General features: G+C 32.6%; 3 protein-coding genes across 4 annotated transcripts in view; all 3 read right to left on the reverse strand.

Moving 5' to 3' along the window:
- Window positions 1-862, reverse strand: part of LOC105332170 (FAS-associated factor 1) — a 12,995-nt gene extending 12,133 nt beyond the window's left edge. Inside the window, exon 1 of the mRNA XM_034458699.2 lies at window positions 722-862. Coding sequence (XP_034314590.2) covers window positions 722-763 — 42 coding nt within the window. The 5' untranslated portion in view covers window positions 764-862. The remainder of the gene's footprint in view (window positions 1-721) is intronic.
- Window positions 863-7,116: 6,254 nt separating this feature from the next.
- LOC105332163 (equilibrative nucleobase transporter 1) lies at window positions 7,117-24,463 on the reverse strand. Its single transcript, XM_034458701.2, has 11 exons — window positions 24,328-24,463; window positions 13,708-14,119; window positions 13,571-13,617; window positions 12,758-12,834; window positions 12,424-12,516; window positions 10,273-10,477; window positions 9,714-9,896; window positions 9,278-9,379; window positions 8,801-8,990; window positions 8,178-8,298; window positions 7,117-7,960 (listed from the first exon to the last, which is right to left on the reverse strand). The coding sequence occupies exons 2-11, from the start codon at window positions 14,082-14,084 to the stop codon at window positions 7,811-7,813; spliced, it is 1,545 nt and encodes a 514-aa protein (XP_034314592.2). The 5' UTR covers window positions 14,085-14,119; window positions 24,328-24,463; the 3' UTR covers window positions 7,117-7,810.
- An 11,653-nt stretch (window positions 24,464-36,116) lies between these two features.
- LOC105338174 (allatostatin-A receptor) lies at window positions 36,117-54,925 on the reverse strand. 2 transcript variants are annotated; one of them, XM_011443172.4, is made up of 6 exons: window positions 54,275-54,925; window positions 43,240-43,363; window positions 42,213-42,433; window positions 41,626-41,764; window positions 41,115-41,240; window positions 36,117-36,887 (listed from the first exon to the last, which is right to left on the reverse strand). In XM_011443172.4, the coding sequence occupies exons 1-6, from the start codon at window positions 54,703-54,705 to the stop codon at window positions 36,576-36,578; spliced, it is 1,353 nt and encodes a 450-aa protein (XP_011441474.3). In that variant the 5' UTR covers window positions 54,706-54,925; the 3' UTR covers window positions 36,117-36,575. The 2 variants fall into 2 exon arrangements, with proteins under 2 accessions (XP_011441474.3, XP_065923071.1); XM_066066999.1 differs by lacking the exon at window positions 54,275-54,925 and adding an exon at window positions 43,909-43,930.
- Window positions 54,926-72,089: the final 17,164 nt, after the last annotated feature.

The raw sequence follows: 72,089 nt of genomic DNA on the forward strand, positions 1-72,089 counted from the left end.
GTAATGAGAGCTGTGCATTCACCATCTCTGTGTACACCGCCATTACAGAAGCTATTAATAAATCTGTGCAATAGAGCCAAAATTTCATTAATTTGAAACCTGGAATAAGAGGCCACCTGTCTTAAGCGGCCAGTTTGTCATTGTCCCACAAGTGGTCGCTTAAAACAGGTGCGACTGTAATTATTTCCCAAGAATTTGTGTGGAAATGAGTTTAATCAGTGGAAAACTAGCGTATGTTTTTGAGTGCTATAAGTTGCAACTTTTTAACACCTAAGGAACTGTAGCTTCTAGATCGCCCATCCAAATTTTTCAAACTAGGAGTTACAGACCTGCAGCTAGATTTGTTGGTGATAACATTATGGTTTGTTATTTTGCAAAGAAAATTGATGTTCTGTATAATGACATACTAAAGACACGTTTTCTCAGCTCGACATGGTTACAGTGACCAGAAAAATCAAAATCTTGTCTGTATATTATATAAGGTTTTATCCGATTCATAATGTTCTTATTAATATCAAACACACTCTCAAAATAAAAGTCATAACGTTACAATACATTACAGAGGTTTAGAGCAGAAAACGTTAGTTATAATGAAAATTATATTCAACTACAGAGACATTTCCTTCGAGTGAGGAATACTGAGAAAGAACAAAAAGTCAATGAATAGGAGCAAAGTAACGCTTAATTTGAAATTCTACGTGTCGTTTCCTTGAATATCTACCTGAAACTCAGCCAGCACTTGATCTCTTTCGCCTTCTGCCATTGTTGCTAAAATTGGATTGCGCGTGCGCAATAATATTTACAGATTTTACATCCGTTAGAAAATGAAAATGAAACAAAACTAATCAAATATTCTTCTCATGAAATAAATTGAATTTATTAATTTAGACCTTATACAGCTAGTACAAAATTTATTGACACTAGAAAAAATAAAACAAAGAAATCGAAAATAGAGAAGTAATAACCCCCTAAAAATGTGTTACGTAAGTTCCTAAAATAGAAAACATTCCGGCGATACCCTGAAATTTTTCCACAAAGGCACCTCCAAGCAATTTAATGGTATTAATAAATAAGAATTAATTTGCTAAATGTGAACTATTGGTTGTTTGAAAATGGCCAGTTCTATTATTACAGAAACAGAGCTCGCTCATATCTAGAGTCGTAAATTTCTCATGACATCTCCATTCCTTATAAATAAATCATCAAAATTAATTAATGTACGTAAAGTTAGGCTCGTATAAATGCTAGTCTAGGTCAGTATAATTGCATGAAGATTTACAGAAGCATTTTAGAATTATGAATGTTACTGAAGAATAAAAAAAAATCTATATATAAAGGAACAAGGAAGGAATCATTCTTTGAGTATATGAGATGATAATTTTAGTCGGGGCATGATCAAATCCGGGCCAAAATTATCGCCTCATAATACTCTGAAAATGTTATTCCCTATTCCTGAAATATAAACTATCCTCGATCGATCTTGAAATGGCTCAATAAACAGTAGAGGCATGGTAAATTAAGGACATTGTGTGGCTCAAAGGTATGGCACGCAAAATTCACAAAAATGAGCTAAACATAGTTTCACATTTGATAAATTAGGTTTATCGACTGGTAACTATAGTTTTAATACAAACCGAAAACTATATTTTAAACTTTATATTGTTTATATAGATATATTCACTTATAGTTATTCAACATTGCCCGGCTCTGACTACACCGGTACTAAGTCTTGTTTCTGTAATAAAAGTTCATCGTGTATAATGATAATGGTAGGCTGATTCAATTATTACAATATAGGATGGACTTTTATTACATGGATTTATACAATTACATCCTTTAGAGGGATCGACCTAGCTACCAGTCTCTGTGTTATATAACCAGCTGGTTGTAAATACTCTCTTTATATGAAGAAGATTCTTAGACTAGGGTGAATGATGAGTTAAAAAAATGTATCTTGGTGGGTTTTTTTTTTATATGTATACGTTAAGTTATTTTTACACTGTTTAAACATGTTTGTAGAAATATACGGAAATAGCGCTAGTGACAAAGTTTCTTTTCGCAAATATGTCAAACAACGTGATTCCTTCCCATGATACGACACGATATATATGTACGAACATATATAAAGCGACACACAAATTAAAAACGCGTTGATTATTTGGTTGCATGTTTCCTTTCTATATGTATATATACCGAAACTGAAAGTGCCCCCCCCCCCCAAAAAAAAAAGGGATTATAAGAAACAAATTCATTAAAAAAAATTTAAAAGGTCAAGAGGATACGAACATTAAACATTTACTACTCAATGAGATATTAGAAACTTAACCATATTTAGAGGTACACAAACATGTACTACTCATATTTAAAACGATGGCTTCGTTTCTTTGGTTCCGCCGTACGCATATCTCTCTAAAAAAAAATAAGGGGAAAATACATGCAGATTTTTTTTATACAAATGGTATGATGATTAGGTTACGTCTCTATTTTTAAAAAAGAAGCACTAATGGTATTCTACAGTGCAGTGAAAATACAGCAATCATAAGTTTAAGATTCGAGATGACCTAAAAGCACCAAAATCAACTACTAGTATATATGATAATAACGCACGTTTTTTTTTTTTCAAATATCAATTCTGGGACTTTTCCGACAAGAATTCCGAGTTATAGACAGAAAACTCCATATATTTACAATCAGTGTATATTTCCCGTTATGTTTGCATTGGAAATCTGCGACGTTCAATTTTCTATATTTACATCTACCAATTATAATTTCCTCTATTTCTTACGGAAACTTATAGTTAATAAATAGCTCTATAGAAACAGCCAGACTGAAATCTACACGCCCCGTTTATCGATTGGTCGAAATCTACAGCGGCTGAAACTGACGAGAAACTGACAGGACAGAAATTGACACGCCCTGTTTATCGATTGGTCAAAACCTACAGCGACCTAAGAAAACTCACGGACTGCACAAAATAATCATGATGATGTCAGACTCAAAGTCTTACAGGAGACGATTTGGCCGTTTCTTTTAGCTAACGTACATGTACTTATTTAAACAAACAGTAATTTACTGAATTTTACTTACTTTTCGTAATCAATTTATTTTAAAATTAGTTAAAAGAGAGATGTTAATATAAACAATAAAATGCTTTCTTTGGTGATTCATGCAGGTTATGAAGGTAGCGATCATTGCAGAAAAATAGCATAACACGCTAACGCGAGTTATGTATTTTTCTGCAATGCCTTCATATCTCGAATGAATCACCAAAGAAAGCATTTTATTGTTTAAATATCTACTCCTTAATAAGAAATATTTTCCTCCACAAAGTTTCTGGCACTTTATTTTTTGTCGTGGAAGCTTAATATGGCTGTTCTATGTAAGTTTCATATCCTTGACTAAGAGCGCAAATAATGGCTTTATAGCGGCGATACACAATATTTCATAGTCATCAGTATGAAAATATAAATATAATCATTGAATGCTTATTTTTTGGATGTCGTCGGTCCTACGACACACCAAGCGGTGCAGACAAATTATCGTACCGCGCTAGTTTACGCGCGGTATTCAATTTGTCTGCACCGCTTGGTGTGTCATAGAACCGACAACATCCAACAATAAGCATACAATGCTTAAATGTACATGTATAACGCGCGGTATTCAATTTGTCTGCACCGCTTGGTGTGTTATAGGACCGACTACATCCAAAAATAAGCACTCAATGCTTAAATGAATATTGCTGTGTAATAGTTAAACAATAAAATGCAGTCTTTGTTGATTCAAGCGGGATATGAAGGTGCATGGTGTCATTGCAGATAAAGTACATGTACATAACCTGCAATGATCGCTACCTTCATAACCTGCATAAATCATCAAAGAAAGTATTTTATTGTTTATATTTACATCTTTCTTTAAAGAAATGAATAAACTGATTGTAAAAAGTGAAATTCAAGAAATTCAAAAAGTTATTGTAAATGTACATCAGTACGTTAGCAAAAGAAACAGCCAAAATCGCCTCCTGTGGAAATTTGAGTCTGACATCATCATGATTATTCCGTGCAGTCCGTGATTTTTCATAGGTCGCCGTAGGTTTCGACCAACTGATAAACGGGGCGTGTACATCAGTACGTTAGCTAGAAAAAAAATAACTATAGAAAGAGTCTGACATCATCATGATTTTTTCGTGCAGTCTGTGATTTTTCTAAGGTCGCTATAGGTTTCGACCAATCGATAAACGGGGCGCATGTGGATTTCCAAGGTAGAATTAACGCCATCAAACTCTACAATGTATTGTGTATCTGCATTCAGTAATGGAAATATGTATACTTGAAAATTGAACGCAGCACAGATTGACAGTGAATAACGAATTCATTTTTGTAATAAAAGGAAATACACTCAGGTGCCAAAAGTATGTCACTTTGGGTTTTTTTTTATATATTTTATTGAAAACCAACATTTTTCAAAGAATCGTTATAAAGTAACCCATGGACCAATTTTTTTTAAAGACTTGAATTGATAAGTTCAGAATTTCTCTAGCCTTTTTTGCATTATATGAAATATTTCTCCAACCTCCAGTTCCTGAGATTTGATATTTACCATCCAAAGGAAGATTTTTCGGTTTGCATATTGCAATAGATGTATATAGTAGAGCTCTTCAAAATATCTTTGTGCTGTGTTTGAAATATCAAATTTTACAAATGAGTTGTCAAAAAACTGTTTCAGTGTATGTTAGAAATAAAAAATTGAATCTACTTTAACCAGTATAAATTTTTTCAAAATCTGACCCCCTCCCCACCAAAAAAAAAAAAACAGATAAAGAAAGAAAAATTGACAAACCTTTGACGCGTAAGTGTATTTAAAGATGTTATGATGTTATGAGAATGAGGAATAAAAATTTATCTGAGAAAAGCAAGATTTACACCTTTGAGGTTTATATCATTTATATTATATTAGGGAAGGTTACAAAATGAGAGATATTTAGCTATTCATTTATTGATTACCTGTGCTTTGATTACTATGCATATATACATTACCTTTACTAGAGTGGACCCAAAGTATACCCAGAATAGACCCAAAGTAAGCCCATAGTAAACACACAGAGTAAACCCCGATCAGAAGTATAACTCTGAAAGCAAACATACAAGTACATGCGTTTTTGGAATTTACAAGGCATGCGCGCCACCTAGCGAGTGAAACTGATGATGTCGGCGTATACCATTTCAGGCAGTAATATGATAAGACGCTTCACACTTCAGTGCGTAAAGTGGACATAAAAAGCAAACCCTGAGTAATCCAAAGTAAACCCCGAGTGGACCCAAATTTTCAAAAAGTAGACCCAGAGTACACCCCAAGTAAACCCCGAAAGTTAAGGGTTAGTTGGGGTCTACTCTGGTGTTAGGTCTGTGCGACTACAAAAATTGTTTCTACTATTAAAATCTGACTACTAGTACTTATATTTTCAAGGTATTGATAAATAAGTTCCCTGAAAAACATTGCATCTGAACACATTGCAACAAATTTATCGATTGTTTTTTTAAAAGTACTAACTAAAGTCTTGTCAGCGATGGTGGTTTTCTACTCATTATTTGTACTTAGGTCCAAACAATGTTTCACTTCCGTTTTGCCAGAGTAGCCGCATAGGAAAGTTGATAAAATACTCCCAAAAATCAGTTCTGTATTTAGGTGACACGGCAAATAGTAGGGGAGAACAAATAATGCGTCATGACCATATTCAGTATATGCTTTTAGAGACCCTTTGCTCAATACCGATGATAAAAAAAGTTGTCTTTTTCTTCCATATTATACATGTAGGATATATCTAAAAATTCTAAATATTCAATATGGTACCTAATGCGGAAGAATTTAGAATGGAAAAGGGGATTATGCATTTGCAGTGCATTCAGAAATTATTTCCAGCTTTCAAATTGATCAATAGATATTAAAAATTAAAACAGAGAGAGAGAGAGAGAGAGAGAGAGAGAGAGAGAGAGAGAGAGAGAGAGAGAGAGAGAGAGAGAGAGAAATATTTATTTCTTTTTTACTGTATAGAGTCGAATATTTGGAATGAAGAAGGAAGGCAAATTGATTGTTCGTATTTTGTGTCTACTGCATAATTTGTCAAACCAAGGATTGATTGGAAAAAAACCTTCCAGTCACAGTTAAAAACGGTAACTGCATTCTTCTTCTTGTCTCATACACAGGCCCATGGGCCACACCGCTCACCCATGCAATACGCAAGGCCACGAGAACCAGGCCAATACTATCAAAGTCTGATCTCAATTTGACCCAAGTAGCCAACAAGCTTAACTAATAATACAAAAAAGTCTTCCTGTCTACGTTATTTTTTACAAGCTCCTTTACTTTTCCAAAAGCCTTCATATTCTGCTGAAAAAATTTATGCTATGAATTTAAATATATACATTCAGACCATATCAGAAACTTTTTTTCATAACCATTCTAATTCATGTTTAGAAATGTCCCAGAAAGTTCTTAATATACTATTAAATTTGCATGTAAAGAAGCCCTTGGGATGTATACTCTTAGTTCTTCAAAGCAGAAATCTCTACATACTCTTATATAAGAAAACTTAAATACACGATTACTTACTTACAGTATTTAGGTGAACATTACATATGGATGGAATTTACGTATATTATTGGTAGGATTTTGAGTATATTACCATATTATGTTAATTCACGAGGCAATTAGGACTGTAGACAGTGCAATATACTTGACAATTGTTTGAATATAATTGCATTTCCCATGGTCTTTGTCTGTGATAATACTACGAATCGATTTTGTAATGCATAGCCCAATACATTTCATTAATGAGTTTTTAAATATTTAATCGTATAATTGCTGAAAATTATATAAATATAAGTAATAAGCAATCATTCTTTGAATACATGTATACATAAGGTGATCAAATACGGTCGGGCGCGATCAAATATCTTATAAAACCCTTCGGGCTTTATTGGATTTGATCACGCATGCAGACCATGTTTGATCACCTCATAAAATCCAAAGAATGATTCTTTATTTCTAATGCCCTCAGCAAATCTCATGTAAAAGAATACACTTATAGTTCATCACTTTCAAAAAGACTTGAAATATTCATAACATTCTTAAATTGTTTATTTTGAACATAACTTGTAATGAACACTTGTCATAGAGCTATTAAATTATACTAATATAATTGTATTCAAGGGTATAAATGATATAAAACCAATAGGAAAAGGGGAAAAGGCTCTACATACATGTATATCAAAAATATATTAAAAAACAAACAAAACAACAAAAGCAAAAAAAAAAACAAACCCCAAAACAAAACAGGCAAACAAGGGGAAGGGGTTGCAGGGGTACAATGATCGACACCCCCCCCCCCCCCCCCCCAAATCAAAAAATTCAAACTCAAAGAGAGAATAAACGCACACTCTCTCTCATTCAAGCTGTTTTTCCTCTTTTTTCCTCAAATAATGATTTATGGGAATAAAAGTATATACAAATTAAAGATAAAAGAAAATATAAACATACCCTATAATATCATGGACATTTTAGGGTAGATACGCCCTCTTTAAGGAAAACGGTGATATGTGCCTGAATCAAAACATCATAACCTTTTTATATACAAGTATCAAATAAAAGCAAGTTAAACTTAAACATATATTTGTAAGGACATCTCTGGAAGCATTTGGTTCCAGGATAAACTTTGAAAGACGTTTGATTGGTTTACAACCGTAACACTGTGGTAGTCTGATGTACCCTTCTGATCCCTGTTCGTATTCAACAATCTTTCTCTGTAAACGTATGTCTAACACGTTTCACTTTTTGGAGGGTTTATAATTAATTCCATGTTGTTAATATCATTATCTGGTGTTGATTTAGGAATGCCTCCTCTGATCCACAGCACAATAGGTTGGTAGCATGTCAAAATGGCGATAGTTAGCAATGCAATGTTTACCTGCAATTATGAAAAAGAATTCTATAATAAACATTGTTCACTTGTTTACTGGCCTATTTGGTTCATTTGATTTTCCTGAATTTACAACACAGATGATAAATTTCCATTTAAATTGCTTTTAAAGTTTTAATACAGTTTTACTTCATTGTAGCAAAAATGCATCAGTGAATTTGAAATAAGAAAATTATTCATTATAGAAACTATTTTAAAAACTCACATGTGTAAAAGCCGAATCATAGGATTTACTCCATGCGAAAAAGGCATACTGTAGCAAACTACTCGCCCCGACACTGAACATAATTGTACCGTACAGAACACCAAAATACTTCACGGGAAATCTATAGAAGACAGGAATGAACAAGTCAAATATAACTGGTTTACATAGCACAGATCATAGTTTGTTGTATAAACTTACAATTTAACATGTATTTCAAGTGCCTTATTAATGCCTTTTCGGTATCTGTTAGTTTATTATTGATATAAATTATTCATGTCAATGATATAGCTCTAATTATCATTCTGATCAATAAATGGTATGGATACTTAAATTATAATAAATCTATTTTGATAACAAAATTCATGGTAAAATGTAAATATCTTATGTGATTGGTATTTGAAGATTTACAGATATGATAAAAATTAGTTTTTTTCTTTCAATGTAATCATTACTAGAATTATAACGATTATTAATGAAAAAAGAGGGATTTCCTCTCCTAATTAAATAAACAAAATTTTAAAAAGATCTACAACGATTGCCTAAAATTAAATATAAGAAATATGTATTGATCACTTTTCATTGATTTCATAAGACTTTTAAACGTGCAATAAATTCACACTCACGCTTCAGTGACAAAAGCAATTCCAATGGCGAACAAAAAGGAGCGGTAAAATGTGAACATAATGAAGACTGGAAGAACAACATAAAGAGAATCGAACACCAGGGGCAATAAATAAGACAGGGTGCCGAACAGCCAACACATCGCCATTGGGAAACACACAGGGCGGAAGTAACGCTCCGGAATTGCACTCCCTTGACAATAAAAAAAGAACATTGTAAGGAAAACATAAGATTAATTAATAAAATATGAAAATAATATGAATAAAAAGGAATCAAATTTTGGATTATAATTTTGTCGTCTTAGTTTGCACATTAAAGTGAAATTTCAGTTTCAAGTTGTAGTTGGTCAAAATATGACACAAATGTCGTGCATTTATTGTACAAAAGAAGACACATGAAAAGGAAATATTAATGTCTATCCGTCACAGCATCACAGAAAGATTTAAGCGATAATTATAGTAACCACGTATCATGCTTACCTCTGAATCGGTTTCTCTGCCAGTCGTACGCAAATCCGGCGATAATAGCAGTGACTGAGGTAGACATTGTTGCATAGGCAAATACATCGAGGTAGTAACTAACTATAAGACAAATAAAACACGATCGAAATAGTACTATTATAGGTGTCATGCTTATTTCTTAAATCATGTTTGGTTAAAAAAGTTTTGACAAATGTCGATACTGCGATTCACTGCATAATGCCATATCGTTGTATATTTGTACCCTCTCAGAAAAAATTTGATAATCCGAATCATTGACTAAAAAATGAGTTTGTGAAATTTTGACTTGAATGGCCCTTTTCTCGTGAAGGCAATCAGATGTAGATACAACCATTCTCTGTTAAATGCTTCCATAAAGAAAAGAAACGAAACAGAATTCACTTCAAACGATCGCTATTCCTATATATAACCTTACCAATTTTAGAGTCATTTGACATCGTGGATAACCATGTGTTGAGCAGACCGATGAATGAGACAAACAGCAGGACACTGACAGACATCCAGACAGTGTGCGTGATGTACCCAAAGGACAGAATGTGGGTGATCAACCTATCATCAGCATTCTGAACCACAGTCCTGCGGCTTTCATCGCTTACATCTAAAGCAAGGTGCATATAATCGTTAGAATTTGGGTGTTTAATATACAACATATATATAACAGTAAATGAACAGCAGGACCATGGCATTCAGCGCACACATCTAAAATGTTCATGTTTATGCTAAGGACAATAAAATGTTAAATAATTGTGAAAATTCAATTTTTTCTGTGTAAAAATGTCAATATACTGGACTACGTATGAACAAAGGACCATGATATTCAACGCTATAATCTATATATTACGAATAATACAACACAAACACCACATGCAAAGGAAAATCTTTAGTATCCTTTACACAGGGTTAGAATTTCAGTTGCCTATCAAAATAAACCAATTTGAAATTCATTTCCCTGAGAAGCTCTTTACTGGGTATACCTTTCTCTTTCTCCAGGAGTGCCTTTGAGGTGTCCGTCTCGTTGGTTGGTCTCTTAGACTTGGCCGGTTTCTGGGAATCACAGGGCTGTCGTCGTACATGGTCTTTTGGCAAAAACACAAATGTCTGTACGTTGAAAATAACGATACCCAGTCCACAGAAAAACAGATAGGAATGCTTTCGAGAAATGCCATGCTCATAAGCAACCTGAAAAGGTGCATTAGGAATTATGGTTTGTTAAGCTATTATACAAAGAAGGGAAGTGGACAGTTTTTTCAACTGATTAGTTTACTTTGGTTAAAACACATGAGAACACTTATAAAATGAAGAATCATTCTTTGAGTGTTATGAGGTGATAAAATACGGTCGGGAATGATCATATCTTATAAATCCCGAAGGGTTTTATGATAGATTTGATCACGCCCGACCGTATTTGATCACTTCATGATGTTCAAAGAATGATGCATTATTACTTATATGTACATAATTTTCAGCAATGGCACAATCAAATATTTTAAAAAGTCATTGATGAAATTTATTGGACAATACATTACAAATTTGATTCGTAGTTTTATTCCAGACAAAGACGCTGGAAAATGTAGGAATCACATACAAATTTTGTGAGGAAATTTGATGATTGGTGGATAAGGCGTGTAAAATGTCTACATATGGACGGATGAAATACTGAAAAATTAAAATATCAACAAATCTAAATAAATAATTTTTTTTTAAAAATCATTCAAAACAATTTACATTTAACATAAAGTCGTTTTTAACTCTTATATATGTTCATAACTTAGGATATGTTGATTTAAATTGACGTATGCGTATCAAAACCTACTAACAATGTCATTTTTTAGAACATGAATGCCTTTCCTTTTATGGAGTGGGTCTACGCTCCATATTTTATCATAGTCTAAATAAGATCTAATGGAAAACAAACCGGTTTCAATCAACAAAGACGTGGAGAGATGACCCACTGCACTATACATTTTAGATATTCTTTTGTATCCCAACTATTGAACGTTTTAGAAAAATAATTCAAGTCCGTGAATTCCCGGCCAAAGTCGCATAAAGCATTTTAACAATGTACTTTGTTTTGGCTGAAATGGCTCAGGGGCTAGTGAACCAAACGTTAGATATTTGGCTCTCAAGGTTGTGGTCTCAATACCTTCCGATCTAAAGGCAATATATATTTTTTTCTTATTGTTGTTAAAATATTCAAAACTGAACATAGTTAGAAATTGTGCTTTTGCAAACTTGTATTTAAACATCATCAAATAGATTTAATTAGAAACAAGAGGCCAATTGGCCTTGACGGTCACCGGAGTACCATAGCCCATACACAAACTTGTCAAGGAGTCCCATAAAGCATTTAATTTCGTTTCATTCTCGAGTAGAAAAATTATAAAAATATTATTGTAATGATGACCACCTCTCTGCCTAAATCTTTCAAATTGCAAAATTCAAGATAGTACTACAGCACCATTAACGGTTGAAATTCATCCTCAAATGCAAAAATAAAAATAAATGTATCATTCAAGGTCAACGATGTACTCATTTTGCGGGTTTTTTTTTCATTAGTGGATGCACATGTGAATTTGACCCTTAATGATGTGATTTTGAAATAATAGCATTAGTGGACGGTTAAGTATTTCGTTAATGATAAGATTATATCAATAAACGGTCAGAAGTCTGACTGCTAATGCAACTTTATATCATTAGTACGTGGATACTTTATCATTAGAAGTTGTTACAGCGCTATCTTATTCCCTATCTTTTTTCTATAATTTTTTTGGAGGAGGGGGGAGGGTAGTGAGGGTATCATTTAACATGTTTGTCTATTTCAATTTATTGCAATGCAAAATCTATAGAAAAAGAACTTGCATAAAGTGGGCAAAATTATGCCAACATGCATAGGCGATATTTAAACACGTCTCGGTAGCATGGACAGATATTAACAAGCTTAAATCTTGTGTCTACAGTTCGTCATTCGATCAGACGTGTATTATCGTTTTTGGGGCACACCTTCACCAAAACAGTTGAAAGTCCAGCCCCTTTTTTCTATCTTGTCCATACGTGCCACCCGATTTGTTCCAGAGTTTTGGTTGATTTTTGGAATTAAGTTCAGAACTTGTCTTCGAGACCTTTACCTTGATTAGATGCTGCATTATGGTAGAAACATCAAAAAGTCCCGAAAGCAACGCCACTATAGTAGTTTGAATGGTAGTGTAGAGGTTGGCAACCTGGCAATATAAGGAATATAGGAATAATTCTTCTCACGGTTTTAGGAATTCAAATCTCATTATTTTGGACAATAGATCATAATAATCCTTTTTATTACGCAGTGAGATGTTGAGCGTGCTTCGTACCTGCTGTTTTTGAATAAAGAATGTTGCTGTTGAAGGAAAGCGTGTGCACCAATACTAGATAAATGGGCTATTTATGACTCAATAACTTTTTTTTTCAACACTCATGATAGAATACCTGTAGAGTTGTACAGAAGACGGTGGCTCCACCTATAGATATAAACGAGAGTCCAGGCAAAAGTAACCAGGGGTTTTCTGAAAGTACATCGCACTGTTTAGTACATTGTTATACGTTTGTTAGTCTGTGACAAATGAGATTATGATTAATTCCTTTAAAATGCCCTTTAACATGTTTTGGGTCAAACTATCCTTGTTTCTTTGTTGTCCTGATACTGGGACACATAAATTTATAAACATATGAAATATGGCGCCTCATGTTTTAAATTCTCTTACAAAGGTTTGTGTGTCAAATGAATATATAATTCACTGTACGTGAAGAAAATGCAGAACTTGCTTGTATGGTGTAAAGTAAATCATTAATCTTTCGCATCAATTTTAAAACGAGTCCACGGATGTACATTGTTTGATATAATAATTTTAAAAGTACACAAATTGTCCTATATTATATAGTAAGACCTAACAAATAAATAAAATGTGCTTATAATTGCAAATACATATTATGTTTAGTTTTGTTTTTGATCAGTTTTCATTGAAGCTAAGCGAATTGATTGAACAGATACTGACTGACAATGTCATTCCGTCAACAGATAGTCGACAGTAATCGATATTTAATTTACTATCAGTATATTCGTAATTAATGAGTTAATTCTCAGCCGCATTACAGTCAAACTTAACATCTCAGTTGTGTACCACATTGCACGATTTATTGATGTGTGAAGTGTACCCGCAACCATTAATAGAAAATAACATTAACACCAAGTATGCCATGATTATATTTGAAAGCCATCATATTAGAATGTTTATAACATACCTTTGGTCGCAAACGCTATGCAGAGGAAGCCAACAGAATAGAGAAATCTAAAAATTAGTATTAAAAGTTGAATCAGTCAATCATTTACATCTGCTTATTTAACTGCATTAATATTCTAAAATTATGGTTGACATTACGTGAAAATAATTCGTGTAATCCTTGTGCCTAATCTCAGCGATAACTGTCCAACAATAGCCAGCCCCGAGTACATCACCCCCACGGCAATGGAGAAACACAGGTTCAGTTTCTCCTCCTGCTCATCACAGGCAAGAGTCCTGTTGGAGAGATCAATCGATTGGTTGTGAATATCGATCACAGATACGTTGTAAACAGATCCTGGAATCAAGGATACGTTACTGCTAGGCGATGCGTCTCTACAATTCTCGGAGTAAAACCCTTCCTCTTTCAGAATGAACACTAGGGATCCCCATCCATAGATGATGCCCGCAAAACAGACCACTTCCAGACAACTCCAGAGAGTGCAAGCAATTCTCCACCGATAGCACAGCTCCATACCTGAGAGGTAGCGCTCGCTCTACATTTAGCGAACTGCAAATGAAATAAACTTCTTCGTAACTTTAAACCGGACCCACGTAAGTTTGCTGCTTGAATGATAATTAGGTTTAAAGGTATATATATATATATATACAATAAACATATTTTGTTAAAACCGAATATACATTAACATATGTATTCCCATGTTGTGCTCTGGTAAGAAGCTTGTACAATAACATTTATTCATGGAATGGAATTGTTTTAAGTCGTTACATTTTAATATAGAAGACAAATAGTTCAGGACAGAGAGTATATTCATTCAAAACAAATCACAAGGATATTTCTCTCCATGTTGGTAACACATGTTTCATTCAATACACATTTTACAGTGCATTTGCATTTTTCTACTTCTGACTGAATAAAGCCTATAAAAATCGTACGAAGTGAAAATACTAAAAGATGTCCTAAATTGATAGTTGGTCGATAATCAGGCCAAGGACAACACTGTTTAATATTCCTACCTAAACTGCATTCATTTATCTTTCGTGCAATCATAAATTATCTGCAGATACAACCTACTTTCGGTTATGAAAAAGTCAATAAAACACACACTTCAAATCGCGCGTCTTTCCCAAGATACATGTACATAGGTATATATACTTATACATATATAACTGTTTTAAAATCCGAGGTAAATAGTCATTGTGTATCGGGAAAATAATTTCCTAGGACATTTAAAGCAGAATAGCTCGCAATTAACCAAGCATAAAGTTAGGAACATGTGTTTCGGTCATTGGTCTGTTGTCAGAAATGATTTCGTACGATATTCAAATATTTTTATTTAGATATTGAGTTCTACACTGAAATTCTCATCCGTGCCTAATACACATGAACAAGTTATATCTCAATCCCAAAATATAGCTTTATAGGAAATCGTTCCGTCGTTAAAATATATTGTTATACTTTCATGTTAAATACTGAAATCTGATTGGTTAAGACGCAGTTAATAATATTTACTATTACCCTCAGCGTTAGCAACGCACCTAGCAACGGGTAACATATAAAAAAATGTTACATGCGCGAAAATTATGCGCGTACGGTTCGCTGTAGAATTCACGTTATTCCTATATAAAAGCAGTAAAATTTTCTTAAAATTAAGACATTCAGTATAACAAAATAAATAGTGCCTGTTTGCGAGGATAACAGTTGAAATTGACACCCCTCGAAAACCATTGTCAACCTCCGCTTCGCGTCGGTTGACAATGGTTTTCTCGGGTTGTCAATTTCAACTGTTACCCTCCCAAACAGGCACTATTTATATACTAGTACATTGTAGCATGATGATTAATACGATGTCCCCCTTGTTTTTGCAGCAATTGATTGAGAAAGATGCATTGCGCGCAGTCCCAGGAAAATTACACGAACAATGTCTTGGTCGGCCGCGAGTTTGCTAAGGTAGCAAGCTTAAGGGACAGTTTTGTAAAATTGAGAGAAAAATTGCTGTACTTGAAGGCTTACGAGTGTTGCTAAAATTCATGTAATGATTTTTAATGATTATCATTAGTTAGAGGGGTGTCTCTTGTTGAAATTGATATGCAATATGTAGGCCCCATATGTTAGGTACATGAGAATCAGAAGTAAAATGCAAAACCTGGGGCTATGACTGTTGTGTTGACTTTACACAGTGAAATTGCAAGTTACAGACGGGAGATAAATAACACGAAAAGTAGGTGGATGGGACATTGTAAACTATACACCGGTAAGTTTCTGACATGTGATAGTGCAACATGCACGCGTTACGGAAGGTGAACCCTTTGCAGGGAATTAGCTGGGGGGAGGTATAAAAAGCTGAAAAATGAAAAATTAGCAAAATATGAAAGGGTCAAAATCTCATAAAAACCAGTATGTAGAGAATTTCACAGGTTTTGACTAGTAATTTTCTTCAGAAATTGGTGATTGGCCTTGTAAAGAGTGAATTATAGGTATTTGTGCTGAATGGGAACTGAGGAAATTCTAGTTACAGAGTTCCGAAGACATACGTCCCTTGGCTACAATGAATTGTATAAAAAAAAACCTGTCCTGTGCCACCTAAGCAGAGCGAGCCATGGCACCGTCGTGCATTAGCGCTTCCACGCAACATGCATTTAGTTTTTTAGCGTGAAATTTAAGTTTGTACGACGCATCATTGAGGTCATTTTCTTCAATGTGCTGGTCACGCGATTATATGGAACGCCATAGCTGCCTTATGTGCCTATTTCATGTGAAGATGGTGCTTTATTATATTATGCTGTGGTTTTTCATGTGAAGATGGTGCTTTATTATATGAAGGTGGTGCTTTATTATATGAAGATGGTGCTTTATTATATGAAGATGGTGTTTTTTTATATGAAGATGGAGCTTTATTATATGAAGGTGGTGCTTTATTATATGAAGATGGTGCTTTTTTATGTGATGATGCTTTTTTATGTGAAGGTGCTTTTTTATGTGAAGATGGTGCTTCATTATATGATGGTGCTTTTTTATATGATGGTGCTTTTTAATGTGAAGGTGGTCACTCGGAACTCCTCTTATTTTTGAATACTAGTTAACCATTAATGTATTATCTCGAAATATTGAAAGTAAAACAAAAAATTGATGCGATCAAAATCCATTTGATACACTATTGCTAGTTCCTCTTTTTTTCTATCACAATTAGTATATAAGCTATCGAGAAGATCTAGCTGTGTACGACTTTACCCCAACCGTATATCTATTAAGTGACAACTATATAATGACGGAATATTACAAGAATTAAAGCCTAGTAACGTTATCCTGAAAAGCAGAAAATTGAATTTAATAATTATTTGTGTTTAAGCGAAGGTTATGCCCTAACAATCTGATTAAAATAAGATCTTGATCCGCTCTTAATTGGGAGTTGATTTTAATCAACTCTCCTATGCAGTTACTCAGACAAACCGAAAGTGAAACAGTGTTTGGACCTCATCACAAATCATCGCTGCTGACAAGACTTAGTTCTTGAACATAATAGATAAATTCGATGTAATGTATGCTAAAGCATTTTTTTTCAAGGAAACTTATTTATAAATAGCTTGAAAATAGTCAGATTTTAAATGGTACGAACAATTTAGATATTTTTTGTAGTCGTATGTATTCCTACGCCAGAGTTCAATATAATCTCGTTCAACTCGACGCTCGGCTGTCTCCGTAAATCTCCGACAAGCAGAGAGTCGCCCTTGCTTGTCGGAGATTTACAGTGTCAGCCGAGCGTTTGGTTGAACGAGACTATAGAGTCCAATAATGCTTGGATCCATACAATTTTCGAGAAATATTTCTATTACTGATACATAGTTTGATTGAATTAATTTTATCTTTAAATATTATTTAAGATGATTCATATGGGGGGGGGGGGCTCTCGACATTCTTGTTGAAAAAGTCCAAAAATTCATATTATAAAAATGTGCGTAATTCAAATACAAATTAGAAACTACATGTACTTGTCATGCAAAATAACATTTCATTGATTTTAAAATAAATAAACATCGACAAAATCAACTCTCGTCAGTTCTTCAGTACTTTGATTTTGTTATTGTCATCGCCCAGTCGGTCTTCGTCATTGATGACCGTTCCTCTTTAACCTAAGTGGTGAGTTGGAGGAAGAGCTCACATTCTGAGTGTTTCAAAACAAAACATTGTAAAAAAAACCCCAAATAAAGGAACGGATTGAGGATCTGATTTTAAACAGACTGATGCCCTAGGTGATAGGATTTGACTTGAAGATAAAGTAAGGGAAAGTCACAGGGAAAGGTCTACTATATTATAATATAGCTCAAAGATGGTCCTTTTATAAGTGGTAAAGGCAAAAGTAAAATGTTAAGAAATACTGACAAAATATTGTATTATTCAATTAATCATATTTGTCAATTCAGTTGAGATTAAGTCGTACAGTTCATCTCGTAACATAAATACTTATTATGCTAAAAAAGAGAAACTAGCAATTGTGTATTAAATGGATTTTAACTGCATCAATTTTGTTCTAGTTTCAAAATTTCGAGATAATAAATGTTTAACTCAGTCTTCAAAAATAAAGTTCCGAGTGACCATCTTCACATTAAAAAGCACCATCACATAAAAAGCACCATCACATAAAAAAGCACCATCTTCATATAATAAAGCTCCACCTTCATATAATAAAGCACCATCACATAAAAAAGCACCATCTTCATATAATAAAGCACCACCTTCATATAATAAGGCACCATCTTCATATAATAAAGTACCATCTTCATATAATAAAGCACCATCTTCATATAATAAAGCACCATCTTCACATGAAATAACCACAGCATGATATAATAAAGCACCATCTACAGATAAAATAGCCACATAAGGCAGCTATGGCGTTCCATACGATTACATGTACACGCACCCAAACAACCGGCTTTGCTCTTACGCAGTTTTAAACAACATCCTGGCATATTATGAGTTAAGGCTTTCCACCCCCACCCCTTTGCATGGGTCTTATTGGGAGACAATACTTGTATGTACATTGTAATATGTAAGCCATTAAAGCACCAGAATGATTATGACGTTGTATAAATACTCATAATCAGATCAATTAGATACAACATTACATTTGTACTAGTATATGGATATTGTTTTAGTGTATAATACATGTGCATTTCACACTGAATGAACGTATAAAATTCAACAGAAACGGATGAAATATTTGTCATAGATCGTTAAGATGTATTTAATTTTTATCAGTCGAGTAACTTATTTAGAAGAATAACATCAAATAGATAAAGATAATATCAATATTTATCTTACCATGTTGAAAATTTAGAAATCATTATAAATATATATCTACATATCATCAAGCAATAACAATTAAACTGATATTTCATCTTGGGCATGTATACATAGACGTAATTGTCTCCTGTTGAGGATGAACGACTTTGCTCGGGTCGTCTGCATTCAGGTCGAACCTGTTCATTTTAAATTTAGGTCAAACAGGGGAACTAGGAAGTAATAATCGCCTTTCTTACGACATGCATTGACTGTACCGGGACAAGGCTAGAGAAGAGAAAGGAATGTTTTGCGACAGACATGACAGACTTAATTCCGTACGCTGTAGATAATGTCTCCTGGTACACATTCCACTGAACCCGACAAACTGTTGTTAAACAAAAATTACCGACCAGGACATGTACCTTTAGTTACTATCGTCTGTAGAGTATTTTCTTCTTTTTCATAGCGACCCAGCTGCACTCATTCATACAGCTACTGACAAAACAGAATCACAATCAAATAAATTAGTACTTGAATGAATAAAATTACATGCATTTGCATTTCTTGTAGGTATGTGCTGCGTATTTGGAGTAAAATTTTTGACATGAGTTTTAGTAAAAATATACATCATGCTTCTTATAATTAGACGTTTAACAAACTCTAGGCCTGTAAAACATGTTCTTTCTTTAATTATTTGTCTCTAAACTTTGCTACACGTCTGATGAATATTAATGTGATCGGCCATATGTGACGCCATTGCGCATGAGTGCGGGAAAACTTAGTATTGAAAACACGACGGAAGAACAGTTTGTTTACAAATAAGAATCGCGTTTTTTAAGTCTTAAATTAGATAATTCTTATATCAGATGATACCCGAAGCATTATTATTCCGTTATTCATTAATGTAGAACGATATAAATTGCCAATTATGTGTAACAAAGATGAACCACTATTTTAGCATCAACAACACGGTAAAATGAGTAAATACCCCTTTCCCTGAGGGATGCATAAACTGAGAGTGTTTATATATTCTTCATTCAAAACTTTCTCTAAACGAAAATCCACTTGTGGTTCATAACTTCTAAAGTAAAGCCATGGAACACATGGAGCACGTACGAACCTGACTAGCAAACCCCTACAACTTCATTTTAAAAACTTAGTTTAATTCGGCTTTAATTCTTATTCCATCAATCTATATGGTCTCTGATGACAATCTTCCCTTTGTTCCTATCCTTGTCAGTCTGTCTCTTTTTTCCTTCTTGGCCAAATCTGTCAAACTTGACGGTATTACGGGTATACCTATATCTTTCTCGTCGTCGCCATTATTGTTGTGATAGACTGAGCTTGGTATCACGTGGCCGATTTAAGGCGGGGTTTATTCAAATGCTCTATTTATCGTGGACTCGAAAATAATTAAAAAATAATTTATTTATTTCTATATCTTTTTAACCCGATTGATATAAACTACGTAATTTATTGTGAAGATATATCTTTATATAACATATTTAAATAAATCAATTAATCAAATATTTCATAGCATGAAAAAAAAAAAAACGCCACATATACTTTTAATATTTTATCGCAAATCCAACATGGGTGTACACGCTACGGCCGATGTTGAATTGCGTTGAGTGATAACACTTTCCAATCGGCAATTTCAATTCGATTCGGAATAAAGATTCTGATTCGTGCATTTATATAGATCCGCCCATTTATTAAATTCGTGTTGAGAACACGATGCTAACACGTGGAAACAAATGTCGGAGAAAGAAAACTTAAAGTTGTACTTGCAAGTTAAAAATGACATACAGAGTTAATTGAGAACAAACGAGGCAATGTTTACGTACATGTGTTAATGAAAACAAAGAAAACGATATCTAAAAGCAGGGATGGGCGCATATAGATTTAAGTCACAGATTGTGCTTCGCTCATCGAATAACGTGAAGAAATTCGTCAGAAACTTTCTAGTGAACAAATATATTTTACGTTACCGTTCATAATATACCACATGTAGAAAATCGCACGAGTTGAACAGACTGTTTTTCCTCACAAAAAGCTTGCTGAAAAATGTAGATCCACGGGAAAATTCGGGTTGACACGCCGTGTTATCCATTAGAATTTAACAGCATATACACTCATCACTTACGATAAATCTGTACTGAAAATCTTTGAAACATCGTCACCAGCTCCGTAAAATGAAGAAGTGTGATCATTTGTTTATATAAATGGCGACTCGATCTGCATGTGAATCTTACAATCCGAGGTCGATTAGCGTGTTTGAGAGAAAGTCAGCGGCAAGTAAAGCGTCAGTAGTGAATATTGTCTGATGGATATTGAAGTACATGTATATACAATAAGATTCATGTCTCTAAAGACTGAGTGAAATTTATAATTTGATAAATATTGACATTTTTCCCCTTCGAAAGATTGTTTTCTAATTTTTCAACACTCTCATCCTGGTTTTTTCACGTCGTTTGTTCGATTATAATTCAAAACATCATTAGACAATTTAGCCACGTTTTTACTTTACTTTACTTTTTTATTTCATAAGACGGATATGGCGATGGATAGGGCGTTTGCTAAGAAAATCTACCGACAACACCACAAGAGTAGAACTGCAATGGACACCAGAAGGGAAAAGGAAACCCGATCGACCCAAGAACACACGAAGAAGGACCGTGGTAAAAGAAATGAAAGAACACAAATTTACATGGGGAGAACTTGAGAAGGTGAATCAAGACGAAAGACAAGTGGAGGAGTCTAGTCCTTGCCGTTTGTGCCTCCGTACATAGCGATGACTAGGTAGGTAGCCTGTAGGTTTTACTTAACAAAATAGAGGGAACGTCTCAAAGAACTTTGGTACTTCTTTTCTTCTGGGGACACAGTATTTCACAATGGATTAGTTAAAGTTTCACATATTTTTGCCGCGTATTTTTACCTTCCTCTGTCCCCGGTCCATATATCTATCACTTTTTGACGATTTTCATAATGATTACATCCACTTCAATACAATCGGAAACAATTAAAACCAATGGATTGCCTTTTGTGCAATCACTCAGTGTCTTCTTCACTATACAATGCTACTTCTTCAATATAACATGATTCTTTGTCTTTAAATGCTAACTTTACTTCTTCATTGTAGCCTTTCATCTGTGAGACCTTGATCATTCTACTTTGTATACTCATTTGCTAATTATTTTTCGTAGCAGTGAATATGTACTTAATATCTATATCCTGTGTAAAATTTTACATTATACATTGACTACGGAAGAGAACAAATTTAGGTATTTTATCTGCTGTTTGATCCAATTCAATGTATTTATATAATGAATAAAATGCATCTAAATTAATTTCTCAATATACGCTAATACTAATAATAATAATCGTTATAAGCTTAAGTTTATACTTTACATGATTTTATCTCTTTATAAAAGGATTGGAATCAGCTGTTTAATATGCTTCTTTATTTTACGCTGATACAATTTATGTTATATGCTGATACGTCATTATGATGTAACATTATGTAGATACTTTGTATATACTATTTGATGGCATGATTATATATGCTTAATTTGACATAACCTCAAGCTTAGACCAGGACATTTTATAATAACACTCTGTCTTTTTATCGGTTTACTTCTGTTTTAGATAATTTAAATTCAACGTTTAGGCTTTATTATAACATGCTTAGATACGTTTACTTTGTCATCATATCCTACCAATTTATCTATTGTTTACATACTGTCAACCAATTTTTATTCGCGGCGACTTTATTTCGCGATTAACGACCGATAAACTGGTTCGCAACGACTAATGTTCGCGACCAAGCCTTATCCAGACCTGTATTTTTTTAAAAAACTATAGACAAATGATTGGTTCGCGGCGAGAAATATTCGCGACGACAAGGCCCTCGCTAATCTCGCGAAAATTTCTCGCATGCGAATAAAAGTTGGTTTACAGTATTCTCCCTTTTACTTTATAATATGATTTTACCATAAGATTATTTAAGGAATAAAGAAACATTTAAATACGGTCGGGAGTGATCAAATCCAAGTCCAAATGGCTTTATGGCATATTTGATTACGCCGGACCATATTTGATCACCTCATAAGATTCATCATTATATTAAAAAAATGGACCCTTAATACTTATATTTATATAATTTTTATCAATTTCACGATCAAATATTAAAGTTGTCATTGATGAAATGTATCACATTATTATACAAAATTGATTTGTGGTGTTATCACAGACAAAGACACTGGAAAATGTAAATAGATGCTGATGATATCTTACTATTAATACTCTTCTATAAACAACTATATGAAACCATAAACTCAAAAATATAAAGCGTTGATATATATGTAAAAACTAATCACAATTAGGAAAGACATTTAAAAATAACTGGTTGTAGTATTTTTTTTTATAATTTTGTTTTGATTATCATCCTTAATTACACCGTTATAACAATTTTTCTGTTTTATTCAATGGATACATGTGAAAAGACATCAGCACATGAACAGGTTTAATGTATATATCAATTCATCGTTGCATTAGGAATTGAAAGACTGTTATAAAATTTTAAACACTTTTTCTTATTTCTGTTGTTGGGAAAGTAAAACAGCTCTTTTGAGTCACCGTGTCACTTTAAAAATGACCTATTATTCTTTATTCGCTTAAGATATAACTCTCATAGCATTATGAACAATATATATATATATATATATATATATATATATATATATATATATATATATATATATATATATATATATATATATATATTTGATTTAGAATAGGTATGGTACATGTACAATGTCGGGTATATATTAAAGACACAGTAGTATAGCAGAAACAAATTATGGAATGTCATGTCATTACGGTTATTAAAAGCTAAGTGGAGACAATTCCCCAGATTATACAGTTCTTTATAAATATGGACGCTTTATAATTGTATAAATTTATAAACATGATTTTTAAAAGTAATATTGTAAAGAAAAATGATACATACGTTTCAAACAAAGACAATAAGTTTTCTGTATTAAGAAATAATTGACTGTTTTTAGAACTTACTGAGAACATGGCTTTACCGCCTGGACTTGCTAATTGTTTTTGTGTGTTGTTAAATTGTCCGTTATACTGTAATAATAGGCCAAGATATATAAACAACCAAGTTTTAGTAAGCTCACAATTAGAACGTCACTTTTCATTATTACGAAATTCAATGTTTCCCCCATTTATAAAAATAACAATTTTGTCTTTGTAACATTAACAGCAAGGTCCCAAGTAGAAGTATAAGCATAAAAAGTATACTTGACATTTCCTGAAGCTCATGTATATTTTCTGAGAAAATAACCATGTCATTTGCATTCATTTAAACAAAAAGGTTTAATTCTTGCATATAAATAGGAACATTTCCACTACATATTTTTTTTAACCAAACCCATTGTGGAAACAAACAATGGCATACTCACCCGATGAACGAACAAACTTGGTGAGCATGTAATCAATTAGTGGTCAAGAAATGTTGTTAGTCCGTGCATCCAGGAAAGGCACAGTGTGTCTACTGTACAGGAAATACTACATGTAGTTTATAAACATTACAGTCAATGAAATCTGTTGTTCCGGACGCATGCATAATACAGGTTGATACTAGCTGATAACCCATTAGAAAATTTATCTACGAACTACACTGGTGGGCGGTCTTTCGCAGAGTCTTCTAGAAGGCTCTGCACAATTCTACAGTGCCTGTAATTCCTGCTTTAATAAATGCAACGATAAATAACCTACGACTTGCATGTAGGCATACAACATGTGTTATGGTGTACATAAATATGTACTTTATAAAATGGAAATACCGGCATAATGAAAGAAAGTGATTACCAGAAATCTGGAATATCTGCTCTTCTTATTCACATATATCTAGGATATATTCTATCAAATTTTGTCTTGGTAGTCGACGATACTTCACTTTATTGATTGTAATTTTATTGTACATGTATGTAATCCTAAACCTATATCTAACACAATAGTTTACATCAATTAAAATAGATTTAGCTTTACTTCAAAAGACTATGAGAAAATTTAAATGTTCAGTTTAAAATTCGTCAATGAGCTCCAAAAAGAACGTCTTCACACTGCAACAACCCTAGTCGTGATGTTTTACCCATTGTTACACTTATTGTGGCCTATGTTTGGAATAAAACGTATAAGTTTTTGTACTAGTTAGCCCATTTAAATAATAATGAAAAAGATGTGGCATTTATATGCTTCATTAACAATTTTAAACTCCATTCTGACCTATGGGTCATGTTTATATGTCCCTAGCATTACAGAAAAGAGAAATATATTTAGTTAGGTAAAGTTAGCTACTAGTAACTGGCTGCTAGTAACTGGCTACGAGAGGTAAGAAAAGCTAGCTACTAGTAACTGGCCCCGAGATGAAAGAAACTTGGCTACTAGTTACTAGTTACTGTCCAAGTGAGAAAACATACCTAGGATTTGTTTTTGTGTTCTTAATATGTACATTGGACTGTATCATCATTTACTCATATTCCTCTCATACTCTCATCGGTAATTGGTGCATTTCGTTTAAAATATCTCTATTTTAGACAATACTAGACTTTGACCCGTGCTTGCACGGGTTGACATTGCATATTATGTCGGGCATTTACGAAATAGATATGATACATCAAATTTGCACACCATGTTGACATTCAGAACTCTCGGAATTTTTCATATTAATGCACTGAGTTAGAGTTATCTCCCGAATTTTCTTTCATGAACAGAATATACAGCAAATGTTTAATGAAAATTACACGTATTTGTATAATCGTTTTTGAGTTTATCCATGCAAATGTGATATTATAGAAACATAAACTAAAGAGCATCCCGTGATTTAGCGTGAATGTAATCCAAAGCGCATGCGCAAGATTGTAATATCCGAAAAATTCAGACGATTTCCGGATTTTTTAAAGGAATTTTCTTTGATTATTAATTAGCAAAGCCTGATTGAGAAAAAATAAAAACAAATTGGTAGTCTCCAAGTACTAATGATGTTAAAAATATATAAAACGAAAGACAGTAGTCTTCCGAATTCTCGGTATTAAAGCCCAAATATTCGAGTCTATTATTTTAATATAGTAGTATAGATTGTCCATTTGACTCAAGTATCTTTACTTATAGATTGAAAATATCAACAAGTGTTATTAATTATAACAATCTATAATGTCATCCGCTTGATATTACAACAAAATTACTCAGATATCTCTCTTAATCTCGCCAGCTACCAGTGCATTTAGTTTCAACTATTTTAAAGACAATTTTTTCATGCAACTCAAGTAGCCGTACATAAAGGTTGAAGACATTTTCAAGGGTTGTTACTATCAACATTGTACTGTGGTTTCATCAATATTCGTTGTATACTAATTTTCGTGGATTTCGTTATTAAGTTGATCCACGAAATTAAGTGTTCATTGAAGAGCAATTTCTATTAACATCTTGTATTGATAGGATCATTGGCCACGAATTAAGGGATCCTTGAAACTGTGATTTTCACTACATCCACGAAAATTGATACCCTTGAATATTAATGAAACCACAGTATCAGGTCATCCACAAGGTATTGCGATAGTCGTCAGCTACTAGTGGATAGTTACAAATATCTTTTTTGCGGTTTTGTCAATAAATCTCAAGTAGCTGTATATATAGATTGAAGATATATGCAAGTCTTGCTAATATCAACATTCTGTCAAGTCATCCACAAAATATTACTACACAATTACTCAGATATCTCTATTTATGTCGTCGGCTACTAGTGCTTTTAGTTACAAATATTTATATTTTTTGGCGGTTTTATCAATATAACTCAAGTAGCTGTATATATAGATTAAAGATATGTACATGTGTTGCTAATTCCAACATTCTATTAGGTCATCCACATGGTATTACGACACATTTACTCAGATATCTTTCTTTATGTCGTCAGCTACTAGTGCATTTGTTACAAATATCTTTAATTTTTTTAGGGTTTTGTCAACATATCTTAAGTAGCTATGTATTTACATTGATGATGTGTACCAGTTTTGCTTATTTCAACATTCTGTTAGGTCACCCACATGATATCACGCCACAACTACTCAGATATCTTTCTTAATCTCGTTAGCTACTAGTACATTTTGTTAAAAATATCTTTATTTTCTTTAGATTTTGTCAAAATATCTCAAGTAGCTCGATATATAGATTGATTATTTGTACCAGTCTTGTTTATTCCAACATTCTGTTAGGTAACTCATATGGTATTACGACATAACTACTCAGATATCTCTCTAAATCTCTCTAAATCTCGTCAGCTATTAGTGCATTTCGTTACAAATATCTCCATTTTTAGCAGTTTAGTTCATATACCTCAAGTGTCCAAGTAGCGTAGTTGACAATGCACTCTCTTCTCACCGCTGCGACTCGAGTCCGATCCCCGTGAACGATAATGGTTGTATGTGATAGGGTAGGGTTGTCGCCCGCTTGGAAACGTGGGTTCACTCTGGGTACTCCGGCTTCTTCCCACAACAACGACCCTCTCGCGCTTACGCCCGTGCAAACGAAAGATGTCAACAAAAGTTGTAGAACTTGTTTATCAATCGTTGTAAAATAAATAAAGTTCATTTTAAAAAAAAAACGCCAAAAATATTGATATTTTTAGCAAAATGCACTAGTAGCTGACGACATAAAGAGACATACCTGAGTAATTGTGGATGACCTGACAGAATGTTGAAATAAGCAAGACTGGTACATACCATCAATTTATATATATAGCTGCTTGAGATATGTTGACAAAACCCTAAAAAAATAAAGACATTTGTAACAAAATGTACTAGTTGCTCACGAATGTTCATAAAAAAATTGTTTTTCAATATTTTCTACAGCAGAACTTATATTAAGTCTATTCTCTGTTCCAAGATTACTCGATATTTACAAATACCTCAGGGTTCAAAGTGTTCATTCTAAGGTATTAAAATTTTTCAAAATTTCTCAGTGGAAACGCCCCCGTTAGCTTACCATGTTTCAATACAGGGCTAAAAATGTGTTGTCTACGGGGATTTTGTATTGCAGCAAGCCTGTATGATAACGTTGATAAATTATGCGAACTATTCACAGAGACTTCAAATGGAGAAAAGATGAAAGTATTCCCCATTATAAATCTCCGTCAGAAATCTGTTCTCGTTTCTGTTATTTTTTTTTTCGCGTGAAAAAAAATGAGAAAATGTGTCAATGAAGATATTTTGGAAATGTTCCCTTTCATCAATTTCAGTTGCACTTCTTTCACAGGTATGTATATTTTTATTAAAAATCTATCAAATGTGCTGCATAAATATCTTGGATCAGACTATAATTGACACTCACTTTACACCAGAAATGGAACAAACGGTTAAAATTAAGTGGGGACACGAAATTTATTATAGTTCTTTTGCATCGAATTCAATAGGGATTTCTATTCTGTTTTAAACTTTGGTAGGGAATCCGAGACATTGTCGTTAATAAATGCATTCATTACAAGAGGAAAATTTGGGAAGTATATTCATCCTCTGAACATTATTTGACGAGACTTAGCATTTTATGCAGGATGTAATTTTGTTCTGCGTTACCTACAGGGATACCTGATTTTTTCTTTGAGTATAGTCCTCTTGGCACTTGTACAAGTGAAAAAAATTACTTAGAACTTTATTCCCTGTAAACATTTGAAAAAAAACCATGAAATCGAGTGGCTGATACGGACAGCAAGATAATACTTGTATTTATATGTTTGTAGGATATTTTATTTCGAGCAGTTTTTTCTTGCTTGTTAAGAACTAATTTTCCAGTATTTGTTACATTCATTTTCCTTTTCAACCTAATTTTTTTTATTCAGCAGTAAAAACAAATTGGTCTGATTTTTGTTAACATATAAAGGAATTGTGAGCTTCAAATATCGGTTACGTACGAAAGCCGAGAAGGATCATTCGAGATACGAGATTCGAAATACGAGATTCGAAATACGAGATTCGAGATTCGAAATTCGAGATTCAATATCTAATTAACCAATCAAATCAAGGATCTGAAAACACGTATCCTAGCGACATCAAACTGTTCTAAATAAAGATTATTAGTACATGCTCTTATATACATGTACAAATAAATGCTATGTTCACTTCTCCTAGCTAGCTAAATAATTGTTTGTATTTATTTTTACACAGAATATTCAAGTAGAATAGTAATAATGCAGTGTGTTTCGCAGATCTATGTGGTTTTGTTTGCCCTTGTGCATTTCCACCTGATGCGTTTGAACCCTGGGGTATTTCACCACCAATAGTTTAAACCCCGGCTTTATTCACCCTTTTTGTGTAAAAATGCGGTTATGGTAGAGAGCTTCATAAGCGGAGCCAATTTTTTCTCGGTAGGGGGGTCCTAGGCCAATTTTCAATAATTTTACTATGTATATTAAGCTTCAATTTTCCCGAGGAAAGTCCAGACCCCTTCCTTTATAGACCCCCTCCGCGCATGAAGATTAGTATCTAAAATACGTTTTAATCTAAATATAAATAATCAGTCCAGGTTTCACCAATAAATATAAGCATTACTTATCGTTTTTTTATGTATACAGGCATACACTTGTACTATGATTATAAACTAATCATTGAAATATTATCACATCATACGGAATTATTCATATATACAATTTTTTTCCCTTTTCTTGAGTAAACAACCTCTTATGAGTCTTACTTTTGGCATTGTTTTCAATATAGAAGGATACATATTTTGTACAATTAAAGGTAGGGATAATAGGGTGCCAATTTGTTCACATTGCCGATTTCTTGTGCAGAGAACAGTAAAATTTTAGAAATTTGATTGTGCATGAATTTTTCAAAATATATTGTTGTAGTTTGTTATAATTCATTCATTGATATATCAACAAGAAAGAATAGAAGGTATAGACAGGCATATGTATCACACCCAAGTTGAGTGTCTCTGTAGTTTCCTACCCCCCCCCCCCCCCAATGCATCAAAATTGACAATAATTGCATATAAATCATACAAAAGTTTACTTTGTATGTAAGTAACTCTCTAAAGATGTAAATAAGCACTGCAAAGATGTGTGTACTTAATATACTACTACATTACACTTAACCAGATAAAATGTAATCAGGGTGAAGCTACAAGGGGCGAGAAGTGCAAATTTACCAATTTGTCGCCATACACACAGAACACCAAATAAAGAAACTGTGTTTGGTGTGGGGAATGCATAGAAGATGGCGGCAAATTATCTCAAATAACCAGTGCGGAAATCAACAAATAGGCTGTTATTTGTTACCTATCCTGCAAATACATTGATAAAAAATGTTATCGTCAAATAACATAGCCGATTAAGTTAATGTTTACATATAATGGTCAACGTACATGTAATTCTAATGTACATGGAGGCGGACGTATCAGGCGGGGATCCAGAAAAATTATTTCCAAAAATGATCGGTTGAATTACATTAAATGCTTTGAAAATTGTCTTAAAGTATCGCGCGTGTCAAAATGCATGATAGAAGCTATGTACAATGTAATTGGAAACTTTCATTTTATATCAATATGTATAGTAATACCTATTATAACAAATGAGAGTATAGCCCAACTGCCACAAACAATACATGTCTTTTACCGGCACCACCCCTCCCCATAAAAAAATGAAACAATTGTCGTTTTATTTGCTAAACATGTGTGTGGTTCAAGATTTTTCTAAAGGACATACCCGATTAGAATTGAAAAATGAGTCGTTTAAAACTAATTTTGTCAATTTTTTTAGATTCATTTAGTTATATTTTGGTCCATTTGGGTAAATAGATGCACCAGCGCAGCTCTAATTTATATATAATCAGGCCATAAATACGAAATATTTTCAAAAATTAATAGCTTTAAAACCAGTGGATAAAAAAATGAAAGTCGAACTCGATGAGTGCTAATACCTGTGTTGAATGAATGGTACAGTATGATATGCGCAAAAAGGTCCCGTCTACTCATTCCTACCCTATATTTATTGGAACATTATATCCGATTTTAAGAGTCAAATTTAATTAAGTAATTAAGTACGGATATATATATATATATATATATATATATATATATATATATATATATATATATATATATATATGTTTATCAAAAGTAAAAGTACTCATAAATTATCTATAGTGCATCGTTATGGAGCTACACAGAAAGTTTGAAATTAATTTGCCGAGCCAAATAAAAAAAAAAGCCTGGAAAACGAAGAGAGAACGAAGTGGGGACAGAATAACTGACAAATTAAATTAGGACTATATAGCCCCCCCCCCCCCCCCCCCCCCCCGAAATTTATATACTGAAAACAGATTATTGAGTACAACATCCGCACACAATTTAAAGAAAATTCCATGGTTTGTTTTTTTTATCATTTTTGCTAGCTAATGTAAGAAATCACAATTACCCCAAACCCCTCCACGGAAAAGGAAATGCTAGGTGATGAGAGAGAGAGAAAGAGAGAGAGAGAGAGCGAGAGAGAGAGAGAGAGAGAGAGTCGATGTAAATCACACGTGCGTTAACACCGTTCAAATTAAAGCTTGCTAGTCGATGTAAATCACACGTGCGTTAACTACGTTCAAATTAAAGCTTGCTAGTTGGTCTGCCCTATCCTATCTACCTCCTCTCTTTTCTCCTATGAGTGGCTTAACTGTCTGTATATGTTTGTATCAAATCAAACAATTTCAAATTCTAAATCAAAATTGAATATGACACTACAAAACTCTCTCTCTCTCTCTCTCTCTCTCTCTCTCTCTCTCTCTCTCTCTCTCTCTCTCTCTCTCTCTCTCTCTCTCTGTCATCTTATCGACAATGACATTGATACCCTACAATACACAATTCCTATCTGGATTGTTGTCGTTGAGGTTGTAAATCATTATATCTCCTATGGTTTAAAACTTTATCATAACCTATATTTTGACATGTCGATTATTTCATTGAATTTCGTTTCATAGCTAAAACCACACTCAGTTTTAATTATGTAGATCAAAAAGATCTTTTTTCGCGAGCCGATTTTTACACAGTTGGGGCGAATACACTACGGGTTAAAATGGTTCGGGGGGAAAATACATACAGGACAAACAAAATCACATAGATTCGCAAAGCCAACAGTGTTATCACTAATTTAATTGTTTATATTGTGTGGGGTTAATTCATTAATGTTAATTTAACCATTTTATAACCATTACATAAGAGCTATTAAGACATTTATTTGTAGGAAAGAGCATGTACGAATGATCTTTATTTAGAACAGTTTGATGTTGCTAGGATACAGGTTTCAGATCCATGATTTGATTGGTTAATTTAGATATTGAATCTCGAATTTCGAATCTCGAATCTCGTATTTCGAATCTCGTATTTCGAATCTCGAATCTCGAATGATCCTTCTCGGCTTTCGTAGTTACGCTAAAACTCAACGACTCCCATTTAAACTTTAGTTGATCACTGCAGATTCATAAATAAAGTATAATAAAAATTGGGGGAAAAGTCTAGATAATTAATCCTGTTAGTTGTGAGTTAATGCACATGCACATATCAACCGCAAATGTCCAACTCCCACACTCTAGATCCATGCATGCATGGTCGTTGCTTCGATAATAGAATTTTAATTTTAGTTTATTTGATTAATGTTTCAAGAAATCAAATAACTTTACATATGGAGTCCTGACTGGCACATAGAATATTGATGGTTATTCAATTCCTTTCTAATGTCTGACAAGTTTTATTTTTCACTTTGTCCCTGTCATTTTTTATTCTGACAGTCTCTCACAGAAACATGTTTATATACAATTTCATTTATATTCATTAATATCCTGTATAATTTCATTATATGACATAATCAAAAGTTTCTAATAGTTGTATAGCATTAAAACATGATCCATGGAAGCCTAGTTTTACCTTAAAACTTAAAAAAAAAATTACTATATTCAACGGCTTCTGTATGATTCTGATACATTTAAAACAAACAAATATGAAGCCAGCTTTAAAGTGACAGTAAGCACTACGTGGTCAGTGATACGTCCGAACTCCGGCTAATGATGGACAGATTTGCGGATACACTTCTGGTGTCAGGACTTGCAGCATATGAGGCTTGTCTCGGTGAAGCATCGCCTCTCCTCACCATGGAACATACAAAGTAAATGATTGGATTAATTGTATGGTTTAAGAAAAACATAGCGATGCTTACATCGCGGTATAGTTTGACATCGACATTGAGATTCGTCGGTCCGTATGTCTGAATGTAAACCTCCAACCAGGCATACACACAGAAAGGAAGAATGCTAGCACAGTGAATAGTAATCACTATCATAACAATAATCGCCATCTTCTTTGATAAACGTACTGCGGATGTAGAATTAGAAATTCGCAGAATCATCCTTTTCTTAAAATGAAACAAAGCAATCACAATAATAGGAATGGCGATTAGGAGGAGAGCAATGGTACCATCAACAACGTACGCCGTGGCAAGGGTGACCGGCTTTGATCCAGACCTTGACAGATCAACGTAGTAGCTGAAACAGCCATAGGAATATCCAAAAATCAAACTGATTGTCCAAAGATACATTGAAATCTTAAGTGCATGCAGACAAGTGAGATCACCGAGTGAAACCAGGGGCGACACAATTAGACGGTATCGGACGTAAAATAGCAGTATAATATGGGCGCAGGACGCATGGAGTGTGAAGTAAACAAATCCCCAAATTATAAAGTAAACCTCGATAAACAAGTCCATGTACAAATCGTAATATGTATCCACGAAACGCACAGAAAGAGCCATGAAATCCGACAGTGCTAGCATAGCGATGACGGTGTAGGTTGGAGTATGGAGTCTTCTGGTACATAGTATGACAAAGCAGGTCGTCAGATTCCCTAATACCCCTATAAACAACACAACGGACCCCGCAATAAACCTCCAGACAAACGTCAAGTTCTCCAAAATCTCTGGACCACTGGTTCCATTCATATCTAAGCAGTAAATAACCAAAGGAAATAGAATGATTAAACAGCAGTTAGACATCGCTTTGTCTTTATAGGTATATTCCTCTGCAGGTACCCGAGGGAATTATATTTGATAAGAATTGTTCGCTATATTATTACCCTAAGCAATTTTGAGTAAATAATTTCACAAAGCTTGCCAGTTTCCACCAAATATTCATTAGTATAAATTAGACGAATCATTTCACTAATTATTAATGGCGTATCGACAAATAAATATAATTGTCCCCTGTTGTAATAAAGGTCGACTAATCCTTGTCTATAATATTCAACACTCGTATATTTTAGAATCAACGCCAAATATTTCTGAGAAGTGTGACCTTATACATGTACAAAAAATAATTCATAGTGTTTGCATCTTTAATAAATCACCAATAAGAGTTGTACTTAAGTGTATTGCTTTAAATTCTTTTTTCATTAATTAAGGAGGTTTGAAACTTTTCCCATTGAACCACTCTTCTGTGAATCGGGGGGGGGGGGGGGGGGAGATACATATACATGTATATCTATATGCCAATAAATAATTTGCTTATTCTAAAAATTTACAACCATTTTGAGTGAAACAATAAATAATTGAAAAAAAACCCCATTATTTTTTTTTCATTGTGCCTATACGCTAAAATTACATTATTTTTGAGTGAAACAAAGAATATTTTTAAAAAGGCACAGTAATTTTAAAGAATTTTAGTTTTACAAGCAAGAGTATGTTCAAAATGTTCAAAGTATTTAAGACTTACGTTTTTACATAGCTCTATATTGTAAAATATGCTATCATATTGACAGTTGTCTCACTTAGACCACATAATAACAGTAAAACTCGGTTATAGCGAAGTCCGAGGGACCAATGGATTTACTTCGTTATATCCGTAATTCGTTGTATCCGTATAACGAATTCATAATAATAACTATAGTGAATTCACTATATACATGAATTTATCAGACTATATGTTTTGTTAATTGAGGCTTAAAATAAAAATACATTACTTTGATACCTTTAATAATCGGTTTGTGAATTGAAAATATTTATGAAAATAAAGTAATGCAAACTACATGTACATGTATTATGATAAATGGTAGTGCCTTTTTAACTTTAAAGAAATTATTTATAAAAGTGTTAAATTTCGTTATTTTTCACCTCTACGGGGCTCAAAATGATTTCGCTATATCCGTAAATTCGTTAGATCCAAATTCGTTATATCCGTAAAATTTAGCTAGGATTTGTTAAGAATTTTACCGGGGACTCATTAAAACTTCGCTATATCCGAGAATTCATTATAGTCGTGTTCGTACTCAACGAGTTTTACTGTAATACTATAAGACTTCCCTCAACAAGCGTGGGAAATACTAGTAACACTTAGTCTACACATTAATGGGCTTTGTATTTTCTGTACACATTTTTTTGTGTTAACTGTCGAATATTTTTCTTAACCTATTTTTAAAAAAATGAAATCATAAAATAATAGACGGACTCGATATTTAGAGGAAAAGAAAAGTATAAAAATCCTAACTGAAATTGATTATATGTGGCATAAAATCTTTTTGTTGCAGATGACTGAAAAAAATCTCAAACTGAACTTATTCGGCTATAGACTGTTTGTCCCAAATGCAGTTTATTGTTGAAATTGACAATATCTTCATCTGTTTTGCATAAACTATTATTTCAACCCTCAATCGCATATACATGTCCAAGGATTCTTATTTCAAGAAGGGAAGCAATGTCTCCGTTTTATGCTTACATCATTTATCCATATACATGTATATTTCATATATACAGTAGAGTTGTAGTTTAAAATGTATGTATCCCCACCCCCCACCCCCCCCCCCAAAAAAAGAAAGAAAAAAGGAGAAAAAGAAAGCATACATATTTTGGGGGGAAATGTAGGTATGTTTTAATAATATTAGAATTATTACATATCAGATAAAATCTAAGTATAGTATACGGACATCATCTCACACATGTTGAAATATGAAAGATATAAGCAGTTACTCTGGTAATTCGTAGTTTATTGGTATAATGTCTTCATTTATAAGTATAAATGTTATGAATATTAATATATATTAAATATTTTTCATATTTCAAAAATCAAAAATATCATAGGCATTAAATAACATTTAAAAGCTGACTCTAAGGTTAGTGTCGAATCGAATAATAAATACTACAAGTATATGATTAATGACATGACTACGCTTAAACTAATTTGCCAATTCTTTATTTAGACTGATACACAATTCATTTGGAATTTATAATTAGTAGTCAAACATTTCAAGGTAAGTTCACAAAAATATACACACATAAACAAACAGTACATATAATATCAAGTACTAATAAAAAATTTTTTTTTACAATAAATGTAACTGTATACATCGTTTCTTTAATGCCAAGGCTAATGCCAATGAAGACCACAAAGCGTACTCAACATTTAGTATGTTATTTAAAAAATTAGTTACATGAAGATGATCTTCCTTGCAACATCGACTATGAAGATGTCCTTTTCTTATTACTTATACAGACAAAAACGAATATTTTTCACAACCTTAAGGTTAAAACAGACATGTTAGAATAAATAACAAGTGTTACCCACCCCACTCCCCAAAAATATGTATATATGAAATAGTAAGGTGGAATTCTTGGATAATTTTCTAAACCAGATATTCAAAAGACCTGGTTCTTTTTAATGTCCGAGGTAAACTGGTCCTCGGTGGATGATGCCGATCGACTCGTACTGGGTCTGTTTATGGTCACTCGGCTCTGGCCAGTGCCCTGACTTACTTTAGATTCCAGCTCATATTGTTGCGAACGGTCATTCTCTGGCACGCCTAAGTGGCAAAAACATGCCCGAACATGGCATGCTGGATTCGTTTTTCGGCAAGAGGCGCGTACACTTTCTCGAAATTTTTTCGACATGAAGCAATAAACAAATGGATTGAGGCATGACTGAATGTACGGCAAACATTCAATGACAACCTACAAAAGTAAAAGTACATTTCAAAACAATTTTTCGTAAGATTTTAGTTTATTAAATATTATAACAACCACATAATATAGTTACTACAGTACAGCTCACGAGTATCCCGACAAAAACACCGACCACCGTGTTTGAAAGTCCACGCTGAGCGTGGAAGTGTCGGTACTTTTGATCTATTGTTCTCTGTTACGGCCACAGAACGAGAAAAAACACGGTGCGACACGGTGCAACGCGATGCAACACGGACATAACACGGCGTAACACGCGGTATTTACCTGTGAAAAAAGGAGGATTTAGGAATAAAACTTATAAAGAATAAAATATTTATTGATGTACGTAAGAGAATCAAAGAAAAAGACAAAGAAATAGAAATAAATAAAATTTTTATGCACGCAATTTTCAGACGTATGCAATTGACACGGTTGATTTTTGTTAATATCAAAAATCGATATCGCCCACATAAAGGTTTGATCAATTAAAACACTGTCTTACACTTTCTTTTCCTTTTTAAAATTCAAATAAACGGTTCTATAAGTTTTTGTTTCAGTCCGTTTTTAAACGTAGTAGTAATCGTAGTTGCTGTAGTTTGGCAGTTTCAATAGTGCATAGCACCATAACTGTGATCTTTTCTCACTTATACTCTATTCAACAAATCTAACGGGTTGTTGAAAACAAATTTCTCTAAATAATATAATTATACAGCTTTATATCTAATATATTTTCAAATTTTCTTTCTTTTATACATATGTGTGATGTACTTGTCCATTTAGTACCGCACGGTACATATTCATAGCGCTAAGAATCCGTGGATCGGTTCTTGAAAATTTTTTATTTTATCTTTGTAGCAATTTGAGTTTAGAAATTATTTGTGTTCCAAGAAACTACTCTGTATTGCAATAATTACTGTTTGATTGTTTAATGATCGTCATATAAGAGAGAGAGAGAGAGAGAGAGAGAGAGAGAGAGAGAGAGAGAGAGAGAGAGAGAGAGAGAGAGAGAGAGAGAGTACCAGTATGAGTTTAATTTAAGTACATTTTACTTGTAATTCAGTGTAATAAGTTAGATTTATAGTTTCCATTATTATATTTAACCCTTTTCCCAAAAATTGCGATAGAATATATGCAGTCAGGGTCCACGTGCTATCCCTGTCAATCAAATCAGCCCGCGAGATAGACCACGTGCTCCTTCCATGATATGGAAAAAATGTCGTTCTATTGTTTTTTTTAAGTCCGCAAAATAGAAAAATGTTTAACAATGACGTATTCAGTGTTTGAAATGTTTAGTTTCTTCATTCTTATACTGCATGCATGAGGGTTTGAATATTACGTTGTAAAATCTCTCTCTCTCTCTGTACTTTTGTGCAACTTTTTTTGAATTATAAGAGTTCTATTTGTATGAATTTAATTCATTTATTTTAGATCCATGGCTCTAATAACGATTTTAACACAATGACTAAAAGTTTGTAAAGTTCACCATGTAATAAGATTTTTCGTTAAAATTTCGACGCTATTTCACATCAATAAAGTTGTGTTTATTATAAATGCTTGCAAAAAGTTACCGGTATTATCTCATTCATCGTTTTAATCAATCAGGTTTTTTTGTACATACATGTATGTGTACCCGGTAAATAATTTCTTATCGCAAGTTAATACTTTGTGAAATTAGTTGCTGAATTGTTCCCCGGATCCACGCGCCGATAGTCTTACGTGTAGTTGTTTGTGTACATATCTACAGACAATTTTTTTGTTTGTTAGAGATTAGGAAAAATCATTGAACTAACAAAGTAGAAGTAAGATATATTCAGACCATACACACGACGGGTTGTGATGAGTTACCAAACAGGTGTTCGCGGAAAGGTGTGAATAACGGCATCTCGAGTACACCTGTTCAGACGTCCAAATATACACACATTTAGTTGTAAATTCCAGTGACACCTAACAAGACAGACAATAAGACCTGTTGTGTATAGAACCAAAGATGAAAGACAATGCTGTGTATCTGATCAGCTTCCGTACATCGCACGAGTGATTTTTTCATGTGAAATCACGAGGCCATTACGAGCTATACGGAAATAAAGTTGAAAATTATTTTATGAAATGCGGGTATATTTTTAATACATGTACAATGCTTGAATATAGTTTAAAAAGAGTTTGTACATGTATTTATCTATAATCTATAATTTAAAAGTGATTTTTTGTTTATTTATTGCTACATAAATAGCTGAATTCCAAATTATTCGAGTCACCGGTAATATGGGGTTGTTATTTACTACAGCACATCAACAGCACATGTTTTTAGAAAAACATGATCTGAAATGTTTTCATTTCTCATTTTTAATCGGTTAAAAGTAAGACTGTAAATTAATTACTAAATCAGAAAGTGTTTACAGATAACAGAGATAAGATGTTTAAGCTCCCGACATTTTAATAGGATCGTCAGTTACAATATCACGTGTGTTTAGAAAAAAAACAAGATGAATAAAATTAATTTGAATTTTGATTATATATTAATTGATTATTAAATATTTTTGGTGAATTTATTTCAATTTATTTAAGAACAAATGAATTAAAAGGTATCCATGTACGTCGAGTTTTCAGATCACAAAAAATTAACTTCACGTTGACAGCCTCGACAAATTTCTGGGTCCGTGCAACTTAAGTAGACATTCTTTTCTTTTAATATGAAAAGGATATATATATGTTTCAACCCTTGTTAAGCCATAATTTCTTTATTTCTAAACATACGCTATTTCTATCAACGTCTCAGGTAACGATATCCACGGAGTAACACAGTGGCCACGGAGTTACACAGGCGGCCACGGTGCGACACGGTGCTTTTTCTTGAATTTTCCAATACACATACACGGTGTCACACCGTGTGCACGGTGCGACACAGACCGTTTTCCACCGTGTTTTTTACACGGTGGGTGTCGGGATACTCGTGAGCTGTACTGTATATGTTAATCGACGTGCTAACATTTACATGTAATTGGTTGATGATTTTCAAATTTTGTTTAACTTCTTTGAAATTCATAGTAATAAATGTACATCTTTCACAAAACCATTTAATTGTCATTCGATTCCTAAAAAACGAAATAATTTCCAGCATGCCAAATCACCAGTATCTTTATTCACCACTCGCCCTCCTTACTAAATCACCTTTTTTCTTGATATCTCCCTAAGCCGTCACAATTTAAAGCGAGAGAAGTTTGTAAGAGTTATAAACAGAAGGCATTTGCCCGATGAGCACTTGCATAAAAGACAATTGTATGCATGTGTATAATTGTATCGCAAATAAAATGAAAATTAAAAAAGAAATTGGTTAATTTTACAATTTGTAGAAAATATGATTAAAAAGTCGGAAATATTAACAAATTGTATTTGAGTGAGAGACATATCACCTTTTGTATTTTAGAACATCATTTTACACTGGTCACTTTTATTTATTTCTTTACGTTTATAACCTCGTTTATTTCCGTTAGTTTTCGTATTATCTGGTTTACTTCAATACTGGTTATTTCATGCACGAGAGCTTTCGCGCTCAGTATAAATAGATTTCCCGGGGAGTATTCGATTAATGCGATGTTCGTTACAAAGCAGTACAGGTTGTGTCTTTGATTTTCCCTACCCGGTCTGACTGAAATATGTTTTTTGAGATTAACTAATATTTTGTGTTGCCATTTATTTGTATGTTGAATGGATATTAAATGCGATTTGTAACGAACGCACCAATCCTAAAAAATATGTTTTTGTTTTTCAACAAATTAGTCAAGAAAATATTTATTTTAGAAGGAGTGAAACGAGGGAGAAAATAACATTACTTACTGTCATGCTGATAAGACGGATTAAACAGTACATGTGATATTTACAATACATAAAAATCGATATCAATATTGTTTATTTTTCTTGATTAAAGTTTCACCTTTAATGAGTACAATCAATAAACTTATAATTAGTTGTACTGAAAAATAGGCATTACATTATATACACATTCGGAAAAAATGTGTTTTTTAAAATGAACGACAAATTTCTATTCATGTAGTCGTGATATATTGACAAATTTTCAATTTTACATTTAACTGGTTACCTCAAGTGACCTTTTGGGTATCTGATACTCAACTTCATTAACTGCTGGCATGACTTCCTTGTGTATGATATTATATAATGTGGCTATATTCGATATGAGGGCAAGTTTATATTATGCAACTTAATTTAAAATGATGTCACCTGTATTGTAAAGGCTTCTTCGAAGAAAAGTGATTCCGGTGTCATTTTTCTGATGACATCAAATATCACCTTTGGGCCCCAACAGAGAAGAAAGACGACCACCACGGCAATGAGCATTTTTATTATCTGTAACAGATAATGGATTAAAGATATTGAGAAGACGAAGGCAATTATAACATCAACATATTACAAAACTGTAATACCACCAAGCGCTAAGTTACTTTGTGAACCGTGGCTAGTTCCTGTTTTACGTAACATAAGAAATACAAACTGAGCTTTAAAATTAAAGAAAAACAAGCTATGTTAGCCCAAGAACACTTCAACGGTCAGATTTCTTAAACCCGAATTTCCAGTGATACCTCCGCTTTATATAAATTACAGTTAGTAAAGTGACTAAAAAAGATCCATCTATACCTCGTCTTCTGAGGAAACATGGGCCCCGGGGGAAAATTCATGGATATTTCTGATTTGATAATTTTTGATAGAATGAAGAGACTCAAATTTCCCCGACCTGTTTTCTGGCGTTGAGGGAATGATTGTGACGTGAGGACCCACTGTGGTGTTTACAGCATGGTGCAGTCGAAGTACCATTCGAATACACGCTGGAGTACCTCACCAACTGTCTGCTCATTCTACAGCTGCCCTGCTCTCTGTGTAAAACAAATATAAATCGTACAATGTAGCTTCATAAACTATGAATCTCTTTACTGTTACATTTATGTTGTAATAATAACTCAGTTGCTTACAACATTGATCTACCTGATGTCTATTTCATCTAAATTGAACAAGTGTATAGAAGTTATTTTTACGAATAATTAAAATTGTACATGTCCATATATAATCCCTATTTCATTTAGCATACTAATGTGTAACTTTCACACATAACCCAATGCTTTGTTTCTTTAAACTGAGTAAGTGTTATCTTTACGCATAAATATATTATACTTAAACTTGTATCATCCCTCTGTCATTAAGCATTATAATTTGTATACTAATGTATAACTTCACACGCATATTGACAAAAATGTTTGTAATGGTACAAGTGGCAATGATCATCCTCTCTAGGAGCCCGTTTGTTATATGGTCCGTCTCGCTCACCTTGGCACGGAGGTTAGTTTACTGAGTTGAGCTGAGCTGATCCAAAGGGCGTAAATGACACCCGTGTAGCAGATTATCATAATGGCTGTAGGAACGGTGAACATCAGGATAAGTTTGTAGAAGCTAAATAGTGTCCTGATCTCTTTGGGGACGCTCTCATCATTACAGAATTTCAAAGTCACGCTGGTGTGGTTGTTGTGAAATTTTCTATATCCCATTTTCTTCAAAAAATCATAAAAACAAATTTGATATGTTAGGAAAGGAAAGATTTCCAATCAAAACCTTCAGTAAAGAAAATATTACATTACTTCGTCGATTCAAATCTTGTTATTTATTAAGTAATGATAGTTAAGTGTATATTTAGTTTTGTTTTTAGTATACCATAAAATAAATATTCACAAATGAAATAACAGAACTGAAATAAAGAAGAGTGAATAATCTTCAAGTAAAGAATCAATTCCGATTAGTATGCATTAATCTGTAAAGATTCACGTGTCCACATTAAACAGTGTAAATAGAGAGCAAGCTAGTTTAATTTTACAATCACTATTATATAACAAGGCGATATTGTTTCAAAAATGAGCAACTTATCTTTCACTTTAATAATTGATACCATTTATTGGTTTTCAATTTTGAAAATGTCACTTTCCCCCGAAGTTATAACTGTTGAAACTGACAGCTGGCAATGGTATATAAACTATGGCATAGGATATTGTGATAGGCGGAGAAATTATAATTCTTGCCTAATGTACATTGAACTTTTGCAACTGTATATGTACATTAATAAGTTGTATTTCCTTAATCAAAACATTCTTCCTATGTCCGTTTCCTTCACATTTAGATATACGTATATATTACAAAAGCACAATATGTAATTTTTATCAAAATCATATTTGTATGAATGATTCAATAAAAAAAAATTCATCTTAAGTTTATTTTACAAAGTTTAACATACAAATAGTAATTGTGAAGCTGTTTTTATCAGAAAAAAGTACAGTCGCTGTTTTATATAACAAGTAAACTGTACCATGACATAGAATGCTGGTGAAGATAAAACTATGGACGCTATCCAGACAATTGCCAAGATCTTGTGAGTGTTTCCTGATGTACACCAGCTTCTGCTTTTCATTGGTAGAACAATCACAATAAATCTGGAAATAAAATTTAAAAAATATTTTATAATTCAAATTGATGGTCTGTTCTCTTTTGCATTTTATAATAACAACTACAACTTTGTATTGATTCATTGTGTACTCCAATATTTTCTTCCTTGTTTGATACTCATTATGTTGCTAAAATCGAAGCCAATGTTACGTTAAGCTACAAATTAACAGAAATCCTATGCTCATCTACATAGTTACAAAGAAGTGCAGGGTTTTTGTTTTCTGCATAAATAGGATGTGTTGATAGAAACCAAGGGTAATCCCATCCAATAAAGTTATAATTGGTCATCACTGTCTCCAACGAAACAGAACAGACTAAATTGTCTCATGAAGCATCAAAACCGATGTTGTTAATGACGATAAGGTAAAAGCTGGAAGTGGACATTAACGACCTTTACTAATTAGAAACAAGAAAACGTGCTCTACTTGCTTAGATACCTTAGTGCCAGGAAGCCTGTCTGGAATAAAAAAGTTATACAGAGTTCTAAAACTTCCGCATCACGAAAGATTAGCATTTAATCAGACTTTAAAACCTTTGATCAAAGATATTCTTTTTGACTTCTCCCAGTTTCACATCCTCATTACCACGAAACTGATCGCTCCTGAAATAACAAGCCCAACAATCAAACTCTTGCGTTGAGACCTAAACACTGTGGTATATTTAGGATGAAATTTAAGCACTGTAATCCCCTGTCGATAAAAGCAAGGAAAGACATTGTAGACGTAGGTATCACTACATATATATGTACATGAAATTAATATAAATTTTCATGCGAAATATTGTATTACATCTATCGTACATGTATAGATTCACATGTTTGCGTATAAAGTATAACTATAAGTGGAAAGCAGATCGTATTGAAAATGTCTGAGCGTCATTAGTTTTAAAAAGATATGCTGGTTGCGACACTGAGGTTCAGTGAGTGTCAGTATCTACAAAGGATTGGATATTTTGCCTCCAGAGAATTTGATAAACAGTAATAGCTGTCATTTATTAACTTCTGACCTTTACGAACTTGTTAGGTTTTTACTCAGAGAAACATAAAATTGTACAACATTTGCAATTGACTTACTTTGATTGAATTATTGATGATGTTTCACTGCTCTCTTGGGTATGGAATTAAGAAGATTAATTTTATATGGGAGGAGATGTATACAGAGATCCTTAAAAGGTAGATCTTTTATTATTATTGTTTTCCGAATTGCCGCCTTTAGTACCTATATGCTTTCATTAAAACTCCGTTCTGCATGGAGCTATAAGAACAGTAATAATAATGACAATATAGACGTATATAGCCCGAACGATTGGGTCGGTTTCAGTGCGGTTTTCATTTACTGGTATATGATTGCAGACAAAGTCACTACAGCCACCGCCATATATTCAAAATAATTAAACTTCATGTACAAGTATTCGACAAGTCAAATAAATATCCGTTATGGTTTTTTTTTTAAATTCTTTGATTTACGTGACTCAAGCCTTCGAGCGCAATGTCAATTTCGATTAATATTATCATTTTTGGTTGAAAAAACTTCCAAGAGTGTATGGTACGATGAACAATTTCTGTTCTGTCTGATTTATATTAATGGGGAGAGCAGTTTAACAATGGCTTTACATGTGACCAATAATCAGGGAAAATCCGTTACGAGATTCGGAATATCCCATGGGATTTGTGTCTTGACGACAATCAGAGCAATATATGGAATAAAATGGGGCGAATAACACCGTGTCAGAGGAGCCAAATAGGTCCACGTGATCGATATTTACATGTATATAGATGATTCCAAGGAAACCCAGCAAATTATCTGTAAAGAAGTAAACATGCATAGCATGAATTCAGCCAATACTTTTTGAGAACCCTCATACTGTAAACGTGTTATATTTGGCGGAAGTTGATTTTCAAACAATTTAGTGTGGATTGAATTAACTTATTTCTAGATGCACCTATTCTTATACGTATATGCATTGCATTTACCGATGTACTTGATTTAGCTGAAACCGCTTTCTGCCAAAAAGCTAAAAAGAATATACAGCTAAATGTAATACGTTTACAGTATTTTGATTCTAAGAAGCGTGCAATAGGGTAACGTTGCCATAACGGGTGACACAGTGTTACCGCTAGAACTTTTACATGTAAATGCAAAGAAGTTTATAAATATCATATATAGTATAATCCATGTTTATAGATTATCTATCATAATTTGGAACCAGTTGAATTTAATCTTTATTCTTGATATCTAATAGCGGTTTTAAAAACCTTATATCAAAAGAAAATTAAATTAAAAAACAAAATCAAAGCGTATGAACTTGGAACAGTTTTCGGATTCATCAATTAATTTGGAAATCATTCAGGAACGCAAAGTGAGCGATAGGCTGACTTGTTGAGAAATGAAAAAGACCAAAACGTTTACGCCTTATACAATATATAACGTCTCCTTCAATATATGTGATCAATTAACCAAATAACTGAATTATTTTAATTCTTAAGAATAACCATTTAATTCTATTTATAACAAAGTTTAAAGTTCTAAAGTTCATGTTTTTTAATATATAATACTAATTTCAAGACACCCATAGTAACCATAAAGTATTGCTTTAAAGTTAACTGGTTAATGAGGAAAAAACGAAAGACTGAAGATAGTGTTTAAATAAAAAATTGAATGTCTGTTGTAAAATACGTTTTTAACTCAATTCTTCAAAGTTTAATTTTGTTTCCCAAAATCATTAAAATATCCTGTTTTATCATAAATTGATTTCAACATTAACCAACACCGAGATGTCGTCTATACAATTTATCAGTCGTGCTAAACTTTAATTTGCAAACACTTTATATACAGACATTAATGAAAACATAAAAGTTACAATAGAGACTGGCTAAATGTAGGCTTCCCACTGCACATGTTAATTAGTGAAAAACCCGGAGTTTGATCAGGACGAAAAGCAGAATTTTCTGTTAGAAGGAAATGCGTAGGATCAGAAACCGCTTGCCAGTAAAATGAGTATGAACGTTTAAAGCCAAAACATTGTCAATTTGAGGAGCTTATTTTTAGATCTGAAACTAACGATGTAATGTACACGCGTTTGGTGTTTTGATTTGTTTTAACAAGTGACTAGTTGTAACACATATTATATGAAAGTTCTTTTTTTAAAATGAGTTTGTAGCTTTTAACAATTATTTCGTTAATGGATCTTTTGGACTCCTATTAGTACAGTTTTAAACTGCCCTTTTGGCATTATTCTTAAGGTAACTGTCAACAAAATTTCGAAATACATTTCAAATTCAGTAACTAATTGTGTGTGTGTCAGAGATCGAGGAACTTACTGTATTTTGCCATGTCGTTTATCACTACAACTATACCAATACCTTTTGAACCATGTACAAGCTATAAAATTAATATTTGTTTATTGTAAATTCAAGGCAAGACCTTTCAATGTCATTGATATGGCAAGGTCGTTAAAAGTGGGAGAGTCAAACGTGAATTTTAGTTTGTCATCGTCAGGGACATTGTATTTCACATACATATATTGCTTGATCAGTTGTATTTGATATTCCTCATGTATATTCAATGCAAGAAGATGGGGGAATAAGATGGCGCAAATGCCCATTCGTTTTAGTAGTGAAATACAATTTTGAATTTATTTTCCCCAGTTAAATCATTCAAATATATTATAATACAACTTTGCAAAAGCAAAATTTTTAACTATAGTCAGTTTTTAATATATTTAACAAAAAATAAGAAAAAAAAATATTGTCGCAAATTTTGGTGGTATCGAACACGTAACATAAAAACCCTAGATATATAAGGTTAGCTTATGCCATGTACTATAACATCTGAGCCATTTCAGACACAACAAAGTGGGCTATTTAAATATTATGTGTGACTAAGGCCACGAACTACCGGACTTGTATTATTTTTTCAAAACGTTCAATTGTTGGGATACAAAATGATATTTTTAATGTATAGTGGGTCATCTCTCCACGTTTTTGTTGATTGAAATCGGTTTGTTTTCCAATAGACCTTAAATAGATTATGAGAAAAATATGGAGCACAGACCCACTCTTTAAAAGAAAATGCCTTGAAGTTCTAAAAAATGACAGAATTTGCAGGTTTTGATACGTATACGCCTGTTTGAGGCAACATATTCCAAGTATTGAACATACCTATAGGTTAAAAATCAATGATTCGTTAAATATATATTGTTTTAAATGATTTTAAAAAAACCCATCATATTTATTGATACTTTAATTTTTCAGCAGCCTGTCCGACCGCGTATGGGCATTTTACGCGCCTTATCCACCCATCTTCTTTGTTTTTCTTAATTTGTGGGCTTATCATGTAATTTATGTTTATTGGGAGTTTTGATTTTCATTCCAAACTTCAGTCCGGAGTCTTAAATCAATCTTGTAAATGGATTTTTTCTGCCCTAAAGGAGTATGCCTGTAGCGAATTTTTGGTTCAGGAATTCTACACAGGCATAGTTTATTCGTTTCGTTCCCTGGAGATCACACAATACAGAATGGCTGTATAGTATTTAAATTTCATGGTGTTAACTCATGGTATATTACGATAAAAATGAAGTGATGAGTAAATCCCCCAAAGAGGAAAAGAATTGTATGTTCTGATGAATTATTCGATATTCAATTATACGGAGCTTTAATAATCATTAAATTTACTAAAACTTTGCAGTATAAAAATATATTCAAAATTGTTTGATACATTATCAAATGACTGTCAGAAATATAGGATACAACAGAAAATCAATATCTATTATAACGATAGGTTCATATTTGATCACAGTGGTTTGCCAATTATTATCAGCGTTGATCATCTTGATTCTTGCTCCTGTTAAATGATTGATAAAATCTAAGTATTTTATTCGTATAATAATTTTATCAAATGGAGCATTGATTGTATACACTTTTCACTTATACTTACGTTCAAAAAGTATATCACATAGGTTTGCCGATATTAGTCCCTAAATATAATTCAGAGGATATAACAACTTGATTTCGACTAGAATATAATATTATGTTTGAAAAGAATGAAAATAAGAAAAAAAAAAAAGGATTTTTTAAGCGAAACGGAGAAAATCTAGCTTTTCAATATTTAACATGATAGTTTTCTTCAAATTCCTATCAAAAAATGGCAAAACTGTAGTTTTAAAACAAAATGCAAACATATCAAGCATTCAAATAAAGTTAATAGAAAACCATGATTATTAAGTTGATTTTTACTAGAGGGAAAAGTATTTCGCTCACTGCGTTTTAACTATATACATGTACATTTAAAGAGATTAAAATTGTTCTTTGAATCTATTTTTTATTTACCTTTAATATGAAAAACGTTAACTCCTCTATAAGTGAGATTGATCATTAATTATTTACGATTAATCAACAAAATGTCTCAAATACAACGTTTAAAAACCAAAGAAGGAATGTGATGGTAATATCATCAAATCCGAGAAACGACTCGGAATTCACATAATTTAATAATTTAACAAACCAAATTCATATCGCATTGAATATCTTATTCTATAATGATATAATGATTAACACAAACTGTGATATATTTTTTTCATCGAAAATGCTAGCCATGGTTGGACTGTAGCGTTGATTCAAAATCCTGGAGAGAAATTCCATTATTATCTTTAAAATTTCTACCATCAAAGTATTTTACATTTTAAAAAAATTAATATGTTATATTTAGCCCTGACAAGACTCTTTTCTTAACGAGTCTATAAATGTACTTCAAGTTCAATACCATGCATCAAGTGTATGTAAACTAATAGACACATCCAGTAAAAGAATGGATAAATTGTTTCGTTATGTTGACGTTGACGATAATTACATTGATATTCTCTGGCGTAAGATGGAATAAAGGCACATTAACAATACATTGACTGTTCGCAAGAGAAATTACAACTGAAATTCCTGTCAACCATTGTCAAATAACAGTTATTCGAAGATTTCTTGTCAGACCCAAAAGCGATAATCTCTTAAGTCTTTGCTAATTAGATTGTTGTAACGAAAATTATTAAATTGAATTACAAAGTACTTTTATATTTCATGAAACGTTTTGGCTTTGCTGCCTCTCGTTTTGCCACTGGATTTTTCCAGTGATCAAATATATATATTTTAATATTTTGTTTTGAGAATTAAACATCAATGTTATGGACAGTATGTGTTCATTTTACTTTAACATAATCAGTGTTTCAAAAGAGAAAATACAACTATATATTTTTAAATTGCGTTAGACAATCATTCAATATTCATTGGATTGACAAAAAAACGGCTCTTCCGATTGGCCGAAGGCTTGCTGATATATGTAGCTTCATTGACAACATTTTTACAAAGCGTAATGTTTTTTCACTTCATCACATGCATGTACATATATATGTGTTTATTAGTTGAGCATTTCTTACTTGATATTTAGTTTAAAGAAATTGAAAAATCATGGTAGATCTAGCTATAGATCTTTTTAAAACCAACTACGGGACTATTACTTGGTCAAATTTACCTCAAGCTTTACACCCCCTCCCAAATAAATGCCTTTAAGTTAGAAATGTGCAACGACAACGTCAGGGTAATAGCAGACCCCTGTGGTAAAATCATTTTCTGAATCACACTTTTGAGTAACGTGGCCAAGTGTGATTTAATCTTTACCATAGACCTCCTCCTGTAGATAAAGGATGTGCAAGGACCTTGAAACAGAGGTTTAGGTCAAATGTTATGATCAAAGCTGACTTCTCTTTATACTACTTGTCCGGGCACTTTTCTCTTTGCTAGTAATTTTCCCTCGGTCTAACTTGATGTATTCACACCTTATAAATTCCATGTTTGATAAAGATATGCTATGACCTTGAATTCAATCTCGAATTCAAAGGTAAATGTTAAACAACACTCCTGTACAAGTAAATTTTACACTGACACTTGTGAAGGGGATACCTATAATTAATAAGCAAAGGCGTGTGGATAATATGTAATGTCGAAAATTCTGTACATGACCTCTTTGCAAAAAAATTATGATTGACGAAGCATATTTATAGTTGTGTTAAAATTTATTTTCTTTCAGCTGGTATTTCATTTTTATTTTAATGCTCAAACAATACAACAAGTGCTTATTAAGTAAAAAAGGCACGGATAAAATGGGAAAAAAAGGAAAACAATTTTTTTTCACCAAAAATATAAAAAGTATAATAGCGGATTTCTCCACAAATATTCAAATTATATCATTTCCTACCGTAAATCGCAGCAAAACAATTGTATGCGATAGCTTCCTTAAAGAATCATTATGACTTGAATCATCAAAGTATTCTTGTAGGATGCAAAAAGGGCATCGTCATCTGTGCCAGCAATCAATAACTAATAATCGTTACAATGAATATGAAATTAATGATCTCACCTGTTCGCTTAATCTAGATTTTCCATCGTACCTTTTTAGAGACGGACTACCAGAGATACAATCAATGCGTAAAAATGACCTTTTTTCATCGCAATCAAAAATTAGAATAAATAGAGTGATAGTAGTTATTGGACAAACTTCGGAAATTCCACCATTCCCTGATAGGTTCACATGTCGTTAGTAATTGATTAAAAGAAGTCAATGGGAATATTCGGGAAATTGTAGTTGCACTAGATGGGTATTTAATGTTACATGTCAGAAAGGAGATTTTAATAGTTATAAATGAATACTTTGTATGTAGTATTCTAATTCTTATTTCTGAAGAGAATAATTGCCAAGAAATTTTGCACGGAATATGGCAAATATTTTGTCAACCGTTTATATTTTCTGTGGAATTATTGGAAGGCTATGTGTCAATTCTCCTGGTGTGACAGGTCAACAGGCCCGTCAGCCGCGAATTAGGCCGACTTTAGTTTTGTCCTTTCCGATAAATTTTATTTTTAACAAATAAAATATACAACATTAATATATCGGAAAGAACAGTTTTCTTTATGCATGATTTTGTGCATTGTAGTAAAATACAGTCTATTTTTACCTTTTAAGAATATTTTTCGATTACAATAATTAAATTGAACACAAGAAACATAATACTGATAAAAATATTTAGATCTTTTCTAAAAATTATGTTTTTAAAAATATTTTTATGTTGTTCGGTCAAGGAGCATTGCCTTTGCGCTTTTATGACTTTATAATGAAATGAAGTTTTGTAGGAGTACATTATAAGAAAAAACATAAAAGAAAAAGTAAAAATCGTACGCTTCGGAATTTTATACATATAATAATGCTATCCTCGGGGTTATTTTTCTTAAATTTGGAATGAATCCATTGTACCCATCTTTATTATTTATAATACTCCAAATATATAGCAAAATCTGTTGCATTTTTAATTGTTAAAACAAGACGGTAAAATTAAGTATTTTTTACATATAAGGAAGAAAATTATTTTACTGATCACATAATTACAATTTGAGGAAAATCTCTATTGTAGTATTTTTAAAATCTGTTTCGAAAAGCGGAAAATGACTATTTCCAATATATTTCTAGTTTAAATATACCTGTACTTTGAGATGACCCGTAAAAAGAACCAGATGATAGATTTTCTTAAAACTAGTCAAATATACTATAGTTGGTGTAAATTACAAATGGTTAAAAAATAAACACTTTTGCTAATGTAGTTTAAAAAACCCCAAATCGGCATCCTTAACCTTTGGTAAAGAGCCATACTCCATATAAAGAGATATATAGCAATTGAGATGGAATAAAAAAAATAGTTATTAATCATGATAACTATATACAAATATGGAATTAACAATTATAAGCTTAAAACACTTCTCTTTTACTTTTCTTATCTTTGTCGGATATATTTGATAAGGAAAATTGCTTTATCTTAGCAATAGCTCGGAGGGTTAAAAGAAATATGTATCGTATGTTGTATCAGAGAGAAAAGGTTATCATCGTAGCCTTTTTGTGAATATTCACTAATACGATTAAATATTTTATTGTTAAAGCCTACTGCTAGTAATAAGTTGACAAACAGTTCAGGTCAATTACAGTATAAGACCGTATAGATTTACGAAAATCTCATCTACTGATGCCAGGCTTTGTGTTTCAATCCGAGATTGGTATATGGAATAATTTCTATACATGTAGGCCTAATTATATACGAAGGTGCATTGCTGGAAAACATATCAACAAGAAGCTTTCATGTTAGATTCTAATTATACATGTATCTTGGAACATTATCTATTTGTAATGAAAAAACAGGTGTTTTTTTTAGTTGTTTGATAGAGCATTTAATGAGAAATTCATCAAGTTAATAAAATACTAGTGTACAAGAAACAGGAAAATGGTTTTAAATATTAGGATCCTAATATACTGCGGTGTTATTAATGTATCGATTCATTTGACAATAATTACACTGTAAGTAGTCTAACGACGGCCGTGAACTTATATACAAGTATATATAAATATGTAAAAAAGGTGGTAGTTTACCATAAGAAATACAAGATATATACATGTATATGTGAGTCAATGTTCACTAGTGATATACAAAATAAGTCGACATTTAATAGGAAGTTGAAATTCCAAGCATCTGCAATGATTAGATGCTTTGAAATCTATGACGAAAATTTACGGACAAACACGCAGACAGAAGCACAAGGGTAAAACAGTATACCCCCTCCCCCTCCCTCATAGCGGGAACATAATAAAGACTGCATTGGCAAATTATAGTCAGTCACGTAACTCCGATTGGCACAAATAGTGTAAGTTGGTGGGTATTTAATAACCTGTTCCATTTTGTACATGCATCGTCTAAAAAGATCACAACCCCACCCCACCCCGAATCTTGTTCCTTATATAAGCCTTCAAGTCGTTATATTTTCATTTTTTTCTTTATACTAGTCTTTTTGATGATTTAAAAAAAATTGTAATTCTGATTTAAATAGCCGTATATTTTTATTAACAAATTATTCATCAAACTTGCAATATTAACTACAGAACTCTTTATGTAGATGTATCATATTTTGATGGTGGTTATATTTCATATCGGGTGTACCATACCATTTCTTCATGAATTTACATCTACATAAATGTGAATGTGTATGTAATTTTTACATAAATAAAAAAAATAAAAGTTAAAACAATTTTGGTTAAACACATCGTATTCCTGAAACAATTTTTTAAGGATCTTTAAGATTTTACACTCTATATCAAATGCAACTGAATATTAACATGAAAAGAAAACTAATGTATGAAATCACTTCCCTCCAATCATATTGTGTTCTATTATCACGCATCGAACTGCCTATAATAGTATATCAATATAAACTTGCTTTGTTCTTGTTGGGTACAAACTGGCTTTATACCACGCATTACAAACGGAGGTCGTAACGCTCGGACAATTAAAACAAACTAAACTTAAAAAAGAAAGTCCATAAAAGCAGTGTAGCCAATTTATAAATAAAATGTCTTTATTAGATCGTTTGACATTACACATATAAGCTCTCTAGACATTTCTTCACAATAACGAAGCAACTAGGATAACCTTTGCATTATAGGCGACCACATAAGAGAATGTGAAACATAAATACCAGTTACATGTGGGCATATTTACGCTTTCACGGTGTACGAAAGAAAGGTTTAATTTCGTTAAATAATGTAACAAGGGTTTTATTTTGATTTCTATATAATGAAATTTTGAAATCCCGTTTTGGAACGAAACACTTCTGTGTAAAATTTAAACTTAAAAAATCGAATCAAATTATATATTATTATAAATAACAAAAAAAAACAACAACTTCCATTTTAAGCTCAAGCCAATCAAAAGAAGTTTATATTTGATATTCAAAAGGCAGCATTCTAAATAGTACGATACTTGAATTCAGTCAGCACGACGTCATAAAATTAAAACATTGATGTGATTTTAAACGTTCTTACCTTTCGACGCTTATCGCTGATAAATTAAGAATGGAACTAAACGCTGATAGCATCTCCGTAAAGTTGGATATTTTGCACATGCTCGGACCCAACTGCCACTCCAGTTTTACAAACTCTATAGTGTTATAAGGAACACATACTATCAGGAAAAGAATGTCAGCAACCGCAAGACTAATCATAAAAGATGCAGTGATGGATCTTATTTTTCGACTGCACACGACAGCGTATACCACTAGGATATTTCCTGTCAGGCCGATCACAAACGTTAGCCCATACACGAGAATAGTTGGCAAGAAATGCCCATCATTCACAGTCCATGGTTCTTTGAGCGAGTCCAAATCTTCGAGGTAAAAGGAACTTTCGCCATTTATATAATCGAAAAAGTTTTCCGTGTCATTTGAAAAATAATCGTAATCTTCCATTTCAGTCATTCATTAAATGGTATTAAGCTTTGCAGCAAATAGATTATATTGAAATTTTACTCTGAGGCCACTTTCTCCACGCGTCAATTCAGAAGTTAGTACTGCGAGCGACCATGTTAAGTGAGAAGTATAAATGACTCTGATCATCTGAATCAATAGGGATCTTCAGGCGTCTTTTAGCGGTCATGTCTTCGCTCAGTGGGAGAGAATACGTCAATATCGCCAAGAACTACTCGCAGCTTGGTGTTTCAGATACTAAACAAGATAAAAACAAAAAAGCATGGGGTACATATATTTTCTATCGCACATTAATGATATTCCACGTACTTTCTGTTTTGAGTATATTTAATTTTGTGAAATTAAATGAAACTTTCAATCTTACATAACTAGTTTGATATGTACTTTTGAAAAACAATCATTAATATATATCTACTCCTTAATAAAAGAGATTTTTCTCCACAAAGTTTCTGGCACTAAACTTTTTGTCGCGGAAGCTAACTAAATAACATGTTAATATGGCTGTTCCATGTATGTTTCATATCCCTGACTAAGTGCAAATAATGGCTTTATAGCGGCGATACACAATATTTCATACAAATAGACATCAGTATGAAAATATAAATATAAGCATTGAATGCTAAATTTTGGATGTCGGTCCTATGACACACCAAGCGGTGCAGACAAATTATCATACCGTGCTAACGCGCGGTATTCAATTTGTCTGCACCGCTTGGTGTGTCATAGGACCAACAACATCCAAAAATAAGCATTTCATGCTTAAATGATAGCCTTTAACTCATCATATTTACTTATCATATGATTTGTACGAAGCAAATATCAATCACCAAACACATGTCGAACCCTACCAATGATAATATGCGACAATCTCAGATCCAATCCTGCATTGGAAATTCAATTCAATTATACTATTAAGAACACATTGAATATATACACTCCATTGTCTTTTTGTTCATTTCAGCGCTTTTTTTTCAAAACATTAATCCTTTCTTCCATCATAATATACTTATCACTTCTTGATTTGAAGAAAAGCACAACATCCAACAGAAAATTCTTCGACAATCCATACTAATTCATCCGAATTCTTTAATTATCATCCTTATGATAAAGTCAGCTGAAGTTCATTGTGTTAGATTTCTATTGTTAACTTCGGCAACAGACGTTTTACTTAAACTACATGCATGCCCAAACGTAATATCGAGTTCTGGTGAAAATTCATTAATATAGTTGGTGAAAAGCTTATATTTGAAGTCGTTACCTTATTCTTATCTAATTATTTAATGCTCTTAGCTTGATGATGATAAGAATCTTCGTCAAATTTTGACTGTAAATATTACCATTTCCTTTCAGGCCTTACATGAATGCAGAATGTTTTTAAAACAATTAACAGTTGACGTATATTCTAAATTTCTTTAATGTTCATGTATCAATGTATATGTTCATAAGTTACATTTAACTGTATAAGTGCTCGACTGAAGTGTTGGACAACTTAAACTCTATAGAACAAGACAGTCTATACATTTTAATTTGCTATTGCAATGTGCTTTTGGAAAAGTATGTCTAACACCAGCTCCAACTCTTTCACCATAATTTCGGTCCATTTCTTAATTTGAGTTACTGTTGAATCATCAGATTTCGTGGGGTCCAATTTTCGTGGATTGCTGAAATTTTATAGGTTCGTGGGGACGTAATTTCGTGTTTTTATTATACCTACAAAACGAAATACGACTTTATAACCCTAACATATAATTCGTGGACGATGTTAATTCGTGGATGAGAGGTACCCACGAATGATAGATTGGCACTAGACTTTTTGCAGTAACTTCCTAGTATTGACGAAGTGTGAAGGAAAATCTCCCTTGCTCTTTAAATAATTTAACGCCCGGCCCAACAACACAGTATTTTACATGCTCACTAATCCAATAAGATTAAAAAAATAAACAGTTACGTTGCTTTATCAAATAATGTAAATGCATCGGTTAACAATTTTATTATGTTCATTTAGATGAATTTGAATTTATTTAGCTTAATTGCACACGCATGTAATAAAGTATGCTACCTAAATGTACTTTTATCCATTATTGGCAATACTCACCACTAGTTAGCAATAATTTTTGCTGCAGTTTCTGGATTTGGGATGGTCTATGCGATTTAAAAAAAAAACGTGCACTTTTGCAGTCTTTTTACACATACAATGCAGCAATCACTTTTGTGGTCTGAATATGACAGACTCAAGCTCGGCGTTCATGTTTCACTGTCACAGGAATTGAAAGCTTTCATTGATTTTCGAATATTCCAAAACAGCATGAAGAAGATAATATAGTACATCTGAAAACAAAAAAGCTTACTACTAAAGAAAGTATTGTTCGAACGTTTAAAACATCCAGATTCTAAAAATTTAAATGGATTATTTAAAAGAACAACATGATATATTGCAAACATGTTTACCAATCATAATTCGAAACATTTTCAGAAGTTACTCTGGCAGAAATGAGATTGACCTAGTTATGTACATGCATGGCAAAAAAAACCCATGAAAGATAATTTAGCATTTGGCTTGCATGTTGTTTTGGATTTGTTCAATCAAGATAATACATTTCCTAGTGAATGACCCAGTTTCAAAGAAAACAAAGCTAAATGGGATATTACAGAAAGTTTATTAGCTAAGTCTACCTAACAAAACATAAAGTCCTTTGACTGGATGTAATAATAACCGGGATCTTTACATAATGAGTTCTACCAGGATGCGTCAGAGACTTTTATTGGTGAACGTAGGCGAATCATTCTCACAGATCATTTTTCAACGGCCACATCACTTTGTTTTACGAGTTACAAAGACCTTATAATCTAGGTGTCTTTAAATCAAAACTTTCCTTTTCCATTAATATTTGTTGTCATTGTTTTGTACATCCTTAGGTGCCGGGTAATAAAATTGTTCTGAGCATCAAACCTCCATTAATCAGTTCATAGTAATTGCACAATGGAAATATATGTTCTACGTTGAATATACGATAGTATGATACTCAATTTGCCCAAAAAATCCGTGTCCTTAAGTTGTGTGCCTGTTGGCACGCTGCTGTAGAAGTTAATATGATGTGTAGCATCTTTAATTTTCATTTTTATTTGTGTTTTTCAAAATTTTAGAATTGTTGGACTAATGTTTTGAACACATAAATGATGCAACGTACGGTGTTTCTCTAGTAGTGTTTCAAATGCATGACTATGCCATGAGCACTGTTTCTTGACTCGAATTTCACCACAAGGAGACGAAGAAAGTTCAGTTCTATCGTTTAAATGACAGGTAATACTAAAATGATTAAGCTTTAGGGTTTAACACACAAATTAGCGGTAGACAAATCTCTGTTGATGATGTTTATTTTTTTTTTTCTCATGCCTTATAGTTTCTATCCCCGATCACACATTCACTACGATTAAGCTATCCACAGATATTTTTTTTTAATGAAACATGCCGCTTTAGACGTTACAAGGTTTCTATCGATCCTCTGATAACGTAAAAATATGGCAGTTTCGTGAAAAAAGTTATTAATGATGACTTTTTATGAGAAAGTTTTCTTTTGACAAAGATTACAGTAACTAGGTACACTGTAGCTTTTTTTGGGTTCAGGGCATTTGAGGTTGAACACAGAATATTTTTATCCTGTTCATTGAACTGTGAATGTACAATTTTAGTTGTGAAATGCTATTAAAAAATTTTGCTCCGTAGTTTACCTATGTGATAAAACACCCGATAATAAACTTAATTGCAATAAAGGAACTGACCAGTCATGATATAATTTTATCAACAACGAGCAACCAAATAGTTCATTTATGACAAATTTTCAAATTATATGGTCGAGATTTACATCCACTTATAATAAAAACAAAATTTGTCCATCGTTGACCACAAGTGACATAACTCTCATTGCATCAGTGGACCTAAACCTTCGATAAAAACATGCATGAAAAACTAATTTTGTGATAACACGATATGCCCCTCTGTTTATTTTTGTTACATTAGGATGCAAAGATATATATATATATATATATATATATATATATATATATATATATATATATATATATATATATATATATATATATATATATATACTGCATTCAATCGTTTTTAACGATACTTGTCCAATTCTTTTAGGTAAATGGGGTTAAATCTTTCCTATTTCACATGCCTTTAAGAACCATGACTTTTGTCTGCATATATAGCTCTTAGTTTTAGTTTTAGAGTTAAGTATTGAGGATATATTGATAAATACTGAAAAGGTTAAAAATACATGTAAATGTATCTAATCTTAGATATATATATACAGATAAAAAAAATCCAGATTAAAACCCAAAATACAAATGAAGAAATATTCAATAAACAAGAGAAAAGCTGTCAATGTGACAGCAAATTGGGTTTTGTTTTGTGAGAACAGTATGCCAGTCCTAAATTTATAAACACTGCCTATTCATAGAAATGGGATACAATAAAGTGTTTATGCAGTATTTTGCAAAAAAAAAAATACGTTGAAGAGTTGCTGTTCATAAATGATCACAAATCAAAATCCAAGTGTATGCACTTCTCTGATATATGTACTATTATCCAAAGCAACAACTTTGTATCTTGAAAACTGAATATTAAGCTATCCGTACAATAGGCCTAAGGTCCTCATTTGGTAGTAACCTGCCCACCATTTTCACCATTTTAAAAACCGGATTAAAAGCCAGGCTTGATATTCTTCAAAATCAATCAAATGTGAACCTAGTGTTACTCATGTAACATGAAATAGTAAAAGCAGTAAATATCAAGAATTTCGACTACATGTCTTAAATTCAGTAAATATATTTACTAATATTGAGAAAAATTAAGACACATAGTCGAAAATCTTGACTTCACATAATTGTCTATACTGTCACATAAGTATTAATGTTGTATTGAGATGTAACGCTAAGTATCTCAACAGGAATCACAGACTGTAACACATTAGATTGCTTAATGGGTGCTTCAATCTATCAGTTCATGTCCACCTTCCCGATGAAGGTTAAAGGACAGAGGATCTGTAAGTATCAAGCTGTACAATGTAATGAAAGAAATCCGTGACTCTTACGTGGAATAAATAGAAGACTATCAACAGATACTTAACAGTAGGCTAGTAATTTGCTGATAATTCCAACGAAATAACCCAATCACAGAGTTTAAAGGTATTTGATTATTCAACACGGCATACACACAACAAAATCAATCAATCAATTAAGAATTCATTGATTTTCTGTACTACACTAATTCAATAGAGTACAAAGCACTTCCTGGTATCATATGAACTAAACTCTTTGTCGGTCATCGCAGTTTATCTATCTATCTATCTATCTATCTATCTATCTATCTATCTATCTATCCACACTAGTACATGTAATTCACTTTCAAATAATTGAAAAAGCTTGTTGAAATTCGTTTAATTTTTACTCTCAATCGTTTAGAATAAGATTTTGGATAACGAAGAGATAAGACGGATAATAATTGATGGACCAAGACATTTAATTTATTGGTACACATCGTCAGGTAACTCCGATAACGATTTAAGCGCAAATAGTTCATAAAGTTAACTTGTTCTAATAAAATTGAGGTTTCATGTTTGAACATAAAAATCGGGGTTTTAAAACAAAAATAGAAAACCTCTTAAGGACAGAGGTATAAAACAAAAAATGCCCACAATTTTGCGATGTCACAATATGACCGACAAGTATAAATTCATCAAATTATGAAACCTTGTCATTAAATGTTAAGGTTTAACTCTGGCACATCCTTTCAATTCGAAATACTAAGAAATTGCAAATTTCCATATGCCACCGGGTAAAGTTCATTTTGGATAAGCGACTGAATTGCCATAGGACGTTTTACCACTCAGCTATAATTTTGACATGAAATTTGACCTACTAACATAAAAGATCTACACTACTGTGTACATAAGTGGGAGCTTGTAGAAAAACAATGTGGTCCATATCACATTTGGTTTGGAAGGCAGATTCTTCTTCGTCTTTGAAAATACCAGAAGGCACAAAATTAAGAAATAATAATTTTACTGAATTGACTATTTTTAGGCAAATGCTAAACTGAATGAGGTTAGGAAGCCCTGGTATAGTTCTCTATATAATAGAGAACATAGTCAGTATCCCATCCAATCTGCATACCGTTTAATCTACGTTTAGCTCATCTTCACCCCTAAGCTCTACCTCAAGCATTTTTCAATCGCCGAGTGATAAGGACTCTGATATTCCGTAAATTTGAATCCTGGAATGATTTGTATTGATTTAGTTCTAATAGTTTTCACATTTTTCCAGATGATGTATTAAAAGTAATAAAATGTGCAATCCGAGTTGATATAATTCAAGGAGGTAAAGCAACCATAAGGCAGATCGATAATTTTGATTTCAAAAAAGGTATATCTTGAAGTAAATATTTTACAAGAAGACTCTTATATAGACTCTTATATGGATTGCAAACATTCGCCAAGTAGCTTTGGAAAATACAATGTGTTTGCCCTATGGTTGTAATTGAACTAAGGATGATTTGACTTAGTAACAGATTAATAGTATTCAGATTTTTCAACACCTAATATTAAGATGCATAATTATGCCTAACAAGAATTATTATGGCATGGACTTTCTCATGAGTCAACATTTCCCCTGCCTGTGTCCAACATCTTGCTTTTTGTGAGACTAAACGCAATCAATGATGCATTAAGATAAAAAGGGTAATGACCTGTGAAGTAAAAAGTACTCTTTTTGGATTCCTTCTAAAATTTTGCCGAATACTTTATCAATCAAAACGTATCTAGTTCCTAAGATATTAATGCATGTACTGTCGTTTCCGATCGATCACGAATATATGAATTAAAGAAATTATTCACAAGTTTAACGATCTTTGCATTTTCATTTATTGATAGTGAAGAATTTGTCAAGAATACAGACAACACCATTATACCATCTAGTACATTCTTTTGTGAGAGAGCTATTTGCACATTCAAAAATCAATATTTTAATTTTGATCTTTGTTCAATACAAAAAATACCAATAAGAATTAATTATAAAAGATATTTAGCTAAAAATATCTGGTCGAACAGACCCACAAGTTTTCAAAGATGCCAAGGAGTTTGATTGCATCAAAAGAACAAAATCTTAGGACAGACGTTTTCGTGTCTAGTAATGGCAATAAACATTTGGGAAAATTTCTAATATATTGGAAACATAAAACCGTAATATTGCATTAGAAGATTCAAAGGAGAATATTTAAAGTTTGAATCAAACGAACAGGACACCAGGCCCTGTTTCTGATCGTGAGTATACCGTCGCTTTATAACACACGACCATGTCATGACATCCACAGTTTTGCATCTTTATACTGTATATGTGTAAATGGCGTGGACTTTAAAAAATCGGATTTTCACAACAACTCTTTTCGACTGTTTATCCAATGCAATGTACCGATACAGTCAGAAACGATGCGTATGCTATCTGTATTATTACATTTTATACTAAATGCGGTTTCAAATGTATATAATATGTCAACAGAAATGATGCCAAATTTAACCTTGTGCAAAGTGGCAATAGAAGAATTAACTTTGACGGAGTGATAAGTGTTTCTTGCCTATGAATTTGACAGTACTGTACAGTTTCTTTTTAAATCTTCTTTCATATAATTAAATCCAACAAAGTTTAAGTTGAATGCGTAAATATAAAACAATGATGTCGTTTTAATTTTGTAAAGATTTCTTACTTTGTATAGGTCATTCTTATTTTTTTTTTAATTTGCCGAACAATATATTTTTTTTATATACAAATTTCCACATTTTTGTCATATATTATATGTACTTAAATTAGCTAATGATGTCACGTGATATGTTGATAACAAAAGGCATTGCTCTTCTGGCAGGAAAACAAAAATTAAAATCTTTTAACGCTGTCGAATTAAGCATTGTAATTAAAAGGGGTATGGTCAAGATTTTAGTGAAAATTTATTTATTTACGAATGTTTTATTTATGCATTTCTAATAGTTAACCAAAAATTGAATGTCAATCGTCGAGTTATTAAGTAGATATGTAGCGTGCAATTAGTTTATATGTACACAAAGCTTATGTCATGTGTTTATTTACATTTTGAAATGAAATGAAAAGAAAATTTCAAGTTCAGACCTAGAATAAATGTGACAAACGCTTCAACCCGTTTATATATATTCAAAATGATATATACTGGTATATACTGAATCAATGTAAACAAAAACATGGCACAAGCCTTGTTTACATAACAAATAAATGTGAGCTCTGTACCCTGCTTATAAAATTCTACGACTGCCACTTAAATATTTGTTGGTCATAAGAAATGCATTACAAAAGCATTGAATAAAATATAAAAAAAAACAACAAAATTTGACCAAAATCGTGACCATCCACTTTAAAGCATATCTATAACTTTCATAAGTAAGCAATAAAACATATCTTTTTACCGTTATTCATAAGTGACAGAAATCATAGCATGTATAGCTTCAAACTCGAAGACAATTTTACGGACAAAAAAACCCTTAAAAACATACTCATAAATCCAGATTTTTTTTCAAGGAGCTGGTTTGTGTAATTTTAAGATTTACTAAAATTCGATATGCATAACAATTGACATGTTCTCTGGTCTGAAAAAAAAAATATGACTGAAGGAAAAATAAAAAAAAATGTTGCATGTCGTTTAAATTGTATAATAACTCAAATTTAAGACAAAGTTATTGTGTTTTCCTGGAACAAACAAGCCAAACAGAAGCATATATTATATCAATAAATGTCAAAGGAAACAAGTCAAACAGCAATTTCGAATGGCAAAATTCGTTTCCTTGTGATAAATATGTGATAAATATTTATGGTCGAAGAAAATTAAAATAACCTGATTTTTTCCTATTTGACCCAACATACGATTCCCGAAGCATAACTTGGATTCTTTTCCGTCTCAGATATATTCTAAAAATCTAGATAACAATCACATTTAACGACATTTTTGAAGCACTTGCTGAATTAAGAAAGAAATATAAATATAGTAACGAAGTTACTTTTAGATAATAACGTTTATCAGACAGAACTTTACACAGTATAACTGACATAGGCAATTCGTGTTGACGATTTCGAATGATGTAGATGCTAGTAGACGTATCAATAATACATATTTATAAACAATTCACTTATATGTACGAGTTCTTCTTTTGTCTTGAACAGGTATAAAAATCCACAGGGCATGTCGTTTTCCACGTGTAAATAACCACTTTTACAGTAATTAAAGCAGTTAGTGCGCTGTTAACCGACTGCGTATTAAATCTTTCGTACAGAAAACCATGCTCATTAACAATTAGATAAAGAACTTCTAAGAATATACATACAAATATACTCAATATAATACAGATAAATGTTTAATTTATGTTTTCCAAAACCATTGCAAACTGGCCGAATGTTTTTTTGAAATTCGATCACACGGACATAGATCGACAAGATCAATGCGTATTTTTTAATTATGCAGTTTGCATAGTAGATTATAGAGAAAAAATTTAATACATCTTCAAAATTAAATGACATTAAAGGAGATAAAAACAGTAATTAAAAGCCGACTGCCAAGCATACTTATCGATTTTTGAATGAGACTGCATCAATTTCAATAGTTTGTTAAAATACATCGTTAAGTAACTACATTAAATAAATTAGCATATGACTGCTGAATGATTTAAAACACGTGCTATGAATTTAAAAACCAAAAAAAATAATATCATCTGTTATTTTAGATTTTTCCATGAATAATATGAAAATTTAAACAGATAGGTGTAGCTGTCAATTACTTTATAGTCGAGGGAAATAACTCGCGTATCAGTACAATACTGTCTGAAATAATCTGGAATTACTGACAAGACCGCGGCTATGTTGATTTGCTGGACGATTCTACCGCGGGGGTATGCGGTTTTACCTGAGACACCTGTCTTAAACCGCAACTTGGACCGCCGGAGAGCGCGGAAAATACGGGATCCGCGTTGCCTGCAGTGTATATCCGTGTAAAATATATTCGCGCAAAAGTTATCGAGAAACACGGAATGGTGGAAATGCATGCCAGCAAGTTTGTTCACAAATTTGAATAGTTAATTTTTAAATACTTTTAGACGTTGACATGAACATTTTCTTTTACAATTTTCTTTAAGAAAAAAAATGTTTACAATGTCAATAAAGATAACGACCACAATTTTTACCTGATTAGTCTAAAGAATGAGTAAAATAGATCGTCGAGTCACCTTTTGTGGAGGTCTCTCGACTCAAAACATTTACAAGTCATGTCTCTTCCTTTCTCTTTCCTTTTTCTCCAAATATGTTAGCCCACTACCAGCCAACCACGTTTTCGCGCCGATATTTTGTTTACATACTAAATAAACTTTCGACATCACGTGATAGAGTGATAATGAATATTTTTACCTTGGGTGGAAACAGTCCGGTCCGGACTGTACGAAAAGCAATCGGAAACTATATTAAATATTTTAAATACTAGTACGTTTGAAATTTTACAATTTGCAGAAAGTTTTTAACTTATGTAGTTTGATAAGAAAACAGAAACATTTCTTTCTTTAAACCATTCATTACACATGGCATATATAGTTTAAAAGCTAACTTGGATTTATAAATACTGTGTGCATTTTTCCCATTCCGCCATTTTAGTTTGTTTCGTATGCAAAAGCGCTATATTTTGGGTGAAAACTTATGTCGAGTACCTCTTTTGTTCTTCTTTACCTTGACGGGACTCAAAATCAATTCGTTATACGACTAAACGCCCAATAATTTCGCTACAACCTTGTTTGCAATAAACAAGAAAGGCAGACAAAACTGGAAGGGCATAATTATTTGTTCATATAAAATTATGATTTCATTTTTCAGAATCCGAAGATATGAACTCATCATTTACTAGTGTTACACCTTTATGTTAGCTTCTCACACGATACACAATAAGGACCTCCATTAAAAGGTTTCCTCATTAGTAGCAAGTAAAAGCAGTTGCGTTAGAAAAGACTTACAAAGGCTTTATGTTAATTCATGCAGAAACTCTTTTTTCGCTTGATTATTTTGATATCGTGTCATTTTACACTTGACAGATATCGTAGAATTAAAGCAAATTAGCAACCAGGGTGATTCACAACAAATATGTTAAGCTGTTTAAGGAAGCGATGATCAAATTACTAGTCCTAATATTTTAAGTAACGCAAAGAATGAAATATTTCATAAAACTTTTGTCTAAGACTGTTCTTAACTTAATTCCCAACAAACTTAAATTGATTTGTAAATGAATGTTATCTTTATGTTAGAAATCAATCAAAGTTTGGCAATCTAATCTTAATAACGAGACCACATCCACTCGGATTAATCTTTCTTGGATCAGACTCGTGGATTGCAAGTTGGGGTTGGAAAAGTTTGTTGTAAAGTCGTTAATGACAAATCTTTCCCGGCAATACAAAATATGAGATTTTTCAAGTAAAGCAATTGTATTTTCCATTATGTAGCATTTGTTACTGAAAAGACCATAAGATGAAAGAAATTGATATTGTTTATATCATATATAAACCTTTAAAAAAGACATATAATCTTTCTTTTTAATGTCAAGAGTAGTTTTTCAACTTTTGTGTCTATTATGAAGTCATCGAGAATAAAGCTAGACACTTTTCTTTTGGGTCATTACCATCATCGTTTTAATTTATGCTTCTTGAAATCTTCAATATGCTTAAGATCCCAATTTCAACACAAAATATCGTCCTGTTGTTAACTTCAAAATACAATAACGATACTACTCAAGTGCTTTCAATGATTTCGCCATCACTCAATTCATTAACAACAGGGTATTAAGAAAACAGCGGGGATATCCTTTAAGTAACGTATGTATTCTTGTCTGCTCATTGACTATCAAATACTTAAAGGGTATTAAAAAAACAAACCCACTCCATCAATGTAATCTGAATTACGATATTCACTCTAATTGGTCCTTCTACCGATGTTGTCGAATAGTGAAATGCAAGTTAGAGGGAAAAGTTGGTTGTCAAGTCCTTGGTTTTGTAGTATGTTGGTAACAATATTAAATGTAGTTATTTTTTCAGGTATAACGAATGTTATTTACAAGTGTAAAGTGTGTCCAGCCGAGCAGAACACTTTATTTTCTAAAATGACCTGTTGTCTTTCTAGCAAGAAACAAACTGAATCAATATATTTACGATGATTACTTAATAAAGATTTTCTTAATGAAGATATTTATATTGATATTTGATAAATATTGATATTTAAATTTAATATCAATTTCAAACGACTTTATCTAAGCCAAAATCTAATCAACCGGAAGTCCCCCTATTTATCTGAAACCAATGTCACTGACAAAAGGTCCCAACCAAGCTACCATCTTACCACAGCATCCGGACTCTTGGCTTTGCAAAGGGTCCAGGTTACTGACCTTAGATCTCTAACCAGTTGATTTCCCGAGCTCACTCTGACACTGGTGTACAGGCTTATTCAGCCTTTATTGCCAAGTGTAAAAGGTATGGTGTTTAATCAACTGGCACAATCTATATTACACTTATTTAGTCTTATGTAGCCTTTCCTTTTCTTAACCATAAGGCTTATGTTATTGTAGCAGACTCTCAAAAGGCTTACTCAGCTGTAAGCACGGCTGCAGAGATCTCAAGAGCTAATACTGTTGACTGTCGTTATTTATATAGCATTGGCACAGTCCATCTTTAAGTCCCAGGGGAAACAGGTTATCACCATGGCAAATCCCTGTGTCACCCTATTTTCTGTTATTGGTATAACCTAAATCGTCACATTAGTATGTTGCATTAATGGCTTGGAAAGATAATACAGTAGAAGTGCCAAAATTGGCTGCAAACAGTCTCATATAATGATTATAGTCTAAAGAGGGTCTACAGCAATCTAGAGTTCCTAATCTAGAAGATTATAATAAAACATGCTTGGTTTAGGAAAGAAGAATGTAATCAATATTAAATTCCCTGGTATATTAAAAAATGTCTAAGGTGGCTCGACAAACCAAAGCATTATTTGAAAGATCGATGAAGAATCATTTTTTAGAAATGAAAATACAATAATGACACACATCGGTTTCCAAATTTGGAAGTTTATATGATTTTTTTTTCGATAGAAACTGAAAACATCGTTTAAACTTCAAACAGTATATCTTAGCCTTAGACTGAAAATTTCACAATACAATTATCTATAAATACATATCAAAGACGGTCAAATAAACTTAAAATATTATTTGTAAAAAAAAAAAATTACGGAAAAACAATATTGTTTTTCAATCTATGGATAAAAACTGCAAATAAACTGTTCCTCGCATTATACAATTGCTGTACAATCATATTTCAACAAGAAATTGAAACGTAATAATAAAATTAAACTAGATCTCGTTACGAGTAACGAGTAGGTCTTCCGTCCGATTTTGTTTTCATATGATACGATGAAATATCGATATTCTCTGCCAAATCTGCGATCTTGGTGAATCTAGGTTTTTTGTCTCGAGACCGAAAACGGACGAACAAAAGAGGTTTATGAAAATAAAAGCTAGGGTTTTTTATACATATGTTTAGTGTACACTACTGTTAATCATAGCAGATGAAACACCAAAGATAATCAGTTAAACTTGTGAAAAAAATGAATTGTTTGAACTCTTCTGGTGAGTACCGGAAGTGACGGTTGACAAAAGAAAACCCGTTAAATATATCTTCAATCGATTGTCTATCATTTATAAAAGTTTGTGTCTCAATCACTTACAGTGACTAAAATCTCGCTGGTATCAATTTTGTAAAAAAGGCTAAGTACCAAAGATATTTGAAATCTTGCTTGTTTTCAAGTTATCTGTAATATAGTTTACGAGTGTCTTGGCTCCTCATTTAAGGGGCCAGCCCCTTTTTCTTGAGTTCAATCGACAGTTCTCACGAATACTAACATTTTTTGTTCTTACACCCATCTAAAATTGTTGTTCATTTTTGAGATAAAAATGATTGAATATTTTAGGGGCCAGCCCTATAGATCCTTAATGGGGACAGACTTTGGAGTTTTGATTAGTGGAATTGATTAGAATCATCAATGCAAACATTTTCTTTTCTACATTGCCTAACAAAATATGTCTCCTTCTCTAGATATATTGCATCAAAGTTTAAGTACTTTGGCCCCTTAAAATCCCTAATTACGTCATAAATGGGTGTGAAAATGATTTTACCTGATAAATATTGCTACAATCAACAACTTTGCTTCTATATTGCATTACCAAATTTTGATCGTTTTTAAGTTATTTGCAATAGAGTTTACGAGTGTCTTGGCCCCTAATTTAGGGGCCAGCCCCTTTTTCTTGATTTTGTTGGAAAGAACGTTTAATTATCTACTATATTTGTTATATATGTCTTAACAAAATATCAACTGATAAAAAGATACAGATGAAAACGTATGAAGAATTTGAATGAAAATTCGTACCCAATTTTCGTGCCTACGCGAGCTCCAAAAAATGGCGCCACTGGCGTAAAACAAAATAATAGTGCACAACTTCAGACTATAGACTACCTATCCTGAAAATTTCATAGTCATATCTCTGATAGTTTCTGAGATCAGCTCTGCACAAAATAGGTCGTAAAAATGTACAAAATGGCCGATAAATCGGTACCGGAAGTGCCGACAGGAAAAATCTCAAAAACGTATGAAGTTTACATCAAGACTCATCTTCTCTGAAAAAATGGTCGAAATCGGTCGAAAAGTTTTTGAGAAATCTCGTGCACAAAATTTGTGGAAAAAAATAAAAATAATAATAATAACTAGATACGATCTCGTTACGAGTAACGAGTAGGTCTTCCGTTTAATTTTTTAAACGATTCGATTAAAATATCAATGAAATTTCAGAATTCTCCCTCAACCACCTCCTTTTAGATAATGTATACGATTGTCAATATCCTTTAAAATGCTTAACAAAGAATTTTGCTTTTTAACATACAGCACATTAAAGATTTAATATTTCAGTCCCCTAAAATCTCTAATTACGTCATCAATGGGTTTGGACATGAGTTTTACAAACAGATATTGCTGCTATCAACAACTTTGCTTCTATAATGCATTACAAAATCTTGATCATTTTTAAGGTATGAGTAATAGAGTTTAGGAGTCTATTGGCCCCTAATTTAAGGGGCCCGCCCCTTTTCTTCATTTTATACGAAAGGTCTCATGAATACTAACATTTTTTGTTCTTACATCCATCTAAAATTGTTGATCACTTTTGAGATACAAATGATTGAATATTTTAGGGGCCAGCCCTCTAGATCCTTAATGGGGACAGAAATTCGTCTTTTGATAAGTGGAATCAATTTAAATCATTTTTTCAAACATTTTCTCTTCTATGATGTCTAACAAAATATGTATACTTCTCTAGTTATTTTTCGTCAAAGTTTAAGTACTTTGGCCCCTAAAAATCCCTTATTACAGTGCTGCTATCCTGAAAGTTGACAAGGATAGGATAGGATAGGATAGGATGCAGGATGCACGATACATGATAGAAATATAAAAGTTAAGTTCTATCCTATCCTATCCTATCCTATCCTGCATCCTGTAGCCAATCAGATTCGAGTATAAATTTCAGAGTTATTTTGCAAAACGAAAATTGGCGTAACAATGTGTTTTCAATGTCAATTTAATACGTTTTACAAGTTAAACAATTTAAGAACAATTATTATATCAAGAACGCGGTACATAACATTGATGCGGGCTAAAACGTTGGCGCTACAATCTTTGTCAATGCGTACGCAAGTACGGAGTTACTGTGAGAATTCGATGCAACATTTGACAACGTCAGAAATAGATTTCTGTATTTGATTCATTTAAAGTCTGCAAAGTAATAAAAGCTTGAATTTATAAACGACCAATTCGGCATTTTAGAAGATAAATATGTATACAAGAAACAGACATTGCTTCACGTTTCATATAATTTCTTCGAAGCCCAATAACAGGGGCGCATATTTCTGTCCGATATCAACCTGAACATATCGAATTAATAAATGTTAGCTAGCTATAAATGCTTAAAAATTTATATATTAAAAATAATTCAGAGTGATTTAACTATAAACGATATAACTTTTCTAAAGGAATTATTTATTTCCAGATCGTGTTTACGTTTATCGCCGAACGAATCGCTCGAACAATGATAATTACGCTCAGTTAAAGGGGATAAGAAAATAATTTGATCAAAATATGTCACTAAACAGTCCCTCAATAACTGCATAGGTGGTACTTATCTGTTTTGTATGCATAAATATAATAAAATCAAAAATCGAATCGCTTACCTGTTTGTTTACGTTATTGTGTCCATCCCGCGTACGACTTAATTTTACCGTAGCACAGGTAAGTAAATTATCCCGCTCGAAGAATATTCGGTGTTAAGGTTTAATTATTCATTTTGAGTTCAACATTAATTGATCAAAATCATTTAATTCTTAAATTTCGTTTCATTTAACTATATTCCTATATTTTGAAGGTATGGGATAGGATAGGATAGGATAGAGCTTATTTGCAGGATAGGATGCAGGATACAGGATATAGGATAGGATAGGATAGTTTTGTCAACTTTCACGATAGCAGCACTGTACGTAATGAATGGGCGTGGCAATGATTTTTTCAAATAGATATTGGTACGATCAACAACTTTGCTTCTATAATGCATTACAAAATCTTAATCGTTTTTAAGTTACTTGTAATAGAGTTTACGAAGGCCTTGGCCCCTAATTTAAGGGGCCAGCCCCTTTTTCTTGATTTGTGTGAAAAGGTCTTAAGAATACATATATTTTTTGTTCTTACACCCATGTGAAATTGTTGATCATTTTTGAGATACAAATGATTGAATATTTTAGGGGCCAGCCCTCTAGATCCTTAATGGGGACAGAAAATCGTGTTTTGATAAGTGGAATCAATTTAAATCATTTATTCAAACATTTTCTCTTCTATGATGTCTAACAAAATATGTATACTTCTCTAGTTATTTTTCGTCAAAGTTTAAGTACTTTGGCCCCTAAAAATCCCTAATTACGTAATAAATGGGAGTGGCAATGATTTTTTTCAAATAGATATTGGTACGATCAACAACTTTGCTTCTATAATGCATTACAAAATCTTTATCGTTTTTAAGTTACTTGTAATAGAGTTTATGACTGTCTTGGCCCCTAATTTAAGGGGCCAGCCCCTATTTCTTGATTTTGTTGACAAGAACTTATGATTATCTACCACTTTTGTTATATATGTTTTAACAAAATATCAACTCATAAAAAGATACAGATCAAAACGTATGA

Source organism: Magallana gigas, chromosome 7 (genome assembly GCF_963853765.1).
Source record: "Magallana gigas chromosome 7, xbMagGiga1.1, whole genome shotgun sequence".
Lineage (NCBI taxonomy): Eukaryota > Metazoa > Mollusca > Bivalvia > Ostreida > Ostreidae > Magallana > Magallana gigas.

Bases quoted from the DNA above. Each gene is read 5' to 3' on its own strand.
- LOC105332163 (XM_034458701.2), bottom strand. From the start codon at position 14,084: ATGGAGCTGTGCTATCGGTGGAGAATTGCTTGCACTCTCTGGAGTTGT. The intron at 12,517-12,757 runs GTATTCTATCAT...TTATATTGCCAG, and splicing joins TCTTCTGTACAACTCTACAG to GTTGCCAACCTCTACACTAC. The intron at 9,897-10,272 runs GTATACCCAGTA...ACCTTGCTTTAG, and splicing joins ACTCCTGGAGAAAGAGAAAG to ATGTAAGCGATGAAAGCCGC.
- LOC105338174 (XM_011443172.4), bottom strand. From the start codon at position 54,705: ATGACTGAAATGGAAGATTACGATTATTTTTCAAATGACACGGAAAAC. The intron at 42,434-43,239 runs GTACAGTTTACT...GATTTTTTGAAG, and splicing joins CACCAGCATTCTATGTCATG to AAAATGGGATATAGAAAATT. The intron at 41,765-42,212 runs GTGAGCGAGACG...TGTTTTACACAG, and splicing joins AAACTAACCTCCGTGCCAAG to AGAGCAGGGCAGCTGTAGAA.